Source organism: Tasmannia lanceolata, unplaced genomic scaffold (assembly GCF_043159265.1).
Source record: "Tasmannia lanceolata isolate RefF3 unplaced genomic scaffold, GAP_Taslan_0.1 ptg000008l, whole genome shotgun sequence".
Taxonomy (NCBI): Eukaryota; Viridiplantae; Streptophyta; class Magnoliopsida; order Canellales; family Winteraceae; genus Tasmannia; species Tasmannia lanceolata.
This window is the reverse complement of record NW_027518685.1, coordinates 18043568-18112500: the sequence shown is the minus strand read 5'-3', so window position 1 is coordinate 18112500 and position 68933 is coordinate 18043568. Positions and strand designations below refer to the sequence as shown.

At 37.6% G+C, this 68933-nt stretch overlaps 4 protein-coding genes across 5 annotated transcripts in view; 3 read left to right on the top strand and 1 right to left on the bottom strand.

The window, feature by feature from the left end:
- LOC143884652 (putative potassium transporter 11) overlaps positions 1-7284 on the top strand; it is a 23284-nt gene extending 16000 nt beyond the window's left edge. Inside the window, exons 5-9 of one of the 2 annotated variants that reach the window (XM_077388329.1) lie at positions 3037-3297; positions 3487-3539; positions 3800-3914; positions 3998-4252; positions 6198-7284. In XM_077388329.1, the coding sequence (XP_077244444.1) occupies positions 3037-3297; positions 3487-3539; positions 3800-3914; positions 3998-4252; positions 6198-7243 (1730 nt within the window). In that variant the 3' untranslated portion in view covers positions 7244-7284. The remainder of the gene's footprint in view (positions 1-3036; positions 3298-3486; positions 3540-3799; positions 3915-3997; positions 4253-6197) is intronic. The other variant, XM_077388330.1, reaches the window with a different exon arrangement.
- Positions 7285-8231: 947 nt separating this feature from the next.
- On the top strand, positions 8232-18922 carry RH36 (RNA helicase 36). The gene is made up of 6 exons (XM_077388328.1): positions 8232-8937; positions 9436-9758; positions 13586-13789; positions 13875-13956; positions 15937-16035; positions 18510-18922. Exons 1-6 carry the CDS (start codon positions 8350-8352, stop codon positions 18651-18653), a joined length of 1440 nt encoding a protein of 479 aa, XP_077244443.1. The 5' UTR covers positions 8232-8349; the 3' UTR covers positions 18654-18922.
- Positions 18923-23442: 4520 nt separating this feature from the next.
- Positions 23443-24811, top strand: LOC143883337 (ornithine decarboxylase-like). The gene has a single exon (XM_077386697.1). It carries the CDS (start codon positions 23443-23445, stop codon positions 24715-24717), a length of 1275 nt encoding a protein of 424 aa, XP_077242812.1. The 3' UTR covers positions 24718-24811.
- An 18985-nt stretch (positions 24812-43796) lies between these two features.
- LOC143884650 (RAF-like serine/threonine-protein kinase 20) lies at positions 43797-57515 on the bottom strand. The gene is made up of 9 exons (XM_077388327.1): positions 57318-57515; positions 53006-55667; positions 52824-52907; positions 45989-46141; positions 45674-45837; positions 45442-45589; positions 45077-45199; positions 44481-44568; positions 43797-44249 (listed from the first exon to the last, which is right to left on the bottom strand). Exons 2-9 carry the CDS (start codon positions 55466-55468, stop codon positions 44047-44049), a joined length of 3426 nt encoding a protein of 1141 aa, XP_077244442.1. The 5' UTR covers positions 55469-55667; positions 57318-57515; the 3' UTR covers positions 43797-44046.
- Between the last annotated feature and the right edge of the window lie 11418 nt (positions 57516-68933).

Sequence of the window (68933 nt, the reverse complement as noted above, 5' to 3'; positions counted from 1 at the left end):
AACGCTATGTCTCGCCCATCCTTTGCAATTGTATGTATTCAGAGATTTGTCTTATTAGATGTGATGAAAAACTACACGGAAATACTATTTCTTGAAAGGTTGCTAGCAATAATAAGTAAAGAAAGAAGCTAGCAATAATAATCATTACGTATTAAAGTTTGGGAGGGAAATTACGGACAACGGGTATCTGGATATGACAATTACGGAAAAAACTACAAAGAAGAGGTATCAAAATATGACAATTATGAAAAAACTACTTTTCCTTATTAATTTTTTGAGGATATTACGAATTCCGCACACCTGTAAAAATATTTACAAATTCCGAGCACCTTCAGACGAACAACAGATTATGGAAACCTCTATAGATTGGAGGGCTAGGATTAGCCTATGGAAATGATTTTACGGGCACAACCTATTGATGTTGTGTTCCATCACATGGACGGTTTGGATCAACCTATGATGTGGGCCGTACAGTTCTTTGTCGGACGCACGGGGTTTTTTACTAGTATAGGTTGATCCAAACCGTGCGATGCACGAGCCGACAAAGAACTGTGCGGACCACATCATAGGTTGAACCAAACTGTCCATGTGATGGAACACAACATCAATAGGTTGTGCCTGTAAAATCATTTCCACAGGCTGATCCTATCCCTCCAATCTATAGAGGTTTCCATAATTCCTCTTAAATCGGATGGTTAAGATCACCCTATAGATTTTTTATTAAAAAAGCATAAAGAAGGGGGGTAAGATTGAAATTATGTGGCTTTAATGGGTGCCTTTGTTAAAAAGCATAAAGGAGGGGATAGGATTGAAAATATGTGGGTTGAATGGGTGCCTTTGTTAAAAAAAGTCAAAAAAAGTGATGTGTAATTCTCATTGAATTTTCAAAAAATTATCTTCTTTTCTCTTCTGCTATATATATATATATATATATATATATATATATATATATATATATATATATATATATATAGAGAGAGAGAGAGAGAGAGAGAGAGAGAGAGGACACGTTTTCTGTGCGATACCTCAGATAAGTTATCTGAGCAAGAGCTCAAAAAATCATGTGGGCCCACATTGTTTGTATGATCCAAAGCATTCATTTGATAGGCCCTTACATACATAGGGTGTGCCCAAAAAATCAGCTCCATAGGATCATCCTAACCCTTCAATTTTTGGAGGTTAAAAATGGACAGATTTGTGGAGGTTTATACCCATCCACTTTAACCTCCACAAATCGAAGGGTTAGGATAATTTTGTGGAGCAAATTTTTTTGTGCACACTCTATCTATCTTTGGACTATCCAAATGAATGCTTTGGATCATCAAAACAATGTGGGCCCATATGTTTTTTTTGAGCTCTTGCTCAGATAACTTATCTGAGGTATCAAGCAGAAAATGTCCCCCCCCCCCACACACACACACACATATATATATATATATATATATATATATATATATATATATATATATATATATAGAGAGAGAGAGAGAGAGAGAGAGAGAAGAGAGAGAGACACTAGTGTAGATAAGTTATCTACACACTAGCTTAAAATACAGTGGGGGCCACATTGCTTGGGTGATCCAAAGCATTCATTTCATTGGCCCTCACATAGATAGGGTGTGCCCAAAAAATCAGCTCCATAGGATCATCCCAACCCCACGATTTGTGGAGGTAAATGGACGTGTATAAACCTTCACAAATCTGTCCATTTTTTGCCTACACAGTTCGAAGGGTTAGGATGATCCTATGAAGCTGATATTTTGGGCTCACCCTATCTAAGTGAGGGCCCATCAAATGAATGTTTTTGATCACCCAAGCAATGTGGCCCCCACTGTATTTTAAGCTAGTGTGTAGATAACTTATCTACACTAGTGTCTAAACTCTCTCTCTCTCTCTCTCTCTATATATATATATATATATATATATATATATATATATATATATAGGGAAATGTTATCAGCACTACTGTATTTTGATGATCGCACTCCTCACTTTATTAAAAGTATGGTATGGCCCGCACCATAGGATGATCCAAACCGTCCAATAGATGGGCTGCACCCTAAATAGGTTGTGCCCCAAAAATCATTTCAATCTGTTGATCCTAACCCGCCGATAAATAGATGGACTGAATGATCCTAACCCTCTATAGATCGAAGGGTTAGGATCAACATATGGAAATAATTTTTGGGGCACAACCTATTTAGGGTGTGGCCCATCTAATGGATGGTTTGCATCATCCTATAGTGCGGGCCATACCGTACTTTTAATAAAGATAGGGGTGCAATCATCAAAATAAAGTAGTGCTGATAACATTTCCCTATATATATATATATATGGTTTTAGAGAGAGAGAGAGAGAGAGAGAGAGAGAGCACCATATCCAAGATTTTTCAAGCAAAATTCCACCTTTTTGAGGGAATTTGGTTTGAAAGCTATAAGGAAGGGACAAGAATTCCACTTCAGTAGACATGCGATAATGACCAAGGAGACATGCCAAGGAGTCTCCGGCGAGTTCAATACAATATTGGCAACCAAATGAGTTATGGCATCCCAAATCCAAACAAAATTCTGACGGCTGACGGGATTCTGTGCAACCAAACACAGCCATTTCTTGCCATGAGAATCCACTATCTATTGGTAGGATATCCTTTGCAGATTGACTATGCCAGTTTATGTAAATAGTGCAGTGCATCAATATATTTATGAAATTTAATGTTTTTAGGCACACATGAGAACAGGGATTTGGTTGGTCCCAACAGTAGTTTGGTTTTCTTGAACCTAGATTCACTGTCTACTGGTTTCTCCTAGTGGAAATTAGTTGTACATAAATGGTTCAAGTTTTTAATTTTTAAGAGAACAGTTGCTATTTTATTCTTAATCTTTCATATATAATGCTCGAGGTCTTCATAATTCTGGAAGTAGGAATAGCATTTCTTTATTAGTATTGAAAAATGTGATTCATGCTTAACCTTTCTTTGCTTGATTTTTCAGTTATTAACATGCCAGACTAATCGCTACTAAATTCTCATTGTTTCAGATATAGTTGTAGTCGTTGCCCTACTCATTTTAGTTGGATTATTTAGCATGCAACACTATGGCACAGACAGAGTTGGTTGGCTTTTTGCACCCATAGTCCTACTTTGGTTTATCTTGATTGCAAGTATTGGGGCTATTAATATATGGAAATACGATAGTGTGGTTCTGAAAGCTTTCTCTCCCGTTTATATTTACCGTTTTTTCAAACGCGGAGGGAAAGAGAGATGGAACTCCCTTGGCGGAATTATGCTTAGTATCACAGGTTAGCAATTTTTTTATAACTTGATGCATTCTTTTTTAGTAGCCGAGCCCAACTAGTTTGGGGCAAAGGCTTAGGTGAAGGTGAGTTGAGTTGAGTTGAGTATGCATTCTCTTTTAGAGCCTATCTTATTTGTGATCATATACAGACAAAAAACATTATAGGATTGTGATCACAGACATTGTTTTGCAGGAACAGAAGCACTCTTTGCTGATCTCTCACATTTTCCTGTATCAGCTGTTCAGGTAAATTGTATGTAATTTAGTTAAGCACTTATGTTCATCATAGTTTTAAATTTCGGCCGAAATACCGAAATTTTGGATTTCAGCCGGGACCTAAACCGAAATTTATACCAAATTTCTTAAAATTTCAGCTGAATTTTAAGATTTTTGCCGAAATTACTGTAAATTTCCACCTAAATTTTAAAAATTTCCACCAAACCTTGCTTATGATTGATGTCAAGATGTCTGCTCGTCCCTCTTAATCTTTTTTTCTGCTTGTGCAGATAGCTTTCACTTTAGTTGTGTTCCCTTCCCTACTTTTGGCATATACAGGACAAGCGGCTTACCTTATGAGCAACAAGGACCATGTCCTTGATGCTTTCTATCGCTCTATTCCAGGTTGGTTTGTGTCCTTGTTTTTTCTCTTTACTTATAAAAATATTAACTTTCTCTTAGAGTGGTTGACACCCCTTTTTTTGTAGATAGTATATACTGGCCAATGTTTATCGTTGCAACAGCTGCGGCTGTTGTTGCTAGTCAGGCCACCATATCCGCAAGTTTTTCAATAATCAAACAAGCACTTGCACTTGGCTGTTTTCCACGTGTAAAAGTCGTTCATACATCGAAGAAGTTCCTTGGTCAGATATACATACCTGACATTAATTGGATTCTTATGATTCTTTGCCTCGCCGTAACTGTTGGATTCAGGAATACCAGTCAGATTGCGAATGCTTATGGTGAGATTCTCCTAGTATCATCACACTCTATTTTCTTGTTTGAATTTGTTTTTTTCAGTTTTTTTTCCCCCCTTTTTGCCTCTCATTCTGCAACAAATTAATGACCGTAGACTGGCAAATGTTGATGTAGATCCAGTAATGCAGTTAAGGTAGCATATAATCGTATAATATTAGGCACAAGCCGCACAACATAGTCATTTTTCTGGATGCTTCTGACTATTCTCTAACCAAATTGATATTTTGTGAGTGTCCTTGTTTTCTTATTGTCTTTGACATGGCCATAGTGGTCAGGAAAGGTGAAGAAAAAAATTCCTGTGACATCTCCGTCTAATTGTGTTTTGGGGTGTCCTGTACCACCATGAGTAGGCGTGTTTTGTTGAACTGCAATTAAAAATAAATATGAGACTTGTCAAATGCTCAACGAAAAATAAAAATAAAATCTGACTTGCAAATGGATGTGCTGTGTATGGAGGAGAAGACCATGAGTCAGCTCTCTATCCAATGCAAATCTGCCTACATGAGTTGGGTGAGCATTTTCAGGTGTTTTATCATCGAGTGGTGCTTCCACATTTGATGATGAGGTTCCCAATAGGAGGGTTAACTTGCTGTTGGAGAAAAAGAAAAGATTTTTTTGGCAACTATCTCCATTTTCTGTTTTGTGGGCATTTGGAATGAAAGAAAATTGACAATATTTGAGGGAGTGCATGACCTTGAATATCATCAGTAAGGACAGTGTTGAGGAATGAATTTTAGGGCTCTTTGGCTGGGATGCATTTTGACAATGGATATTGACAAATATTGCGATGTTATCGCTATAATATCATGGTAATAAAAAACTACATGTTGATAAGTTTATTTTTTTGGGGTAGCATCACGATAATATTGTTCAAATGGTAATTGCAATATTATTGCAGTAACTTATATTTATCAGGAAAAAATGTCACTTTGGTCTCAAGAGCATGGTGTTTGGTCTCAAGAGCATGGTGTTTTAATTGTTTAGTCGAAATTTAGTATTTTTAGGCATTAGATTTAGCGTGGGGGGAGAGGAGGGTATGTAAGTTTTGGAAGATTTATGAGTGGGTAACGTTCCTATGTGTCATGATGTACTGAGTTTATATATATATATATATATATATATATATATATATAGAGGAAACTGTTGGTGAGCTTAAGCTCACCAAGCTTATGGTGAGCTTAAGCGCCCCAATCACATGGGTCCCACATCTATATATATATATATATATATGAGGAAAGTGATTCTAATGAAGCTAGGGTGATTGCTATTCTTTATGGTCTCCACATCTTTTTTATGGAGTTGGGAGGAAAGTTGTAGGCTGAGGGAAACTATTCCAATGAGATTGCTTGTGCTTCCATTAGCAGTTTAGGGTTGTGGGTTATTTGGTCATAATTGCAAAATTCTCTTAATGCTATTAATTCTTCAAAAAATTGCAATTTTTTATTCCTCGTCTAAAACTTAAAAAATTCATGAATAATTCAAATCTTATTGATTTTAAATTAAATGCAAAGTTTTGAATTAAACACAAATTTTCACAGATAAATTTTCAATTTCTCATAAATATCATGAGAACTTCAAAATTGTTTTAAAGGGCATTGTAGTGGGAATTGAATCCACATCCTAATCTCGTGAACACATGCACTTAACCATCATTCAATGCTTTTAATTCTTACCTTATTTAGAAAAGTAAATGTATGATAAACATATTTTTTGTAGATAGAAAAAGCACACATTTTTTCCGGCTTTTTCTCAAACTCTTACCAAGCATTATCTGAATTTTTTGAGCATTTTCTATACCAAATTATTCCTGAATCTGAACTTTGTAATTGTGTAAAGGCGTTGATGTGACAAATGGAGTCATAATTCAAGTAAACTGAATGATGTGACAATTCTGACCTAATCTTGAATTTACTTCATGTAATGAAACAGGAACAGCAGTCGTGATAGTTATGCTGGTGACAACATTCTTGATGATCCTAATCATGTTACTAGTGTGGCGTAGTCATTGGATTCTCGTCTTTATCTTTACTGGCTTATCCTTGGTAGTGGAGCTCCCTTACTTCGTAGCTGTTCTATTTAAAGTATATCAAGGTGGTTGGGTACCCCTTGTGATTGCCGCAGCTTTTCTCATCATCATGTACGTCTGGCATTACGGAACAGTCAAGCGATATGAGTTTGAGATGCATAGCAGGGTTTCCATGGCTTGGATATTGGGTCTCGGTCCTAGTCTGGGCTTGGTCCGAGTCCCCGGAATTGGCCTCGTGTATACAGAACTACCAAATGGGGTTCCTCATATTTTCTCTCACTTCATAACCAATCTCCCCGCCATCCATTCCGTTGTCATCTTTGTCTGTGTAAAGTACCTCCCTGTGTACACTGTTCCACTGGAAGAAAGGTTTCTTGTGAAGAGGATTGGAACCAAGAACTTCCACATGTTCCGCTGTGTAGCTCGATATGGCTACAAAGACCTTCACAAAAAAGACGATGATTTCGAAAAAATGCTATTTGATAACCTATTTGTGTTCCTACGATTGGAGGCAATGATGGAGGGCTGTTCTGATTCCGACGAATATACCCTATATGGGCAGCAGACTGAGAAATCGGCCGATTTTTTACTGGCAGTAACTTGCGACACAATTTCTTCTTCCAACATGGAACTTACACAGTCGTCTTATGAATCCATTGTGGCCGTTAGATCTCCGTTGCGTTCTAACAGTTTGATGAGGTTGTCGGGGCAGACGAGTAGCCAAACAGAGGTGGATGAATGTGAGTACATAAACAGATGTAGAGATGCTGGGGTGGTACACATACTTGGGAATACTATAGTGAGAGCAAGAAGGGATTCCACATTCATTAAAAGGATTGCTGTGGACTATATATATGCATTTCTTAGGAGAATATGTAGGGAAAACAGTGTAATTTTCAATGTTCCCCATGAGAGTCTCTTGAATGTTGGACAGGTATTCTATGTATAATATGCTTAGATCAAATTAAAGTTTCACATCCCTTTTCATTATTTCTTTCATCTTTTCTGTTTCTCCCTCATCTTGGAATAACCGTACTGTCATCAGAACTCCGGCGAGATTGGCCTAGGCTCATTTTCGGTTTAAAAATTTCCTGGGTTCCTGAGACATCTGATCCTTGTGCCATTTCTGCACCCATAAGACATATCAGCAGATTAAGGCAATACAAATTAGGTAGATTTGGATGAGGGAAATGAGAGAGGGTCTGAAGAACCTTAAAACAAAGAGTTGTTATATGATCCATGGCCATACAACTATCTTGAGATCCTCCTAGACGCTTCTGGTTTAAAATTTTCCTGGTTTCCTGTGACCATCTCTGATCCTCATGGCATTTGTGCACCCAAAAATAATCAGCAGATCAAGGCATGCAAATTAGGTAGATTTGGATGAGAGAAACGAGAGGCTGTGAAGAACCTTAAAACAAAGAGTTGTTGTTTGATGCATGGCCATATTTTTCCTTGGGAAAATGTGAGCAGGTATATGTATAAATGGAGTCCAATGTTCACTTTTCAAAAAGTACTTTGGGGCCCACTTCGTAGGATGATCCAGACCATTCATTTGTTGCTCCACAAATGACCGGTTTGGATCATCCTATGAAGTGGACCCACCGTAATTTTGAAAAATACTGGACTTCATGTGCACACAGCATATATATGAAAAATACCTGACTCTGTTTTTGGGTTGAACCCGACTCGAGTTGCACCCTACTAGTAGTGGTTCGACTCTCTCTTTCTCGCTAATATTCAACTACGAAGACTCACTTTTCTTCTCTATTCAGCACATATAAATCGGAAAGGAGAAAAAAAAAAAGAGGAACTCTAGGGTTTATTCATCTCTCTCTATCTCTCTCGAGTCTTCCGAGTTTTTCTTTTTATTCGCAGTATTTAATGCACATTGATATCTGATTCGCAGAGAGAGAGAGAGAGTACTGTAAAGAGAGAGAGAGAGAGAGAGAGAGAGAGAGAGAGAGAGTACTGTAAAAATTGTAGCTTATCAACCGATAAAAGGGGGCAAATTTATCCTAAATTAAGCGGAATCTCTAACAAAAAGAAGAAGAAATGGATACAGAAACCCTAATCCAAGAAGACTTCCCTCTTTTCTCCAAATCCAAGCCTTTTACTCCCAAATCCGCCCCCAAACCCTCTTCCCCACCCCGAAACCCTCACCCGCTCTCCGAAAAATCCAACAAACCCTCCGATTCATCCACATTTTCCGATCTCGGTCTCTCAGAATGGTCCCTAAAAACCTGCAAAGAGCTCCGAATGAAGAAACCCACCCCCGTACAAACCCACTGCATCCCTCAAATCCTTGCTGGAAAGGACGTTCTAGGTTTAGCTCAAACAGGGAGTGGAAAAACAGCGGCTTTCGCTCTTCCGATCCTGCACAGACTCGCTGAACTTCAGTATGGCGTGTTTGCCCTAGTTGTGACGCCCACCAGGGAGCTCGCGTACCAACTGGCTGAGCAATTTAGGGCGCTTGGATCGTGCTTGGACCTCCGGTGCGATGTAATTGTGGGGGGAATGGACATAATTGGCCAGGCAAAGGCATTGATGAAGCGCCCTCATGTCGTGATTGCCACGCCTGGGAGGATTAAGGTTCTTCTTCAGGAGAATCCCGATATGCCCGCCGTGTTCTCCAAGACCAAGGTGATTGAATTCTCTTTGTTTTTTTTTGTTTTTTTTTAATCTCTTGTAAATGATTGATAGAAATTGATTATCTGGTACAATTCTCCATAAATCAATGCATGTTCTGTATCAAAATCATAATCAATCAGGCAAAGTAATCATATGTGGGATGAGGGTGGACTCTTTTGTTATGTGCCTTGATGGGTCCCACTTAGAGTCGAATAAATTATATTAGTTATTTGGTATGGGTTAGAGAACAATGAATTCTCTTTTCTTTTCCTTTTCCCCCAATCCACTCTCATAAATGATTTGTAGAATTCGCTGTATATCAATGCATGTTCTTTTTCACAACTGTAATGAAGTAGTTTTCGTTGAAAACCCGAGTGAGCCAAATAATATGAGAGAGATTTTGTATGGGATGCTGCATTTTTTTTTTTTAATTTAGTAATTGAATAGAAAGTCTATATCACAAAATACTTTATGTTATTTCTTCAACCGACTCATTTTTTTATCTCCCAGTTTCTTGTTTTGGATGAGGCGGATAGGGTTTTGGATGTCGGTTTTGAGGAAGAACTTAAAGTGATATTTCAGTGCTTGCCCAAAGATCGGCAGACTCTTTTGTTTTCTGCAACTATGACAGATGATCTGCAAACACTCCTTCAGCTTTCCACAAATAAGACTTACTTCTATGAGGCATATGAGGGGTTCAAGACAGTCGAATCTCTGAAACAACAGTATGTTTTTATTCCCAAAAATGTGAAGGATATTTATCTCCACCACATTTTATCAAAAATGGAGGGCATGGGAATTCGTTCTGCTATTGTATTTGTTTCGACCTGCAGGTATACATTTTGGTTAGAATTAGCTTCATATACTTGGAACTTAAGTTTTTTTTTTCTTTTTTCGCCAGAAGATGCCATTGCTATATTATTTTAGAGGCTGTGTTGGAAGCATGTATTTGTTAGATGTTAAAATGCCTCAGTAACCAATGCGGCCTAATTAACATTTATTGTCATGTACATGGATTAAGATATTGTCTGGTAGCTATTTACTAAACAATAAGTATTGGATTTTGTAGAAGGTAGATTCAAAAGATTTTGTATATTGATCCCATGGTTTAATATATTTGTTTTTCTCATTATTTGTCGGTGTACTTATTTATTTCTATTCTGACATTTTCGTTATTATTATTTATTCTCCTTCCACAAAGTTCACATTTTGTGGTCCATACATAGTGGTTTTTTGGATAGTCCATTGTGATCAGATACGATTAGTTTAAACCCTGGAATCTTACGTATGATATACTTCCATTTTAGTTTAATTTTATGAGACTGTTTTGATAAGCATTATATGTGCATCGAGTTGAAGTTTATTGAAGGGACCAAGGCGACAACACATGCCGTCGTAAGTTGGTGAGGGTGTTTTTTCTATTTGTTTTGCATATGAAATAATTGTTGAAGTGAAGCTGTATTTCATTAAAGTGAAAAAGAGCAAGTGTATAGTAGTGTGTTCTTTTTCTTATTTTGTTTGTTCATAAGGATTTGGTACGGTGAATATATGTAATCTTTTTTTTTTTTTTTGAAAAATGACAGATTGTATTAATATTCATACGAAATTTACATAGAGGAGAGACCAGGAGTATATGTAACCATGGAAACACTATCAATTTTGGACTTACACACTATAAATATATACGTATTCATATACATACATATTGCCATTAAAAAAAAAAGTAAAAAATACATATTCATGTACACATGCGTGTGTGTGTGCATGGTTAGTCTATGCATATTCTTCGAACCCTAAAGCAATATGGAACTATGTGTGTCGAACCAGTAGTCTATGCGTATTCGTTGAACTATAAAGCAATATGGAACTTTCAAGTGTCACCTATGTTCTGCATTTATGTGCATGCATGCATGTTTAGTGTGTGAAGAAAGCTAAATTCCATTAGTAAAAAGAAACAGGCAATGAAAGGGGAGAGGGCATATTGTGATAGTCTTCTCGTGTTGACTTTTTTAGCATGCCTTGACAATTGGTGATGGGGTAGGATATAGAGTAAGTTTTGGGAGAATTTGTGGAACGAAGATGAGCTCTTACGTCACGAGTACCCGACCTTTTATAGGAGTATAGGGCTACTTAATAGGAGGCCGCCATCGTGAGAAATTGTTAGGAACAATGCAGAGGGGTGTGTGCTGATCAAGGAAGCTTCCCCTGCATCGGGAAATTGTGATTCCCCAGAGTCCGATTCCGAATCGGGAATTTCGGTGCTTCCCCAAAATGGGAACACGCTTCCCCGTCGCTTCCCATCTTTTTAATTTTATGGGAATCACAAAAATGGGAAACATGCTTTCCCGCCGTGCTTCCCGCTTTGACTTCCCGCTCTGGCAAGCTGATAGCCTGATACCCATTGAGTTAGATCCCTATATGACAAACTCATGTGATGTGCTTATGGGATGAATGTCTTAGGAAAGAGATTATCGATAACAGGCAAAGAAATATGGTGTGATGGCTTTTGTAGGACATATTTTCTTTGTTCTTAGAGGTTACTAGTAAAAAAGCATGTGTGATCCACGATCTATGGACACGGATTCATGTGTTGAGTATCGACATGAATACAAGATGTTCCACTGGAAAACCCTAAAAATTTTGTTAGAAGAAGAGTTTGTTTAGGGTCAGGGTTTTTTTTTGTTAGATTTTTCACGTGTGTCAACAACAAATTCGAAGTGTCGTCTAAATCATAGCATGCTATGCACAAAAATAAATGAAGAGGAAAATTCTACCAAGGCTCCAAAAATGGCAATATCCGAGTGATACATAACACATTCAAAACTATATAATATACACTACTAATACAAATTTCTAGGAGAATACCCAATTATATAGAATGTCCGTTTCTCTTTATAATATCGACTGTTTTTTATTGTTTCCTTATTTTATAAAATTTTAGTTTTTTAATTCTGATTTTCTCTTTTTTTTTTCTTGTTAAATACATAAATACTTACAAGTCACAAGTCAAATTTTTCCTTTTCAATTTTTTTTTAATTCTGATTTTCCTTTTTTTTTTTTTTAATCTTTAGTTAAATACAGAAATACTTACAAAAACAAGTCATATTTTTCCTTTTCAGTTTTTTTGGTTGATTTTTTTTATATATTTTTCTCTCTTTCTTGTGATAAAAATCTTACAAAAGCGCACACAAAAGATTCAAAAAGGAAAAGTCATATATTTTAACTAATAGTGGAGGGATACAACAGAAAATATACAAATATAGAAAGGGAAATTGGGAGAGAAAACTGTATTAGATAATTGAAACTTTTTTCTACTTTTCTTCATGTGACACACTTGGGGCATGGCTGCATGAGACCCTACTTACCTTAATTGATGTCAGTGCCAAGTATTGCTAATTTGAAACACTCTTTATTTGCTGTTATGCAATGGATAGCATGTGATTTTGATGAAATTGCCATGTTTTAAAAACCCGGCAGTGCTGTATATTTGGTTTTCTTTCTTTCTTTTTGTCATTTCTTATCTGTTTTTATTTTCTTAATCCTTTTGATTTTATACCTCTCTTAAATCACTTATGGTATAAACCATAACTGTTTATTAATAGATTACTATAAGATAAGATTTATTAAATAAATATAAATGATTTATTGATGTATTACTACATTTATAATATGGTCTTTGATTGTTTTCTCTTTTTCTTTAAAATCCATTTATCAAATGGGTCACGGTTGAACTGAGGTTAGACTGTGGTCAAACCAGTTTTACACCAAACTGAGATCTTTTCTGGTTTAATCACGGTTTGGTTCTTTAAACATTGAAAAAATAGTCTTAATATTGTAAAGAAAACAAATAATTGCGCATTGGCACATTCTAATGTATACGTGCAATACATACGACACGCTCATAAAGATATGGCTTGTGATATATTATTGTGATTACATGTTCAGACTCCTGAGAAGTTTTCAGGACAGTTTGATACCCTATCAAAGTGGAAAACCAGAACAGTTTCACTAAAATGAATTTTATTATGCATCGAAATTATACATTACTTTTTTGGGTTAGTGTGATTCCGCCTGCATGTATTTTAGAATTTTATTATATATATATATATATATATATATATATATATATATATATATATATATATATATATATATATATATATATATATATGGGGAAAGTGATTGTGAACGGCCCCTCATATAAGCTTATATGAGGTGACAACTAAAAACATGGCAGGCCCACATTTCTGGTGTGATCCGAACTGGTCATTTGATAGGCCCTGACATAGATAAGGGGTGCCCAAAAAATCAGCTCCATAGGATCATCCCAACCCTTAGAACTATGGAGGTGAAAGAGGGGAAAATGGGTGGGTATAAATTTGCCCACTTACCCATCCAATTTCCCCTCTTTCACCTCCACAGTACGAAGGGTTGGGATGATCCTATGGAGCTGAGTTTTTGGGCACCCCCTATCTATGTCAGGGCCTATCAAATGACAGGTTCGGATCACCCAAAAAATGTGGGTCCCACCATGTTTTTAGCGGTCACCTCATATAAGCTTATATGAGGGGCCGCTCACAATATAAAATTTCCTAACTTTGACATTTTTTGTCAATTTGAGTTCAATATCCGTCTTCTTAATGTGAAATTATTCAAGCAGGAGTTGTCATCTTTTGAGTTTATTGATGGAAGAGCTTGATCAAACAGCTGCGGCACTGCATTCACATAAGTCCCAGTCTTCAAGGCTTGCGTCACTGCATCGATTCAAATCTGGCCAGGCTCCTATCTTGCTGGCTACAGATGTTGCTAGCCGTGGCTTAGATATTCCAACAGTTGATCTTGTTATTAACTATGATATTCCAAGGTTATATTCTAATTTCTTATTGAAAATCTCTCATAATTTTGATGTTTCACCGTGTTGCATAGAACCAAAATTTCAATTATCACAGGTATCCGCGGGATTATGTTCATCGTGTGGGGCGTACTGCAAGAGCTGGCAGAGGAGGGTTGGCTGTGAGCTTTGTTACACAGGTTTAGTACGCGGATGCTTTGTGTGATATATGGAAGTTGTAATTTATTTATACTATATTCTTTGAAACATTGATCTGGTCTTGTAATCCAGAGATATCTACAAACTAATGTACAAATTTTATTCAAACATAGAAAATTTCTTTTCCATGACGAATCTCAGTGCAACTAATTGATGAGCAAAGAATTCCTTTTAGAGATGTAATGTTGAACGAATTCTCTATATATGTCTTGCAGTTGATATTTGAATGATAATTAGTTAATGTGATCCCATTCTCATCTAGATTTATGTCCAAGGTCTAATAAGACAATTATGTTAATGTATATTATTGGATTGTATCATATTCTTGTGTGAGATAGTGGTCTTATATGATTCAATGGAGCTATAGTGCACCTTGGATCGCTCACCAAGAATGCTTCCCTAATTGATAGTTGCTGACTGATAGTATTCTCATAAGAATCTTGCTTATAGATTTATTAACATAGTCTTGCAAAAGCAAAGAAAAAGCAACATGGGGTGTGAGGGGGAACTCAGGCATCACCTATATGTTAGCTCTATAAACATCTTGGAGAAATATCCATGCTTATAAACCTATTCCAATCACAGGAACTTCAAAAAAATACGTTTGAGCAGCTTGACTTAAAAAATTGAAGCTAATTACTTTAATTGAGTTACATGGAATCTAACGTTGACACTTTTTGTCTCTTCCATTCAGAGCACCTGATTATGAAATTGTTACTTATTTGCCTTTTCTTTCTCTTGGAACATTTCTTTGTCCCTTTCTTATGGTTGATGCATTGCGTCCTACTGTAAAAGTGATCAGAGTGTTCTAAGGAAATAACAAGCCACTTTTATTTTCACGGCTTCTGTCTAGGTGTTAGCTATAATGAGAGGCTGAGAAAGAACCAACCCATTTTATTTTTCCTCTAGCATCATTGACCTTTTTTTCAATGTTAGGTAAGCTGGGGTTGAACCTATGACCCCAAGGTTGAGGTACAAAGTCAACCAATTATGCTACAGTCGAACCCCTACCTCACTGACCTCTTAGTTTCAAAATTCAAGTATTTTTGTCAGAAGTCAAGTATGAGGTGGCCGAACACCCCCCCCCCCCCCCCCCCCTCCCCACTTTTATTTGTCCACCATAGTCTACCCATAGTCCTTCCTCATTGATCTTTTGTAAGCTATTCCACTCTATTTACCTGAGCAGCCCAAAAAACATTTCTTTGGGGAGATGGTTATGGATCTGTTGCCTCTTAAGATATACCTAACACTTTTATGGTTTCTGAACTGTGGACACAAACTAGAAATTGACCCACCCCATTTCAACATGTATCTAGGCATCCCGCAATCATACGAAGGAATGCAGTGAGAGGGTCCACCTTCATCGATATATTTGAATTAGAAGCACACACACACATAAGGTGTTCACAGGCCAGCACTGCATTGGAGGCCAACAACCTTTTACCAATCTAAAACCCAGTGCAGTGAGCACCCTCTCCTGAAAGTCATATGTGTGACATTAGAGAAACAGGGTATCTCCATTGATACCTTTTAATCCTCAACGTTGAAGACCTTTACTGAATTTATAGTGGCTTGTGTTTATGTGATTCTGGGGAACTAAGCTAATTCACCATCCTTAGATTGTAATTATGTAAAGATCCTGTGTTTCAGTCTTTTGGTGGTTGACACCACCTTGTGCACTTCTTTATGTTCTTCTCTTGGAAAAGAAAAAATGTATGAATTCTTAACTTTGTAGCTATTTCAAGAATTTCGTTTGAACACTACACAGAACCTTGAAATTTTTATGGCTTTGGATTTTAGTGGTAGTTTCCCTATAAAGTTCTCCCTCAACATCTTAGGCATTGTAGAAGCTCCAAACCTAATAGGACTGGAGTATATTTAGAAATGTGAGTGCCCTATATGCTTTTAAATGTAACCTCATTCAACTGATTTTGATCGTCTCTGAAATGTTTTTGTTGTAGAATGATGTAAATCTTGTTCATGAAATAGAGGCTGTTATTGGAAAACAGTTGGATGCATTTGAATGTAAAGAGAATGAGGTGCTTGCCGATATCACAAAGGTATGAATTTTGTTGGTAATTGCTTGTTAAATTTAATAGCTTTCTTATGGGTTACAGGATTATTTCCTAGATGACTGAGAGCTAATTTGTACATAACTAAATTTTGGGATATTACTATTTACTATTCATACCTTCTTTGTTCTGAACAATAAATTTCATGCTTCTTTTGATAAATAAATATTATTTGTATCCACACGTGACTTGCATATGATTGTTCATCCTCAACTGTGAGACAGTTCAATGTTGACATGGAACGGAGGAGACATGACGCAGTATTTGTCTTAAATCTTCTTAATAGAATTTTATGCGTCATGATTTTTATGGTTTGTACTGGAGTTAGGTGCTCTCTTGGGTTCCATCGTTTCAGATCTGGAGGTGGCATCAATAATTGCTTCATTCATGCGTGGAAATGCATGTTGGTTTCATGTTAGTTTCCACCCACGAAACTGACAGGATAATTGAATTTGTAGAGTCTCTGGACTAATGTAGTATAGGCCATCCAAGATATGGGCCATCTCTTGGGCGGTCAAGATCCAAGAGAATATCTAGCGGTTGGATATTCGTGACTCCTTGTAAAACTTTGGTGATAGACAGGATCCTTCCTCCAACTAAGCAAGTGTAAGAGTCAGCCCATCGCGTGTTTATTCGCTGCAAGTTTTCGAGGTATATTGCGGTCCAGTGTTGGTTCGAAATCTGCTCCATTCCTCAATCCAGATTTCCAAAGGATTAATCTATTATAACCCAGATGATGATCATCTTCCAAAGGATCTCTAGGTTATAATGGATTAATCCTTTGGAAGATGATCCCGTTCACAGTATGTTGGTTTATCTGGTTAGAGAGGAACTTGCACATTTTTTCAGTTATAGAGATGGCAACTGCTAAAATTATTTTTGGGATTAAAAAAATAGGCCGATCTCTTGGGTCGCTGATCACGTAAGAATTTTTGGGGAATTTCACTCGATCTGATGAGAAAGTGGAAGAGCTTTTTATGCTGAAGCGGTCACCGCCTCCAGTGAAGTGTCATAAAACCTAGGTCCATCTGCGATTAGTGCAGTTTTTTGAGTTGAAAGAGGCGATTATTCTAAAGTTCTATGGTCCTATTGGCTACAAGCGTCATAAAACTGAATTTTGAAGGGTTTTCCTCTTGGCAACTCAAGTCCAGTTGGGACTTGTAGAGTCTTTTGAGATGATAGAGGCGAGATTATTCAGTTCTCGGATCCTGTTTGCTCTCTTTGGTTGTAGGTATTTACTCGTAGAGTAGTCAACAACTCAACGGGAGGAGACAAGCCTTGGATTTAGTTGTCAACCTCGTAGAGTAGTGGTATTTGTGGTTTCTTTCTTGAATTTTGTTGGGAGGAGACAGGGATGACATGTCACCAGACAATGAGTAGACAACCAAGAGACATCCCTGGTAGTCTCCAGGGATTTGATTTGTCTAATGACAACCAGAGGTTTTTGATCATGTGGCCCCCAAAACCCAAGTAAAACAGAAAAGCCGAGCTTTTGTACAACCGAACATAATGATCTCTGATTCTTCCGAGGCCGGGTTTTCTGTGCTGCTGATTGTTCTTCGTATGTAGCAGCAATAAAGGGATCTGGGATGTTCATTATGAGTCAAAGGTGGTTTCTTCAACACGATTGGCTGGGCGTGAAGATCCTGATGGGATGTCAGGTCGTGGAGATTTGCTTACATGCTTTAATGTGATTTTTAGCTGGGCAGTGGGAGGGATTTCTCTCAGTTTTTTTTCCCATGTCTTGAGAGAGGTGAATGATATTGTTAAATTTTTTGCTATGGATGGGATGGGAAGGGACTCTACTGTTACTGGCAATTGTTGCCTCTGTGATAGCAGGTTTTTGTTTGTTTTGCTTTATTGACTGTTTTCAGTTCTGCTTCTTGCTTGTTTGATATAGTGTTATCCTTTCAAAGGAAAAACTGTTAGACATTTTTATACAATTCCGCACCAGTTTGATTTGGGGACTGCTTGTCCCCCTCGTGTACCTTTTTCGATATCTATAAAAGTCAATTTTCAAAAAAAAAAAAAAAACAGCTGTCATTTTACTCAGTTGTGTACTGGATAATTGAAATGCAGACTCGATTAGTTATTTCTGGTTATCTTATTCAGAATGTATGCCTATTATTCTTCAAGACCAGGATGGCCCCTGATCATGGTTTTATATTTCGGCCGAAATCCAAAATTTCAGTGGGGACCGAAACTGAAATTTGGCGAAATTTCGGATTTCGCCCTTTACCAAATTTCAGAATTTCGGTAATTTCGGTCTAAAATTTCGATTTAATGTCATTTTATTTGAAAAAAAAAAAATTGTTACAAAATTTTGGAATTTCGGTCTGAAATTTCGAACTAAAATACCAAATTTCGGATTTCGTTTGGGTCCGAAATTGGTACCGAAACCAAACTTTAAAACCTTGCCCCTGATCACTGATCTTGGATTTTCTTTTGACTCGTTGGCGCAGGTTTACAAGGCCAAACGTGTTGCAACAATGAAGATGATAGATGATGGCTTTGAGGAAAAGGCAAAAGAAAGGAAAGCGCAGAAGGTAAAGACATTGAAGGAGAAAGGGTTACTGAAGAAAAGGCGGAGAAATCCTAAATCATAGGAATGAGAAAAGGGTGTGCAAATCGTAAGCTATAGGAATGAACACTGAAAATCGGAAGTCACATTGTCAAGAAGAAGATACAGAATGATTACATACCGAAAGGCGGTCAGGTTTTTGAGCTGAATGCCTTGGGGCAAGTTACCATCTCAAGGTGGCATGCTTGAGATCCTTAAAGAGGAATGATTAGTAAGTCTGTCAACTATATACTTAACAATCCTGTGTAAATTTTATACAATAAATCATTCCTCAGTCAATTGCACATTTGAAAAGTGGTCTCACAAGTTATTTATGTTTGCAGTGTTTTCATTTGAATGCCTGACGAATTGTAAAATTTTGATACCGTGCTCCAAATAAGTACAAACATTTTTAGAAGTTTTGTTTATAGTTTACATACATTTTACTACTTAAAAAGTAAAATAAGAAATAATTATGTTAATCAAATTTAATAAAAAGATACATTTTACTACATAAAAACATCTATCATAGTCATATGTGGTCATAATTAATATTAAATTTAGTGCAAAACATCAGTAAACTCACTATTCATGTTCGAGCAAATGGAATTTAACTCATTTTGAACTTTAGATTTAATTGAAAATAGAACATGTAAATAAGGCGAATAAAACGTAAAATATGATATATCTCTTTTCAAGTCACCACATTGATAAAGGGAAAGACACCTCTCTTTACTGTAGGATGCATTTAGGGGTGTAAACGGATCGAATTCGGAGCGGATATGGCTATATCCGAATTCGATTACAGTATACACTATCCGAATTCGGATTCGGATTCGACGGATATTTAATATCTATTACCGAATTCGTATCTGTCGGATATTGTTCGAATTCGGATATTATCCGTTTATCCGGTAAATTTGAACATTTTATTGCAGCACTTTATCTTTTTTCTCCTACTTACACGAATGAATTTTCCAAACCTTAAAACTAGATCTCTACATTCTCTTCACAAAATTAACTCTCAAACCCTAAAATATATGAGATCATCTTCTTCCTTTTAAAACAAAGGCACAGAGGGAGGAAGGCGATGGGGATGGATAATAGTATTGGTAGTGGTCTTTGGGTTTTTCCTTTTTTTTTTTTGTATATGATGGAATGAGTTTGGGCTATTTTGATGGAATGGGTTTGGGCTAATTTTGTTTTTATATTTTTTTCTAAAAAGAATATTCACTTTCCTTATAGAAACAAAAGATAGTGTGTCATTACTAAAAATAAATATTAATGATATTATTAATAATAAATAAAAAGGATTTACTTCTCGGATTCGGATGTTAAACGGATCGGATATACCATTTACCAGATTCGCATCCGCTAAGAGCCGGATATCTCATAAACAGATTCGGATAATATCCGCTTGAAACATATTCGGATAATATTCGCTTTAAACGGATTCGGAAGCGGACGGTAATCGAATTTCCGAATATCCATTTACACCCCTAGATGCATTTGAAGCAAATATTGTATAAAAAATTTAAAAAAGAAAGGGAAATGTTATCAGCACTACTGAATTTTGATGAGGGCACTCCTTACTTTATTCAAAGTACGGTATGGCCAGCACCATAGGATGATCCAAACTGTCCATTAGATGGGCCACTGCCTAATTTTCCATAGGTTGATCCTAACACTCCGATCTATAGAGGGTTGGGATCAACCCTCTAACATTCAGATCGGAGGTCTAGGATCAACCTATGGAAATGATTTTTGGGGCACGGCCTATTTAGTCTGTGACCCATCTAATGGACAGTTTGGATCATCCTATAGTGCAGGCCATATCTTCGAGTGCCCTCATCAAAATACAGTAGTGCTGATAACATTTCCCAAAAGAAAATGTGGGTTGAAGTTAAGAAATGAGAGTTTTTGATATGTATTTAACCGTATCATTCGGTTGGAAGGGTAAGAAGACATCAAATATCTTTGAATCAAACAAAAAATGATTACTCGATAAGCATTTTCTAGTCCCACATCACGGCCTCGTCACTCACCCTGCCTCTGTGTCAAACAAATATTCCATGAAATATTTTTTTTGCGTCGTTGCCAAACATGCCTGTAAGGACTACAAAAATCGATTTTTAGCAGTTCTTGATGGAAACCCGAACAAGGTTTGATGGATCATCTGATGAAGGTGAGGCCAAGTGTCTGATCACTGCAAGTTTTTCACATGTGGGTCCATCTATGGATCAATGGTCTTCGCTTCATGTGTCATGAAGCAAGTAGCTAACATTATTGTGCAAATCAAAACAACATTTCATTAAAAATTAAGGGAGATGATATTTTCACTCCCCTACGCATGTGCTCCCCTTATAATGTGGTTTTGACATGAAAAGTGGGCAACTTTAACGCTTTTTGACGTCAAATCACGTTACAAGGGGGGTGCATGCGTAATGGGGGAGAGGGCGTGAAAATATCATCACCCAAAATTAATTATATCAAAATTTTGAAAAATAGAAATTAATATAGGCACTCCTATGTTTTGATATTGGCAGCCTTATTTTTCTTTATACTTTTCTCATCACTATATGAGCAACGTACATCATCTGCCCAGAGAGTATGAGATCTAAACACAGATAACAACGAGCCAAGATAAAAACCACATAATACAACATAATTAGGTCCCCAAAAGAGTCAATTCAACCCCTTCAACTGTCAAAATTCCAGATTTCTTCACCATTTTACAATGCCAAATCCATTATCAAACAAGTTGAACGCAAAATGATTGATATGATTGTTACACGGATTGAACAAAATTTAGAATCTCATCTTCAACTCCAAAAACAGGGCCACAAGAACAACTAGTACAAAACCCAAATTGTTCCATCCTCTTGGTCATGAAACATTACAGATATTACTCCTACTGCTAGTGCTACTACAATACACCACTTGTATATTTAGTGCAACCCTTTTTACTATTGCATCAAAATACACACTGATATAATCAAGTAACTTCAGATGGAATTTCCACAGTTGAGGAGCCCTTACCTCAGGGCATCATTTTGAGTTGTCACACACTATCGACATATGTTGTTCAACGAGGAATTCCTAGTAAGTGTGAGTCATCAGCTGGCCCTGCCCCGTTACTACTATCACTGCCTGCTGCTGCTGTTGTGAACATTGATACATACTCATTGGGTAGGATTACATGTCTTTTTCATAGCTAAACTTTTCTTGAGTTTTGCTCATCACAATTCTTCAAAAGGAAACATAAAAGGGCAAAAGTAGTCAACAAGAAGAGAGTATAGTTACCAGCAGCTTGTCAATTTATTAATTCCAGAGCTGTTCAAAATGCAGCAGACTAGTGTTCTGCTCATAATTGCTTATTACAGAGATCAAACCTGATTCCCTGCATATTGAGTGGTAACATGTTTGGAGTTGTATGCTGTAACTATGGAAAGTAGGGTACATATGATTTTTATCATAGTTTCCATAGTGGGAATAGGAACCGGGAAGCAAGGGATCTAAGAAATAGAAAATGGTGAGAAGGGAAAAGCATTAAGGAAGAAATGGGAAAAGTAAAGAGAAAACGTATGTGAAGTGTCGTGGGAAGCAATCACGAAGCATGTAGTAAAACGAATGAGAAGAGTATGGAAAGAGATAAGATCTATAGTAGGTTTGGGAGGAAGGATTTAATGTAGGTTAGGGTTGCAAGTAGTTAAAGAGGACTTCACGACTGATTAGAATTATAAGTTTTAGGCATTTGTAACTTTATAAGCTCGATGTTCTGTTTTGTTTTATTTTTTCAAGAAAGAAAAAAAAAAGCTTCATGTTTTATTTATTTAGATTCAATGTTACGTTTTTTGAAGACTCGCATAGGATCATTCAAAACTTCGTTTTTTTAAGTTTTAGGTGCTTAAAAAAATATGCTTCAAACAAGGTATGGTATTATCATGGAAATCCATGTATCCAAATGGCCCGTTAGTCTCTTTCTCCTAGGGAAAGATATGATCCTTGCATATCATTGATCTAGGGATAGTCCATGCCCTCCAATGCCTTCATTGATCGTGACTATCTTTGCGGCCCGAGGGGCCACTGAGGCTCCAAATTACTGCATGCCTCTAGGGCTTCAAACAATCACTGAGTTATTCGCCCTCGGTAGAACCCCGGCTTGAATTAAGGGCCTCTTTGGATACCTCTAAAAATTATTTGCATATAATCTTATATGAAAATGCTTGTGATTTCTTAAAATCTGTATAAATTAAGGGTGTTTTTGGGTACCTCTAAAACATTATTTGAGTATAGTCTTATATGAAAATGGTTGTGAAGTTAAATATAATTATTTGTAAATAATAGTTAGCCAAATGACATTTCCACCCCTTTTTGCTTGTCATTTTCCTAAAAATGATTACATTTTCACCCTTCTTGTTTGTCTTTTCAGGAAAGACTAACAAAAGGGGGTGGAAATGCTGACAAGGGGAGATGAATATATCTTCCTTCACAAACAAAAGGGGGTGGAAATTGTGAGAAAGGGAATGGAATATCATTTCCCTTCATCCTAGTTGGAACCCTATTATATATACATCTCTAGAGCGCATCACGCTCCTTGGCGCACGTTAGGATTTCCGTGTACGCCCCACAACGACAACATAGCTTTTTGCCTTTTTGAGATTGTTGTGTGGGGAGTAAAAAGACACTTTCACGATGGGATTCAATGCTAAAGTCGTTCAATTATGAAAATTCCAGCGTATAAATTACAAGCAAATCTATGCTTTTATCTGATACCCAAAAGCCCTATATAAACCCTAACCTCTAACTTTAGAGACTCAAGACTTTGAAGAAAAATGGATAGAAAACCATCACTTCTTACTTTACAATCTCTCTTACAAATCCCATCTCTTAGAGCCCTCAAAGTGAGAGAGCTACATTCACAAGACACCCTTAATTCAACCATCATTAACATCTTAGATGAAGAGTCCCCTTTAGACCACCCCTTCTACATTATGGACCTTGGAATGTTGATCACCCTTTACCACTCATGGGCCCAAAACTTGCCCACACTGAAGCCCTTCTTCCCAGTCCGGTGCAACTCGGACCCGGCCCTTCTTGCAACCCTTGCTGCCCTTGGTGCCGGTTTCGACTGTGCCACCCGAGCTGAGATCGCCTGTGTACTCTCCTTATCCGTCACTCCAGACCGGATCCTTTTCTCGAACCCATGTAAGATCGAGGACCACATCAAGTACGCGGCCCATGTCGGCGTCAACATGCTCGTTTTCGACTCGATTGAAGAGCTCGAGAAGGTGTGGAAGTTCCACCCGCATTGCTCATTGTTGTTGCACATACATGTGCCGAATGATTCCGGTGAGGACGCGTCGCGAAATGGCAGCACTAAGCGTGGGGCATTGATACATGAGGTGGGTCCACTTCTCAAACACGCTCAACGGTTGGGCTTAGATGTTAGAGGGATCTCCCTCGAGCCCGAAGGGTCCGGATCACGGCCCAAGGTCCATCGGGCTACAATTGAATTGTTACACAATGTGTTCCAAGCCTTTGCTTCACTACATCTTCCCAGGCCCCGAGTGCTCAATATCGGTGGCGGGTTCGACTCTGGTACCGGCTTTTACAAAGAAGCCCACACCTTCTGCGAGTCTCTCCGAGCCACACTCCCAGACTTTGCAAGCTTATCATTGATAGTGACCCCGGGAAGGTTCCTAGCCGAAACCTCATCCACACTAATTACTAATGTGATCGGTAAGCGGGTGCGCGGGGAACTATACGAATATTGGATCAATGATGGGGTTTATGGTTCGATGAATGCCGTGGTCTACCACGGAAAAGGTTTTCACCCAATGCCCTTAGCTTATGCGTCCCGCCGTTCAAATCCCTCGTGCAAAGGCCTCCCAACCGTCCGATCGACCGTGTTCGGTCCCACATGCGACGCTCTCGATACCGTGTTTACCAACAAACAGTTGCCGGAGCTTTGTACTGGGGATTGGCTTGTGTTCCCCAAAATGGGTGCCTATTCATACTCTTGTGCAAGTAACTTTAACGGTTTCTTGGCTGCTAACATACGCACCAAGTACATCTTTTCCAAGCCAAGCCTCACTACCAAATGTTGAGTACCTTTACTAAAAAGTGGTCCTTCTAAATCCATATGTAAAGGAATCGCCTACATGTTATACTATCAATAAACTACTACACTCCTTTGTGGATCTGCTAGCAAAATTCTATCATTTTCTTGAGTGAACCTTTACCAAAATAAGGCTCTTCTAAATCCATATGTCTTCTTCGGTAGCTATTCTTTTGTGGAAAACTTACATTAGGGGTGGGCAATTTTAGGCCACCTTCTCTAACCCCCCTGGGCAGCCTTTCTGCACTTTTTTTTTCACTTTTTTCACCTTTTTCACTGCTTTCAAAATCGTTTTGCACCGAATATTTGGAACGGCTTTTATGTACGAGTTTTTATCTGGTGTACACTCATTGCTGCGCCAAACCTGCCCTCATATGGAGCGATAACACACATTTTTCAGTGAAAAAAAAAAAAAAACATATTCCATTCTGCTATATAGTAATAGGTGTTGATGCTGAAATCCAGCCTGGAACCTTAAAGGAAGCGTTGTTGTTGTTGAGCTTGGCTGTTTGGGATGACCTACGCACTCAGATAGAAACTCGACATGGCCGGAGACCTGGAGTTTGAGGGGACCCTCCGACACTCAAGTCAGTATGCAGCACCAAATAGCTCGGATCGAGCACACAAAGCATGAGCAGCTCGAGAAAGAAATTAAGCATGGTTTTTCAATTCCTGACAAAAATTACTTTTCGAGAGGATGGCCCATTCAAGTTGCCAAAGGATGACCCTATGCCATCAAGGATAATCGGGTGGGGCCCACCATTTTAAACACATGCATAGCATGGGCCTGGATTACTAATCATTATATAATCAGAGTTTTTATATGATGCCCGATCGGGCATCATATAATTTCTCATATAATCATAGGCATTACATTTACCTCAATACAAAATTGGTATCCAAATTCGATCAATGGTAGCTGGCCCTAACAAAAGGAAATTTCATAAACACCCCTCCAACAAACAACACCAACAAAATGGACAAGGGTATTACTACCGCCCCTACACTAAAATAACTTCAGAAAAACCAAGGACTAATAACCACAAAAAAGTAACTAAAGTTTAAATAGTATTTTTGTAGCATTTTTTGTCTTCAATCTTGGAGAGCTTTTCTATCTTATTTTTTAAGAAAATGAGATCACCCACTAGTTTCCCTTTCTCATACTCGAAGAGCTTGAGGAGCCCATGTTTGGATCCTCCAAAATGGAGCCTGGTGTAGTCTGGTCAACGCCCTCAAGCCTGCGTAAAATGCTGGGGATAGTTTTTTTTCCGTGGAATCAAATGATCTACCTGCATTTTAAGTATTTGTGACTATTAAACTAAATTTAATATATAATAGAATTTGCTAATAAATTCATCCAATTCAATAATAAACTAAGTAATGGCGGAGGGGTATGGTGAATCTGACCTTGCAGGAGAGGGAACAAAAAAAACCTGGATTTTGGAAAACTCTGTTACAAGGAAGGCAGTAGTAGTTGCCTTTGTTTCTAGGGGATTTTTTTTTGTGGCCATGGCTTCAAGAACACTAGCTCGGCATTCACATGGATTCAAATTGATAACATATTACCAAAGTACTCCTCAATATTACTTATATACATCTTTATTTGCATAATTCCCTTACGATGATACGTGAGCAGTCGACGTGCCTACGGAGATCGCCCAATCTAACAGTGTCAAGATCATCACATCTCCTCACCTCTGAAATAGAATAAAAAAAGTTCCAAAAAACACATTTACATATTGTTAATACAAATATTTGCATTTAAAATGTAATTAGTATAGAGCATTGGGTGTATAGTAGCATAATTCTCTCACTTCAAAAGAAAAAAAGTATTAAGGATTAAGAAATAAAACAAATTATTATATGTTGCAATTTTCAATAATGAATAAGAAGAGAAGAGAAAAGTGAAGCTGGAGAAGAGGGTGAGAAGGATCATGAGACCTGGAACAATAAGTACAGAAGCTTTGACAACAATCCACGCAAAAGAAGTTATTGTAGTCATCCTTCAAGTTCCCATGGGTCCCCACACTTCACACTAAACGTTCTTGGATGGTGAGATAGTCCAAATCATATACAATCTTATATTGAAAGGATGCCATGCAATAATCAGCCCATATAGTAGCTTGCTGTTAATGCCATTTTGGATTTCCAATTTTTTTTTAACACACAACCAAAACGTGAGGTGGGAAAAATAATTAGTTTCTAATATGTATTTCTTAGTTTCATTTTATAGAAAGAATACAGGTGCATGATAATTGGAGGAGATTTCCATTGTGTGAGGGCAGCTTCCTTTTGTATGTAGCAGTAGAAAAAAAAAGGTGAAAGAAAAAGAGATATGTAGTTGGGGGATTTTCTTGGTTTTGGCGAGAGAGAATAAACGTGTTAAGGGAAGAGAGCTACTTGTTCATTGTTTTTGTTGGTTTTTTATAGTGAAAAAACGACTTACGTTCACCACTTTTGCATAGTACACTCTATATCTCTCTCCATCTCTCTCATGCATTATTCTCTTTCTTTTCATTTTCATGTGATGATTGATGAATGTTGAAGAAGTCACTAGAAAAATCGGTTCTAACATCAACAAACAAAAAGAATCATTAGTTCGCATTTAGGTTTGCTTGGAGAGAGAGAGATCATCTCGCTCGGCAATTTTGAAGGACTGAGGTTCTTTATATAAAAGGGATTTTTTCCGATTAGTCCCTACATGGCAAAATAATTGCTTATTAGTCTCTAAGAAAAGCATATTAGCTCAACAGTCATACTTTTAGAAAATATTTGCTAAAAGTTCCCTAAAACTCACAAAAACTTCAATTTTCTCCGTTTAAAATTTAAAAATGGCAAAGTTACCCCAACCCATGTAATCAGTTTTAGCGTTTTTTTTATTTCCCTTCTAATATTTTTGGAAAAAAACTAGGAAATAAGCAACAATATTATCTCTTCCAATATTCTCGTCAAAAAACCTTCAACAAAAAATCATTTTAGGAATTAAATAAATTAAAAATCCCACTAAAATAAATTAAATAGGGTTTGTTTGAGTTATCTTTTCTTCATAGATAAATGAAGTAAGAAATTTTAGGAATATTTTTCGTTTCTAACTTTTCTATGAAATTCCTATCTTGGTCCGATTGCAAGAAAATATCTCTAATGGAAAATTATTTCTATGGAAATTTTGTTTCATTGAGGAATTATGTCTGATTCATTTAGAGGGATAACATCGTAAACCGAAGGTCCCTAACTGAAAATTTGAATAGGGTTGGTTTACGTTATCTATTTTTTTATGTGTAAGAAATAAGAAATTTTAGATTTTTTTTCCTTTCCGAACTTTTGTTTTGGGAATAAGAAATAGAGTTTGGCTTCTAATCTTAGGAGAAGAAGAAGGGAGAATGTCAAAGGAAAAGTCAATATTGGAAGAGATAATATTATTGCTTATTTCCTAGCTTTTTTCCAAGAATATTGGAAGGGAAATCAAAAAACGCTAAAACGGATTAAATGGGTTGGGGTTAAATTTGCCATTTTAAAATTTTAAACAGAGAAAATTGAAGTTAGTGAGTTTTAGGGACCTTTTAGCAAATATTTTCTTAAAGTATGACTGTTCAGCTAATATGCCAAGTAGGAACTAATCCAGCAAAAATCCTTATTCCATGAAAAGGTACCATGAAATATTTTTAATGGAAAACTTTTTCTCCTTAAAAATCAGTTTTGCCATCTAATCATATATTATATCATATAATATATATGTAAAACGGAATCCTGGAAGCTGCCAGTGCAACACGTGACATCCTGTTTTTTTCCCGTTTTATCACCACTACATATTCAGTATTTATCACAAAGATGTTGTTTCCTAAATTTCCAATAAAATCTCCATATATCCCTCCTAAAATCGTTCTCAATTGCGCCTCTCAAAATACCATGTGGCACCCCTTCTATACCTATCCTTTTATTTTTCTTTCCTTTTCCATCGCAAAAAAGGCAACCAAATTCTTTTAGTATTCCTATATTTTCAGTTTTGGCAACCTTCCATGCCAATCCTTTCCAAAATTTATGGCATTCTTTTTGTTCTTATTTTTCTATTGCAAAAGGCAACCAAATCTAATATCTAATAATATAGGCAATACCATATTCATTCCTGGATTTTCGCCATCAAACTTTTTAACGCAAATCTAACAATATTCAAATTTGTTCCTCGATGAGTATTTTTTTCTCAAGCGCCTTCTCTAAAAAGTCGGCATTAGAATCATACCCCACCCAATAAAACGATTTGGTTTTATCGACTTTTAAGAGTCCCTAGTAGATGGCAATTGCCATTCTTATCAAACTTTCCAATATCTGATACGTGACTAGATAGATGGGTCCCACTTAAAGTTGAATAAATTAGGATTTAGCAATATCTAAATTGGCTTTTAATATTAATGTGGCTGCTAGCAATATTTTTAGTACTTAGTAGGATATGGAGATTTGATATAACTCTTAGTATATTGGCTACTCTTAGAATAGAAAGCTATTATTTAATTAGGAAGTAGATTTGGGTAGGATTCTTATTAAGTAGGAAAGTTGAATAGGATCTATGACTTATAAATAAATTGTAATCTTCTATTTCATCAATGAAGAAAGCATCTTCAAAATTGTGTCTTTTGCACAAAGGAGGATCGATCCTTCCCTCGAAGTGGATCAAGAGGCTGATCTTCCCTCTAAGAAGATCAATCACGTTACGAACCAATCCGGGTTCGTAACAATATCTTATTTAAGAGTTCCTGTAGCTGCCAATCTTATAAAGTTCAAGTCCCTTCCATTTCCAAAAAACTCCATGAATCTTTTGGATTGATTGATTTGCTCTTTTTCCCTTCGGAACAGTTGTTGCGCCGTTTGTTGTGTATGTTACTGCGATGTATTTAGATCTGTGAACCTTATGGGTAATTGTACCCCATCGCGTGCTGATTTGTTTTCTCCTCATATAAAACAACAATATGCTAAGTGGGTTTTAAGGTTTGTTAATTATTATGAGAGGAATTCTAGACTAAAGGGAGCCCTTGCAAAAAAGAGGTGAAAGGGCTCTCCTATTGGCTACACATCACCATCATGCATTAATAACGGCTGAGAAGTCAAAACATGATGGTGATGTGCAAGCCAATGGGGGAGCCCTTTCACCTTTTCTTTGCAAGGGCTCCCTTCAGTTTAGACTTCCTCTTATTATAAAGTCTTTCAATATCCCTTTGAAATTGTCCACTTTATTTAGGTTAAATAATTCTTTGCATTCTTATTTTCTATGGATTTCTCCCTTAAATTCTGTAATTATGTCACTAAATTGAATTGCAGAAGTAACCTAATTCCTCTCTAGCAAGGTAATGCATAGAATAAAATATTTGTATTCTAATTAACATTTTGCAGATGTCATTCATGACTTGTATCAGTAAATTTGTGTTATTCGATATGATATTTAGAAATGCGACAATTGATCCCCAGATATGTCCAATTGTGTGAGAAAGACACTCATTGCAAGTGAATGAGTCATGTGAGTTCAATTTGGCTATGATTTCAACGTTAGTCAAAATAAATTTTCAACTGGAGTATTGTTTCTTGAGGAATTCTAGACTGAAGGGAGCCCTTGCAAAAAAAAAGTGAAAGGGCTCTCGTATTGGCTACACATCATCATCATGCATTAATAACGGCTGAAAAGTCAAGCATGGTGGTGATGTGCAGCCAATGGGGGAGCCCTTTCACCTCTGTTTTGCAAGGGCTCCCTTCAGTTTAGACTTCCTCTTTTCTTCTTCTTGATCCCAACCATCCACTAGATTAGATCTACCATGGTTTGCACATGGCCCAAAATAGGCTATAATTGGGCAATCCTACTGTTTGGTGAAGAGCCTGCAAATGCATGGCTATGAAAGGGGACGTCTGGAAGACGCTCAATTTCTAGATATACAATTTTCACACTCTTGAGATTTATTTTTTATTATCAGGAGTGTTTTTGCCACCATGAATAATCCAAGATGGAGCCTAGTAGGTGATGCGCATATGCATCAACCTCTCTAGAACTATTGGAGTTGTAAAAATTCGATCAGACCATCAAAATCTTCTCATTCAAAGTTCCTGTAAAGTAATTTTAAATCATTGGCCACTATAGAACCCACATAAAACATTGGACGGTTGTTTGTTCACCAATGTGAGATTTACGTGTATTTTGTTTTCTCTTATCATTTTCTTTCGTCTCTTAGATTTACTGTTTAGCTATTTAGAGGAATCCATCCAGTTGAGCAAAGATTGTTCTGGGCTATTTCCCTTTAGACAATGTTGGGATGGTTTATGCACTGATTTTGGTTTATAGTTTTCATCAGAATTTGCATTGTTTTTTCGTCCAATAGATTTCTTTTGCTTTTTCTCAATGTGGTGGGTACTAGAGGTTATGTATCTTTTTCACCGGATCACTTATTTATTTACCTGTGCATTGTTGGGAGTTATTTACCCGTGCAATGTTGGGACGGTTTATGCAATGGATTTTGGTGCATAGTTTTCATCAGAATTTGCATTGGTTTTTCCTCTAACGGATTTCTTTTGTTTTTTTCTCAAGGTTGGATCAAAAATCTAATTTCTCATTTTAAAAAATTTACTATTCACTTTCAACGGGGGCATAGCTAATTCCTAATCTTCTTTACAAAAACATCTTCTCTTTTTTTCTTTTTCTTTAAAAAAAAAAAAACAAATTCTAGAAAAAGTAGATCCTCTTATAATCTCTCTCTCAAACTTTTTGCTACCGATTTATTACCAATTTCCTAATAACAACAAATAAAATTTCGAACTTATTCAAAGTTGCAATTTAAAAAGAGAACTTATTAGAAGTTCCCAAGCAATCTATACCCCTTATTTCTATAATAAGGGGTATATCCCATAATATATACTAGAATCCTAGTCCCTAGAAAATTGGGCTGTTTCTTTTTTTTGCTCGCTATCACTCTAATCTAATCTAATATATCTACTCCTTAATGTTTAAAAAAAGGAATTCTACAGCATAATGTTTGGTATTCTACACCTACAAAAAAAGAAATTCTATCTTTTAAAGTTAGATTTTAGCACATTTCTCCTCCAAACTATTCCTTTCTATTTGAAGCCATGTTGTTATTGCTTGCAAAATTATTGGGGTTATCACGATTTTAGCACATCTCCATAACCATCACGATTTCATCAAGATCATAATTTTCTCTTCGCCCCGTGCATCGCACGGGACTGCAACTAGTTATCCTATATATATACCTTTAAGCCGTGGTGGTGCCACGTGTCAGTCCCTCTCCATCCCATATATATATATATATATATATATATATATATATATATATATATATATATATATTCTTATTCTAATATAATAAAGAGGGAGGGGGGTTTACGGTTCACTGCCCATGTGGGAGCCTCCATTCACATGTTTTTGACTTTTTTAGACAAAGGCACCCATTCAACCCACATATTTGCAATACCACGCCCTCCTTTATGCTTTTTCACAAAGGCACCCATGAGGGCCACATAATTACAATCCTACCCCAGGCACCCATTAAAGCCACATAATTTCGATCCTACCCCCCTCTATGCTTTTTTTTTTTTTTAATAATCTATAGGGTGATCTTAACCATCTGATTTAAGAGGAGCAGCATATTATGGAAACCTCTGTAGATTGGAGGGCTAGGATCAGCCTATAGAAATGGTTTTGGGGGCACAGCCTATTGATGTTGTGTTCCATCACATGGACGGTTTTGGGGGCACAGCCTATTGATGTTGTGTTCCATCACATGGACGGTTTGGATCAACCTATGATGTGGTCCGTACAGTTCTTTATAGGCCCGTGCATCGCACAGAGTTTTTTACCAGTATACTATATAGCAAAAGGGAAAAGTAGAGAATTTTTTGAATTTTTCCTAGCATTATACATCACTTTTTTTTACTTTTTTTTAACAAAGGCACCCATTCAACCCACATATTTTCAGTCCTATGCTTTTTAACAAAGGCCCCCATTAAAGCAACATAATTTCAATCCTACCCCCCTCCTTTATGCTTTTGTAATTAGAAAAAATGAAAAAAAATGGACGTTTTTTGCGAAGCAAAATTACGGATTCGGTGTATCTGTTACATAATACTACGGTTTTTTTTTAACATATTACATAATACTACGGATTCATGACGGCTGTCAAAATATTGACGAATTTCGGGCACTTTAAGAGGAACAACATATTATGAAAACCTTTATAGAATGGAGGGCTAGGATCACCCTATGGAAATGATTTTACAGGCACAGCCTATTTCTGTTGTGTTCCATCACATGGACGGTTTGGATCAACCTATGATGTCGTCCATACAGTTCTTTATCTGCCCGTGCATCGCACGGGGTTTTTTACTAGTATACGGGATAGAGATGGGGCTGACACGTGGCACCACCACGGCTTAGAGGATTCCACTTTATATATAAAATATAGATGCGTTTTGTAAGTTTGCCACTTAATACTTCGTTTGAAACTTTTACTGCAAAAAAAAAACTTCATTTTTTTATAATTTTAAACGTATTAAACACATTTTTGTGCCAACTTCCCAATTTTACCCTCTCTTCACTTTGTAAATGACAAAATTTTAAATGTATTAAATGCATAAATCTTTTGATAAGCCCGAATTTTTCGCATCCCCTTTTTTGCCGTTTCACTTACTATGTGCACGGCATTGGAGCAGGAACTATTTAGTCAAAATATTAGCTGCAACAAATGTTCTCAAAAAAATGAAGCAATAATGAAGAATTATACCTTACACACTTTTTTTGAAAATCAAATGATATATTGGAAATTTACAAATCCTTATTATCTTATGCACATAATTTATCCAATCTGTAGTAATAATTTGAAGAAAGAGAAAGTGCAGTGATAAATTCACCCCCTATTTTTCAAAATGGATTGTACAATCCACACCATAGGATGGTCCAAACTGTCGTCCATTTGATGGGCCACACCGTAAGTAGTTGTGCCCAAAAATCATTACCATAGGTGTTTCTAACCCTCCGATCTAAAGGACTCACATTATGGAAACTCCTATAGATCGGACTGTTGTGATCATCCTATGGAAATGATTTTTGGGGCACGACCTATTTACGTTCTGATCCATTAAATGGACGGGTTGGATCATCCTATGGTGTGGGAGTCCAATTTGAAAAATAGGGGTGAATTCATCTTAGAGGGGGTGAATTTATCATCGCCCAAAAGAACCGATCTCAGGAGCACTAATAGTGAGAAACCCACAAACTAGACCATCTGAAGCTCAACTTTACCTTTTTATAGTGATAAGCCCACAAATTTGAACAACTAAAGTTCAACTTCACTCATTCTTTTGGTGAATGGGTTGACATTGGGAGAGAACATAATGCCCGCAAGTAACAGGATGACTGGTTGCCCTTCATTTGTGTGGGAAATGAAGATTCATCCAACTCTTCAACTCCATTAACTGCCCTTCTATTTGTTAAAACTGCCGTATAGGGTAAATAGGAGAGATTTAAGGGTTGATATGGGAGAGGAGGCGGCCGTGGTAAAACTGCCATATACGGAAGTAGGAGAGATTTAATTGGCTTCTGTGCGATTTGATTCTCTTTTTTAAAGCTGAAACGTAGGTAACGTTTCCCATTGGAGATTTATCTTGAAGATTTAATAGCTTTCTTATTGGAGATTTATTTGATGAGAGAGATTTAGGAGGAGTGTTAATAGCTTAAAAAGACCTATACGCAGAAGTTTGTTGTATAAGAAGGGTGCCACGGGACAGCTTAGAGGATTCCGCTTTACTTATATATATATATATATATATATATATATATATATATATATATATATATATATAGAGAGAGAGAGAGAGAGAGAGAGAGAGAGGATAAGTCAATTAAAATGAAAAGTAAGGGTTGAGTTAGTGCAATTTTCAAAACGTGGTAGTGCCAATATCAATACCCTTTCAAAATGGTAATTACATGCAGAAACATCAGAAAGTTATAGAGAGGAATATTAAAAATGTTTCTGCATAAAAACAACTAAAAATAAATTAAAAACAGTAAATGGGTTACTTAATGGAAAAATGGGTGTAAATTTTGTTTTACACCCATTTTATGTGGAAAGAAATGTTGAAATAGCCTTTCTTCAAAAGAAAATTCATGTAAAATGATGTTACTCCACTCATTCACTCAAACTACAACAACAGAACAGGTTTCATCTTAGCCACCATGTGGAATGCACACTAATAGTTTTGAAAGAACCAAAAGAAAACATTAGCTCTTTTTTTGAACTCATCTTCTTCTGCAAGGTTCGCCCGTGGTGGTCTCAGGGACGCACGGCAAAGCGGACACGTGTCATGCTGATAACCGATCCATCTATCTGAGCAAACCCGATGAAAGAGATGCTTGCATCCAAGTTCTCTAATCTCTTCTCCTTCTTCAATGTTGCATAGGTAAACAGTAAACTCTACAGATTCATCGGAACCCGAATTGAATTTTTTTCAGCCCCCCCTTTGGACTCTAATTCTCGACCTGAAATGATCATCGGATTGTCGATCGGACGGACGGAATGCAAGTAATCCATAAATGAGTATATAAAGGAAAATCAAAATGCAAAAATAGAGAACAGAAAGAGAAAAGAAGAGAGAGATTGGAAGTTGGGATGTCATATATGTCTGTAGAACTCAAGAGAACTTAGGCATGACATAGTTGAGGGAGTACCCAAGTAGTAAATATATAGGCTGAAGGGTCCAACTTTTTCCCTTACCTAACAAAAGATTTTACTCAATAATGGCGGCCCACCTGAGGAAAGAATGGGTCATTAGGCTCGACTAATTGTATTAGAATGAGGTATGCCCATTATTATTTATACTGAGACACATCTTTTGGTTAATCCAGACTCTCCATCTGTCAGTCCAAGGCTGTATCTCCAATTATCAAAAGATTAATTAGGAAGTCATATATTCTCACCCTTTTCTCCTCGGGCACCCCCTTGTGCTGTCAAAAAGACTCATTAAAAATACATAAAACAGGGTGGACAGGGAAGAAAGGGGACCGAATATATCATATCTCCTAACTTGGCTTGACTCATCCTCCCCAAAGTCCCCAATGCATAAGTATGTTTAACAACGACAGTCATTTTGAAAAAAAGGAGATGATAAATTCGCGCCCCTGTAGGATAATTCGCACACTTAAAGGAGGGTATGTGGCAGGCTTTAACGCCTTTTATCAATTCATGTTAAAGGGGTGCGAATTATCCTCCACGGGGTGCAGATTTATCACAAATTTCTTTGGCATCAGCTTTGGTCATAAATTTCTATGCCATTGTAAATGGACACTAGCAAATCCGTAATTTTAAAAATCAATACATGTCAGTGTCTGCAATATGTGTATAAGATTTTTCACTATGATCATCACCAATAGCCACTATCAGATGGTCAAGGATCTCCGATCCAAGGCTGATGGCCACACTATCCAACACTAAAAGCCATAGTTATAGTTTAGTGTGAGAAGAGATAGACTGCCACTTGGAGAAAAGATAACATTTTCCTTCTATTGTATATCTTATCATTCTCGAGAAAGAGCTCATATTTTATAAATCAAGAAGCACAGAACCTGCATTGCTGGAACGATCTTTCACCCATTTACACTGCCAATTGCACGAATCTGCTTGTCACATGTTGCACCCATACCAACCTATTATTTAGGAACGACGTAGGAACATTTTCCACCATCTACTTTGTTTCATTAAATTTTCTTTTAGCTTTTTTCTTTTTTTTTTTTATGAATAGCACAAAAGGACAAGGGGGCTTATATCAGCACCCATATTAAAGTTTTGGGTTGGTGAATTTGATCAAACAGAGGGAACCTGGTGTGAGCTACCTCAACCAGTCCGGTTCTCATTTTATTGGGTTTCTTATACTTCTACTGATGCGGGGTTCATTGCTAGGCAAGAGATCAATGTATATGGCATGCTATAGAATATCTTAACTGCTCATGAACTTTTTTGTCTACATATTCTACATGATTCATCAGAGTTGGTTTACTGGATGCATATTCTAAAGGGCCTCTTTACTCCCATTTTCTCTTCCCTTTCAATTCTTAAGTTTTTGGTTTAGTTATGGATTTATAAGGACATGTATGGAAGTCTGAGAAGAAATGGTTTTTTCATGGACTTCTTGCTGCGAAAGTTATTTACTTTGGTTCGGCATCTCTCTTGAATCTCCGACTTAACATAGATGCACTTCACATATATACTTATTGCCATATATACGTAAGTAGTTAGTTACATATGCACGCATTTCTTTTTTAATTTTGATCATGGTAGTTTGTATTAAGAATAACAATTCAAAGGCATGATCTTGCTATATCAAATCACATTACATATATTTGATTTTCTTTCCCATTGATATTGCTTGTTCTGTTTTTTTTTTAATTTAGAGCAAAATTGATTACATAGTTGCAGATTCCTAAAAAAGTTACGACCATGCAGTTTAAAGAGCTTACAACATTAGCATTTTTAAAATGTATTATGTAGAAGTTTGCAAAAAAAAGAAAGCTTGTACTCATATCTTTAGTTGGTAATAATCCGAACTCATATCTTTATTGGCCTAATCCCATCCATTCTTTTACTCATATCTTTATCAGTGTGCATGGCAGGGCTGTAGGCAAAGTGTTTCGTCCTCAGTTTTACAAGCTACAAAATCTCCTTCATTTTCTCCAATTACGATTAATCCAAAACAAATACGTCCTATTCTTTCTAGACATCCTCTCTCCCTCTCTATCAGAATGAGGACTCTTTTCCAAACGTAACTAATACTCCTTTTTTAGATTAGGAAATAAATTTTCTCATCTACGATACATTTCCTAAAACTTGGCCTTTGCTTCCTAAATATTTGCTTTCTATGTTCCAGTCCCTTAAACTTTTCCCACAAGTTCTCAAAATTCCTAAAAAAAAAAGGTTAACAACTTTTTAGGATTTTACAATATTTTTTTTGAAAATATTGGAAGAGATATTATTTTCGCCAATTTCATAATTTATTTCCAAACAAATTGGAATGAAAATCAAAATAGGCTAAAAACTGCCATTTTTAAAATTTTAAATGGAGAAAATTGACGTATGTTAGTTTTAGGGACCTTTCAGCAATTATTTTTCAAAAGTAGGACTGCTTGGAAAATATGCTTTTCTTAGGGACTATTAAGCAATTATTTTGCTATGTAGGGACTAATCAGCAAAAATCCCTTTCCTTTTTCTTTTCTTTTTTTTTTTTTTTTTTAAAAAAAAAAAAATATATATATATATATATATATATATATATATATAGAGAGAGAGAGAGAGAGAGAGAGAGAGAGAGAGAATTTGGTACATTGATAGATTAGAGATTTTGTTGGAGGTTTGATTGAAGATTAAAATGGCCAATTCTTTTATGGGTAGTAATTTCTATTTAAGATAGATTTTAAGAGATTATTTAATTAGGGTTGTTATTTATTTTGGGAGAAGTTTTAGGTTATAGAGATTTTAAAAGATTATTTAATTAGGGTTGTTGTTTATTTTGGGAGAAGTTTTGGGGATTTTATTAGATTAGTATTTGAAAGTCTTTATTTTATTGTTTAGAAAGGTGTGAGAGGGAGAGAATTTTTAGGTGTTACAAATAATGGTAAAGTAAGATTTATTGTCTTTAGATTTCATTTCCTAATTTTAAGATGGTTTTGGACGGTTAGGATTAGGATCAAATTTTCTAGCTTCAACACGTACTTCCAAATTGGTCAAATTTTTTTCTTTTTATTGGGAATTGATGGATCAATTTAGGGCCTATTTTTTTCTTTCTCCTTTATTTCTCAGTTTCTAATAATATCTAAGTACTGCTTTTGTTCGTTTGCCCAGTGCATCGCACGGGTTTCCTCACTAGTAATATATATGTAAAAGGGAATCCTGGACGATGTGGGTGCGCCATGTGGCACCCCTCCTAAAAAACGTAAAACTCTCTCAATAAGGTGATATATTTGGATTGTAGAAAAAATCTCACCATATCCCATGTTTTTAGCAAAATTGTTTCTATTTATTGCAGAAAATATCTCCACTATGTCCCATGATTTTAGTAAAATTGTTTCTTTCTCTCAGTATCCTACGTATGTGGCAAAATTTTGGCGAATTATTTATTTCCGCTCCTGAATTCTTGAATAGAAATCTTCTTCTATTTAAAGCTCCAAGATTTCCCAATTTTAGAAATACTTAATATGTTGATATACACAATTTTCGTTTCCAAAAAAATTAAAGCTCCAAGATCTCCCTATGTCGTTATCTCTTTCACTTACCTTGCATATAAAATCTCCAAAAAAATCTGCACAAATTCGGCAAGAAAATCTGCCCATAATCCTCCCAAAAATTATCTGCTTGGCTATTAGTTTACGTTATTCATCCCAAAGACTTCCTAAAACCTCTCCACTCAGTATTTCTCCCTAACATCATCCTCTCTCTCTCTATCTAAGGAAAGCTGAAAAGATTGGTTCTTAGCTAATGATTTGATAATTTAGTATTGCTTCATTATTAACATGTTCTTCGTTTGTGATGGAGAAAGGAAATTTGAGAATCATGATTGGTACGACTTGGGAGAGACAATAATGCAAGGATCAAATATTTGACAATGGATATATATATATATATATATATGGTTCCCACCAAGTGGGTAACTTGAAACTTGCATACTGAAGAATTTTCATACCCGCAATCTTATGTTATCACCAGGTGGATAAGTTTTAATTTGCTTTTGACATGTTTCTTTACATTGTTAAAAACATTGAAATATATTAGTTGTTAATTATGTACTTGGTTTATTCCATGGACTTTATTTTAGGTAGGTATCAAAACCATCAACGATTGGTGCAGGGTTTTATGCAGTCGTTCTCTGCAACGGGTACGCATTGTCTACTAAACCCATCTGGGATTAGTATATATTTAGTAATTACAAGGGTAATCATTATTTTATGTGTTCGGTTTAGAGATTTGGGAGTTTTCAGTTTTGGGCTACCATATTGTTCTGGTAATACTAATAATATTACATCTCTCTTTATAATAGGTTATGTGAAAAAACCACAAAAAAATACTATATCTCCTACAACTAAATTTGAAAAAAAGTTGTTAGTTTCTGTTACATGTAATCTCATACTAAAGAAACAGACTATGAATTTCTTGGGTTTGCTGAATTTGATATCATACAATTTGCAAATGCTTAGCTCATCACTTTAATTAATTCCATGGGTGCTTCCAAAAATGGGTAGATGAAGATGAAAGCTCACACGAGACCTCCTTCTCTATAGGATGGTCTCTATGGATGTTCTTGGCTGCGTTCTCTATTGATCCATGGAACCCAACGATTGTGTATTCTCCCCTTTGGATATTGTTCAATCTTTGTGTGTTTTTCAGATTTGTTTTGGTTGTCTTGCAGATTTTCCTTTCCCTGTGGACGGATAGCTATAAATCGGTAAAATACACTTGATAATGATGTTTTTCCCTTTTACTGGATTAGACAAAATGCTGATTTAAGAGATACGCTTCACTTTGATTACCTACACTAAAAAATAGAGGCCCCACCTCATCAAAACATTTGTTCCATTCCATACCATAAAAATTATCATATGTAAAATGGTCGTGTCGACCCATGCTTGGGTGATCATAAATTATAGTGGCCCCACCACATCAAGATATGTAAAATGCATGGGTATAAAATGGTAGGCCCACCACTTTGAAACACGTGTAAAACTATATATGGGTCCATTGACTAAAATGTTTTGAGTGAAACCCATGTATTAATCAATGGAAAGTAGGAAGAGTAATAGAGATGCTCATCAGCACACCACACATCCCTCCAAAATTTTATTCGATCCCCCGAATACACTCTAAATCTAACCCTCAAAAGAAAAGCAAATGACATTTTCAAAATGTCACGCCAAACAGTCAAACCTTGTTTCTTGAAATGGTTTTTAGATTCCCACTTTCCCGGCTTGCACCCATATTTACTCCCAATTACCCTAACCCACAACTGAGAATTTTCCTCCCCGAACCTCCATAACCATTTTCCTAACAAGGCATGATTAAATTCTTTCACTCTCCTAATACCCAAACCACCATTCTTAACAGGTAAGCACACACTCTTCCAACTGACCAAAGAAATACCATTTTTCCTTTCATTGCCTCCCCATAAAAACCTCTGTTGTATTTATTCAATACGCGATACAACACAAACCGGGCATTTAAACAGAGACAAAAAATATATGGGAATATTGGCCAACACCGCCTTAACCAACACAAGCCTTCCCCCTCTAGAAACAAGATTTCTTTTCCATGATTCCAACCTTCTTTCAATTCTCTCTACAACAGGATCCCACAAAGATTTTTTTGGTCTCCACACCCCCAATGGGAGTCCCAGGTATGAGGAAGGCAATTGATCTAGCTGACAACCCAGAGTCTTAGCCAATTCAAGCGCCCATCCTGCGGGATGTTTAGGGTATATAATCTAGATTTATGAAAATTGGATCTCTGCCCCGTAATCAACTCATAACATCTAAGGGAAGATTTTAAATTCATCGCTTGGATCATGTTTGGTTCACAAAACAGGAGCGTATCATCAGCAAATTGAAGATGAGACACTTCTACCTGCTGGCTTCCAATCTTAAAACCATTGAATAAGCCCAACCCACTCCCTTTATTCCCAAATTTATATCGTGTAGCCGCTGAGAAAGAGAGTTTTGTTTCTGAGTGCTTTGCTCGAGAAGAGGGTAGTTTAGTTTGGTCCCCTAGGTTTAGAAGGAACTTCTTTGATCGGGAGCTAGAGTCGGTTGCCCAATTTCTTAAGCTTTTAGATGGTTGCTACATTAAGAGAAGCGGTATGGATAAAAGAGTATGGACTGCGGAATCGTCTGGTTTTTTCTCTGTCAAATCTTTCTATTTCAGCTTGTTGCCTTGCAGTGTATCCTCCATTTCAGCCGAGGTATGGAAATTTCATTGCCCGCCTAGAGTTGGTTTCTTCGGATGGGCGGTATGTCGTGATCGGATTCAAACGATTAACTTCTTCCGGAAGCGCGGTATGATGCTTGTTGACCATTGCCCCCTCTGCTTGAAAGATGGTGAATCTGTGGATCATCTCTTCATGCATTGCTCCTTTACGCGTCAGGTATGGAGTTTGATATTTCTGAGATTTGGCATATGTTGGATTTTTCCATTTTCTATTCCAGAGTTGATTCTTCTTTGGACCTTTGTGCCATGGAAGAAGAAGGGCAAAGTATTGTGGAATTTGTGTCTTCTTGCAACATGGTGGGTGATATGGAAAGAGAGAAACTCCCGTGTCTTTGAAGGAGTTGCAAAATCTCCGTATTGGATATATATGAAAATTATTGCGCTCACTATTTCATGGGCGAGAAGTTTACCGGTTTTCCGTTTTGTATCGGCCTTTGACTTATGGGAGGGTTGGAAGATTGTTTGCTTTAGTAGGAAGATCCGGCATCCGATTGTTCAGAGATGGGAGGCTCCGCCTATTGAAATGTTCAAAATTAACTTTGATGGGTCGAGTATTGGGAACCCGGGCCCGGCCGGTGTTGGTGGGTTGTGTCGGGATGCTTGTGGTGAAGTTATATGGGCTTTTGCCGGCCCTCTTGGAGTTTGTGATGCCTCGGAGGCCGAGGTGAGGGCGGTTTATCATGGCATAAAAAGGCTTGAGAGAGATAGCATGGATATCACTATTGTGGAGGGAGATTCTTTGAATGTGATTAAATGGTTGAAAGGGTTGGTGTCGCCTCCTTGGAGATTTTCTTCTATTTTTGATAAAATAGATGATTTAATTGCGGGCTCATCTATTGTTTTCAATCATGTTCGGCGATCTGCTAATGGGGAGGCGGACTCCTTGGCTAGAAGTGGGGTTAGGAGGTTGGAGTTGGAGTGGTTTGACTTCTTTCCTCCCTGAGATTTGTCTTTCTTGTTATTGTTGTTTTATTTTCTTGTAATTTTGGTTGAGGCCCACCTCGGTCCCCTTCCTTTTTAATGAATTCATCTTGCCATTTCAAAAAAAAGGAAGAGTAATAGAGATAATAAGTAAGGAAAAGATACACACGATTTTACATTCCTAATATTTCTGGCGGTTGCTATCCTTGAAATTGGGTAACAGGTTGCTATCTTGAGGTTGTGTAGATCAAGTAATTTACACGACTTGATCTACAGTGAGATCAAATATTTATCTTTACTACTTTGAGAGCACTATCTCAATGCCAAAATAGATCAAGTCGTGTAAATTACTGAAAATATTGGCTATCTAACTGTAGACCAAGTCATGTTAAATTATTGGCTCTGTTTCTTTCAATGTAAAATGGGTGTATTTTTTAAGTTAAAAAATGGGCATAAAATTTATTTCTACAGAATGCCCAAGTGTTGCCTCACCCTGAAGGACTCATGGTAAGGGGGAGCAAACACTAAAGCAAAGGAAGCGCAGAGACTTGCATTGTCTGCTCAAGTCTCGGTAGTGTCTATGACTGCTGGTTTTTACTAGTGTGTTTGTATTTCTTGCATCTCTCTATTTACAACATGTTTTGAAGCCCACAGCTGAAATCCAGTTTAAATTGTATTCTATTCTCCTTTTTTATTCCTCTATGTCAAATTATACATGTATTCTACTACTATAAGGATCCAAGATCGTATCCATTATAATGTGCGACAAGGTGTATAGTACAAAGATATATTAAAACTTGTACTGGTTTCATCCTGAACCAAGATCTCATCCGCTTGATCAGGGCCAACAAAACTCAATAGTCAAAATATTCTCACTTCAAAAACAAAACTAAAAAAAACAATCACTGCCAGAATACATTATGTCGCCTGAGCGATGAAATCACGGCTAGAATACAAGACATTGGCACAACATAGAGGTCATCATGATATCACCTCCTTTCGCCATGGCCCATCCACAGGTGGCCCACCAGATCAACAGGCGCACGTGCGCCTTATGAACAATGGTGATGATGGGGAGGGAACCTAAGATGGCTCTTTGCTAGGAGTACTGAGTACTAATGAATGAGTAATGCACAGGAGATACAATCAGAAGTGTAATCCAGTTTGTATTCCTATTGATAAATTACACCACGAATTTCGCATTACAGAGAGACAGTTTATTCCAAAATCCTACCCATCAAATACTACTCTTATCCTTGCAAACTCAGATATATACTAGGCATGGGAAACCACCCTCCCTACAAAGGTATATTTTATAATACATACATACAATAGAACAAATAAATCAGCTTAAATATGAAACATAAGTGAACTAGATGATCGTCGAGCAATCATTTGAATGCCTTATTTTGTGCCTGTGAAGTCGGTGTTTTAGATTGAACAGCCACAGACATAACACGAAGCCGACTGGCTATTTCAGTGAAAGACGGTCGAGCTCCAGAATCTGGAGCCCAACACTCCTCCATTAGCCTTCTCCATTCAGGGTCACAGAAACTTGGCACTGGTGGCCGCAATGTGTTGTTCACAATGCCTCCTGCGTGTATTTGGAGAGAGGTCTTTAGTAATTAGAGAACCAACAGTTCACAGAGCACAGGACCCTATTTTTTACTCGCTAACAACCAATGGTATGGTCTCAGATGGTGTTGAGGACCCATTCACCAGAACGGTATCTAAACCCAGTTATCTTTGTACTCAGAATCAATGGTTTTGGTCTCATGAACTTTCATCAATTCACATATGGAAAAATAAATCCTAAGAAGCATACCTATGATTGCACCGTAATGCATATTGGCATAAGGTTCCTCGCCGGTGAGAATTTCCCACATGACAATACCAAAGGAGAATACGTCAACCTGCCAATCACAAATAGTTGTTTATTAAATCACGTCACAAGGTTCCGGAGACTGACACTTGCTAAAACCATAAAATTACAATATTTAAAGCCATTCTACATTAAAAAGAAAAGTGTCTTTAACATCTGGACAGACCCTTCTATGTTTTCATATTGCATACAAGGTTTTAATATAAATAAGAAAGAATAGAAGAAAGATAATGCTGAGCCTTCTCAATCTCAAGTGAGGCAAGGCCAAGGAATAATCTTTTTAAAGTTTTTTTTTAAATAGTAACAGTACCTATTTATTGAAGAGAAGAAAATTAAATATCATACAAATGGGTCGAGATGTCACCAAAAGAACATCTGAGATTACTGCCAAAAACTCACAAACCCCAACCTCCAACATTCAAAAAAGCAGCCCACAACTAGACAATAACCTTTTAAAAGTGCAATTAAACATACCCGATGCTAATCCTCCTAACTTGTCAGTGCTAACAAAAGGTACCATTTGAAGGATGGCGGCTTACCTTTTCAGAGACCTTATTACTGCCGCCATTTAATAGCTCAGGAGCCATCCATGGCAAAGTTCCCCTTACACCGCCTGAAACCAGGGTATTGCGCTTAATTTTTGACAAGCCAAAATCACCAACCTGGATAGGAACAATATTACTCTTATTTGATTGGTGTTTTAATTAGGTATTAGACAGAAAAGGGAACCAATAATAGAAGTTAGTGAAATAAATTGTTATATTAGCAACATCCTAAATGTGGTAACCATCATTCATAGAAACAGATTCCTACCGAACAGAGTTAATTATGTAAATTACCTAGCAAATTGACCATCTTTCGTAGATAAATATTCCTACCAAACATAGTTAATTATGTTAATTACCTTGCAAATAGGTCGTAAGGGATCTTTCAGGTTCACAAGCAAGTTATCACACTTCAAATCAAAATGAACAATATTCTTGGAATGCAAATATTCCATTCCAAAAGCTGCATCCGTTGCAATTATGAGCCGCTTGCGGCGATCAAGATACCTGACAATCGCAATTCCAAGGAATGTCAGTTCTACAAGAGTGGAAATGTTACTTCACGAAAAAGAAATACTGGAGAAGATTTACCGGTCTTTGCGTAGCAAAACATGCCTAAGAGAACCATTCACCATGTACTCTGCAACAGTGGCTAATGTTGCCCCTGGTCCATCTTGCACTACACCATAGAAAGCCACAATGTTTGGATGGTGAAGCTTTGAGAGAATTGCAGCTTCCCTCCAAAACTCCAGAGTCTGCAAGTAGCATTATTGGTTAATTATGTAGCATTGAAAAACTAAGCCAGTATTTATGTTAAGTGAGAAATGACATAATAAATTATCCCCAGTTTATCCTCACAAACACAGGAAAGTGAGAAATAACATAATAAATTAGAAGAATGTTCACCAATCTTTCTTGCTCAGATGAGCGACCCGTAAAGCAACTTTTCTTTATTCGCTTAATTGCAACATCTGATCCCCTCCATTTTCCATGATAGACAGTTCCAAATGTGCCAGAACCCAGTTCTCTCAACTCCTCAAGATCCCCATTCTTAATGATCTGTTTAGTCATTCAAAAAATACACTAAAAAATGCACGGAGAAATTCCAATATTTGAAATTAACTGCAATTTAATGGACTGGAGTGCAGATAAAAGGTGTGGGCGTAGAAATCAGACCAAGATATTAGGAAAAAAATGAGCAAACAGAAAGTTAACTTAGCTTATTCACATCCAGAGACTCACTTCTTGTAGCTAGAAATGAAGATAAGTTAATTGGGCCAAAATCCAAGTTTCTAAAAGGACAATGTAAATTGAAACAGATCCATATAACTACATGGTAAGTTGGATATGCTTTCAGGCATTGTCAGCTCGGGCCTGTTTTGGGTCCGATATAACTTGCAATTTTGCATGAAAAATATGTTCCTCGAACTATGCAAGTTGTGTGCTTTTTCTTTTTTTTGAGCAAAACTATGCAAGCTTACATTGGACACTTTGAAAAAGGATAATTCTGCCCGTACTAATAAAAATAAAAATTAAAAAAGAATGGAAAAATCAGGGAACTTTTAAAAATGCATCTGAACTATTGAGTTATGATTTACTAATTATTATTTATGAACTATCAAATAATTTGAGCTTCTAATTCAATTGTTTGACTATTTGAGTAATTCCTAAAATAAAAATCTAAACTGCTTGACTTGTAATAGTAATTACTAACTAGAAAAAATTCTTAAGAAAACTAAATTAATCATGACTCAACAGTCAACACTCGATGGGGGTAATCAACGAACATTCTTGATTAAGCATATTAGATAATATATAAATCCATAACATATAATAACCATCAAGAAAAGAGATTACATTATTTCAACCTACATAGTACATAAATAGACACTCATTGATCATTCTACAATGAGCATTTGAATTTTGAATAACAATGCCAATTGCTTAAAATCTAAAGTTTAAAAGCCAGCATGAAAGCAAATTATATGAGTCATACCTCAAACACAAATCGCATGATAACGGCCACTGAACAGCATTTCAGACTTTCAATGAATGATACTGGTGTTAACACTTAACACTAGACAATGATTAGACAAGTAACAACCCATCCAAGTATCAACCGATTCGACCCATAAAAAATTATGTATTATTAAGTTTATAACTGAAAGACCTATCATGGTGACAGGAACTTCTTTTATGTATTCAAGATCTTCGGTGAAGATCGCAAAGATTTTGGTAGAAGTATTAAAGGTTTTTTAGGAAGGATCTTCTGGGAAGATCGTAAAATTGGAAATGCTGATGGGGTGTGAGAATGTAAAGGGAATGGGGAAAGGGGAATAGTTTTTGGTTTTTGTTCTTTCAGGGGCCTGGAGTTATATCCTAGGTCATCATACGATGTACTTATTAAGGGACTCCTTGTCCCTCCACTATGTAACCTTCGTATGATTTCAATATATATGTCACTTTAAAAAAAATAACTTAAAGACAAGTATACAAAAGAAACCTTTCGCTTTAATAGGCAAATATATGACTTAGTAATTTCTGTTTGATCCCTCATAAAGATGTTGGAAACTTGGCCTCTTTGGTTTTCAAGCGTCTAGAATTGGACACCTTTAAATGGACTGTCCAGTGTCCGAAACTTTCAATGATGTCATCTTGACACTCCATCCGTAAGTGTCCAGGAATTTCGTTCTGTGTCCAAATGTGCCCAAGGTGTCCGACACTTCAGTGAACCAAAAACTTTGAGTGCCCAGGTAACAAAGATTCATGCAAGATATTGAAATGATTCATAAAAGGCTACACAGAAGATAAGGCATACATTACAGATTAATTTTCCACGCATGTTTGACCTAATTTCGTCCACAGAACTGCATGCATGCATGTTCACAATATTTCTATTATTGTGCCATACTATATGCCACTGTCAGATAAGTGCCCATCACCCTGAAATGGCATATCCTCTTTGACAAAGCCACTTTTGGATCTGTTTCAGGCAGATGATCTGAAGGTTTAATGCCGGCTCCATGAGAAGGGCGGTGGAGATAAAAAACAATTGGATTACGGTTACCAGTGAAATTCCATCTTCGCCCTGAAGGTTGCTTCAAATAAAAAGATCAATATGGCCTTCTTACGCCTCTTCTCCCTTCTATAATTGGCTTGCTTGTGATGTACTGGTTTCGGTTGCTACACCTGCTCCTACACTAGCTGCTATTCCTTTGATTTCAACCTCTGACTTATGTACGTATTAGTGCTTAGAAAAGCAAAAATAAAAGAGTCTTTCAACCAATTAAACTAGTGGAGGGAAGAACTCAAACGACTCAAAATCAATAGAACAATCATTCCTTGATAAGTGGCCTCATCTATTGAATCTATTCAAAAATTATTCCTTTGGCCCTTACTTTCAGTGCCCGCTTAGTGTTCACAGCTCCCTAAGCAAGCTTCTAGAGTGGATATAGTGGCTATCACCCCAAAAGTGGTTAGACCCATTACTCTCTCAACTGTTTTGTGGTATGTTTTGTGGTACCTTGCAAAAGATTTAAAATCAATAAAACAATCATTAATAAGAGAATTTATATGATGGGTGGCCGTGAAAACACGTGAAGTCCAAAAAATTAGGTACGGCCCACTTTTTTTGATGATCCAAACCGTTCATCTGTTTGGGCACAACGTAAATAGGTTGTGCCCCAAAAATCATTTCCATAGGATGATGCTAACCCTCCGATCTGTAGAAGATTCCATAAATGATTTTTGGAAATCTCCATATTTCTAAAGAAGTTTTCCATCTGAAAGATCTCCAAAACAAGAGGCTGGTCGAAGCAGTCGCATATTTAGGCATTTAAACATTTCATTTTTGTAGTACATTGCTCTTCCATCAAATGAATAAGTGGGAGCAATTTCTCTCTAGAGGTTTTTCCATCACAATGTAGGTCATCCAGACTCTGATAGGCATTTAAGATGTTTCATTTTCGTAGTCTCAAGCGACAAACTAAAGTTTCCAATCAAGATGCAAGTCAGACTGTGTTTCAAAACTTGGACTTGGATGGGAACTCGGCCAAGGTAAAAGGAGCTTTGGCGAGTCATGATTATGCCGTCAATTTTTCATTAACTCGGGCAAGTCATAGGAGTTCTAATAGACTAGGTAGGGCAAAATTCGGACTCGGGCTAGTTGCTCCCAATACTCTGTCCACCTGCTGATCGGATCATTTTCCAGCGTGGATTCCCTTGTCGTATGTTGTTCACCCTATCCAAATCAAACGTTCGAGGATAGTTACTGGTCATTTCCGGATCAAACTTTCCTGCAATTCCAACATTCCATTCTTCTGCAGAAATTGAAGAACTTGCATTTAGAACATCTCCAGTCGCCTAGAGGCCTACACTTTCTTTCCTCCAGCCCCTTAACATTTCTCCTTTGCTCCCTGTTTCGCTGCACCTCCCAACTTTCATGTCCCTCTCCATCCAGCAAGTTCTGGATTCACTTGACATCAGAAAGCACTCAAAGCAGGGATTCAACTGTCAACCTTGAAGCCCTATTGAATAAGACAGCCCTTCAGTTATACGCAGAAAATCCAAGATTATAACAAACACAATCTCCTCATAGAAGGCAGATTGCTCCTGTTCTTTCCTCACACTGATCATGGCATTAATGAAGGTCAAAATAGGCATACCACTAAATAATTGTCTCTCCTTACAAGTTCAAAAGGAGTTTTTATATGGTATAAGCCCTTATAGTCCCGTATTTTTCAAAAAGTACTGTACGGACCACATCATAGGATGATCCAAACTGTCCATGTAATGGGCCACAACGTAAATAGGTTGTTCCCCCAAAATCATTTCTATAGGATGATCCCATCACATGGACGGTTTGGATCATCCTATAGTGTGGTCTGTACAGTACTTTTTGAAAAATACGGGACTATAAGGGCATACACCATATAAATCTCGTTCAGAAATATCAAAAAAGCTTTGGAGTTGAAACAGCTTTGACCAGTCTTTATCTAGTTAATTGTCTTCCAGTCGTTCATTGTCTTCCAACGACATAAGAAAAAAAAGTAATTGTTATATGAAAAAATATTGTCTTTTTTATAGGTAAGCAAGTTCTGTAATCGTGTTTGAATCTTCGGATGCACCTGTTGTCTCCTACATGAAAGGTCAAACAACCAACAAACACCTAGAGGTGTTCCTTCACAATTCCATGATCATCAGAAGGGTTGTCACTCTTTGTTGGTCTCTTGGGAAGATGTATGTAAAACTGTAAAAGGCGGGGTTCTGGGGATCAGAAAGATCAAACAGGTAAATGTTGCTCTCTTGGGGAAATGGTTGTGGAGGTTTGGCAAGGAACAGTCACAGTTGTGGGCGAAAGTTATTTGTGGTAAATATGGTGCAGATGTGGGAAACTGGAGATCTCTAAATCGTTTCAATAAAACGGGGGTGACTTTGTGGAGGGATATTTTGCGTTTGAGTTCAAGTTTCGATCGCGGAGTAAAATATAGAGTTTATTCGGGAGATAGAATTTCTTTTTGGAATATGATATGGTGTTCCGTCATTCCTTTAAAAGATTTATTCCCTGATCTATATGCTGAGGCAGCAGACAAGCAAGCTTTAGTTAAAGATTGTTTTGAGTTTCGAGACGATAAAGTGATATGGAAGCCGTTATTCCGTAGAAACTTCTTTGACAGGGAATTGCTCTCGATGATCTCGTTACTTCAGGTCTTTGAAGGTAATTACATTAGTTCTTCAATAGTGGATAAAAGGTTATGGGTTTGAGATTCTTCAAGTTTTTTTTCGGTAAAATCCTTCTTCAAGGGCCTGAATCTGTTTGAGGAAAATCTTTCTGTTGCAAAATTGTGGAAGATTAAGGTTCCCCCAAGAATTTGCTTCTTTGGGTGGACGGCGATTCAAGGTCGTATACAAACGGTGGACTTTTTGAGGGCTAGGAATATGATTATAGTCGATCATTGCACTTTGTGTATAGAAGCGGGGGAGTCGGTGGATCATTTATTTATTCATTGCAAAGTAGCTCGAGAGGTTTGGGGAGGGGTCCTGTCGAGGTTCGGTATTGCGTGGGTGTTCCCTTCTAATGTGAAGGATCTTTTTGAAGGGTGGTCTTTTATTCCATGGAGGAAAAAAGGGAAAGTTTTGTCGTCGATTTCTTTATTGGCCACGATGTGGGTTCTATGGATGGAAAGAAATAATAGGATTTTCGTTGGGCGTGCAAATTCTTCTTACTATCTATATATCAAGGTAGACGCGTTATCGATTTCCTGGGCGAGGGCGCTGCCAATTTTCAAATTTGTCTCTGATTTCGACTTGTGGGCGGGGTGGAAAGTGGTTTGCAACAGTCAAGTCCCCGATCCTGTAATTTCACAGAAGTGGGTCAATCCACCTGTTGGCTTTTCCAAGTTGAACTTTGATGGGTCAAGCTTGGGCAACCCGGTCTAGCCGGGATTGGGGGTGTCTTGAGGAATTCCGATGGGGAAGTTTTGCAGACTTATTCCAGGCCTATCGGCATAGCAGATTCGAACGAAGCCGAAGTTAGATCCGCATATCAAGGCATTTTGCTTTTAGGGAGTGAGAGGGTGGCGAGCACTATCGTGGAAGGAGACTCGTTAAATGTCATTAGGTGGCTTAAGGGTTCGGTGGTTCCTCCTTGGAGATTTCTTCGTTTTTTCGATGAAATAAAGGATATAACTGTTGGGTGCTCTATGGCGTTCCAAAATGTAAGGAGATCAGCTAATGAAGTCGCTGACAAGTTGGCTAAAGCGGGTGCTGTCAAGCAGGCTCTGGAGCTTTACGACTTTCTGCCCCCTTAATTTCTTATTGTTTTCTTTTTCTTTTTCCTTTTCTCTTTTGTGTAATTCTGTTTTAGTGGGGTGTGCGGGGGGACTTTTTCGGTCTCTCCCTTTTTAATATATTCAGTTACCATTCAAAAAAAAATCAGACGGGTTGTCACTAACATGACCCTCTAAAGAACAGATTTGCTGGCATAGATATATTTTCTTGTTAGTCGTTTTATTCTTCTTAAGATTCTGATAGCTTTGTTGTTCAGGAATATTCTCTTGCTCCTATTTTGGATGATCCTCCAAGTTATGTTAATTGTAAAATGAAGTTCTCTTTTGCTTTCCTAATCCTTCCATCCCCAATTGCAGGGATGTTCTTATCGTGTGCAGAACTGCTCTCCCATTGGACATTGCATTCCTCCTCATACTCCCATCTACCAGAGGAGAGGAGCCTAGTATCAATTATCTCTTAAACAGAGCCAAAGATGACATTCTTTGATCAACAAGTATTTGCAGGAGATTAGATTTTAAACAGGCATCATTCATGCGCATGATAAAATCTCTCAGTTCTACTTCTTTAAGTGTTCAGGATAAGTTACATTACCCATTTGAGGAGCGAAGTGATTTACCATGTTGCACTGCTATTCAAGATGACATAATTCAGATATAATAGTATATTTGATTTACGGGATTTGCTAGGGACCATCGCAGAAGGCATTTTGCCGACTGGCTATTGCATGAGAAAGCAGCCACATAGGCTCAGATTTTGTCTCATTCATTTAATTCATCTGAGGTGGCTGCTCTCTCATGCAACAGCCGGTCTGCAAAATGCCAAAATGCCTTCTGCGATGGTCCCTAGCATCTTTCTTGATTTACAGAAGTGCTGACAAACAAATTATCTGATAAACAATAAATATCGGTATACCGCATATGCAAATAAACCAGATATGCTGCAAGTATCATGCCTGCAAGTCAAAGATATCAAACTCCTCCCCCACAGAAGAATCAGCAAAAGGTTCACCAGCATGCCCGACTTCCAACTTCTCTTCCTAGAAGCACCAAATTGATTAGACAATCCTGCCTACAGGAAAGAAAATTTTGTTAATAGTAAATTAAAACTAAGCAGCGCCGTGAGAAGAAACAATACCTCAAAATCTAAGTCTGAAGGTCTAAGCTCCCCTGCCAGTTTTGAAAAGGAAATACCCTCTGCCTGCACACCTTGAGTGGTCTTTTCCGTTAAATTGGTAAGAATGACCTGGGAAGGGAATTCGCTTTGTGTGTCCACATGGCCCATAGAAACTCCCTCACCATCTATAGGTGAAAAAGCATAGACTTTAGGGGGGCCCTCTTCAACCTTTGTTAGAGGAGAAGGGAATACAACATGGTCCTGGTCCATTAGAGAAACATCTTTTCGGACATCTTGAGCTAAATTTCGAAAGAATGACCAGCGCTTAGGCTCATGGTTTTGCACATTCAAACTCAAGGCAGTGTCCTCTTGGCGCATCGGACTTATTCCAGTGGCATCTTCAGTGATTCCTGCCTCAGAGAATATATCAGATAGCAAATTGGGAGGAAAATTATCATTGATATCAATAAGAATATCCCCTCGCTCAGGTGGGGCACCACCCGTGAAAGAAGATTCCTCTTGAGGAACAGCTCCAGTAGAGCTCCTTGTTTCACCACTATTTGAATCTTTCTCCAAACCATGTAAATTGTGGTTGAGCACAGACTCATCCCGCCCTGACAATTGAGGAAGTTGAGTAAAGTTAGCAGAGACCAATCCCTCTTTGGCAAACATAGGTTCACGATGATTCATATGAGTAATTGAATCATTCAGCCTTTTATAGTTTTCAAGCCCCTCTACAAAGGTAGTAGGATTCGTAAGCGGGGTTTTTGGTGATACATTGGATTGCTCAGACTGGGAACTCGGATTGCCTTCATGTGATATATCAACAGATTCACTGATAGGTACCTGTGGCACTAGACCAGGATGAGGTAATGAATAATGAGGACCGATAGAATCATCAGATTTGGATAATTGATTCATTAACTCCGCCTGCTCCCGAGGAATCCACTCAGAGTGAAAAACCCTCTGAGGAAGCAAAGGTGGACCCGAGTAGCTAAAATCAGTCTGGTCAGACTCAGAGTTGGCATACGCGGGAGGGAAAGCCCCACCAGATGTGTAGTAATAGTGATCTTCATCAGGCTCATGAGTTTGGTTAGCATTCTCAGCATCGAATGGTGTTGACCCTTGTAGAGGCTCTTGGCTATCCACATTAGTTAAGTTGTCAAGAGGGTGAGCAGCTGAAAATGGAGGAAGATCACTCTCCCCAAGATGCATTATCTGGTTCTGATAAGACTGTACACAGGGTTCACAATCATTTGACAAAGTAGCCTCCATTGGCATAAGAGATACAGTAGTAGAAGGGGGCACCAAAATGCCGGTCAAAGGTGCAACATTAGTCCCAACTGACCCTGTTTGAGCTCCACTTGTCTCCCCGACACCTCCAACATTAAGACTGAATAACTGGTCCAAAACATTAGCCGATGTGCTCACTAAACCATTATCACTTGAGTTTTTTGCTGGTCCCAAGTCCACACCATTGACAGCAACCACATACTGAATTTCAGAATCTCCTTCAATGCTACCCTGAACAAAATGAGTGTCTTCCAAATCACTTGCAGAAAAAAGGAACATCCTAAGTTTCTGGGACCCGCCGCCACCTTCTAACACACTAAATTCCTCCATCATATTCTGCATATCTTCATCACAAGAAACTGATACCAATGCATCAAGATCCTCCCCGGGAAGTTGATATTTGATCGTATGAGCTTGGTTGTAAATTGACAATGTTTTCTGTACAAGTTCCTGCCAAGAAATGTCTTTGTTTATTTGAACAATCCGTGTATCACCTCCTACATACCTAAGCTTTGCATCACTTGGCCGGGGTAGGATTTTACCATCAAAGCTGCACAAGAACTTAACCTTCATTGATGAGTTATCGGAAGCCCCTGAAGAGGTACACCCATGAGCAACCCCTCGACTACTGCCATCACCCGATAGGGTATACCCGTGAGCAACCCCTCGACTACTCCCATCACCCGACAAAGTACGAGGAACAGATCGTGCAGATTCATAGTAACTTATATTTTCAGTTTCACAGCTGCCCTGTTTATCAACCTCCTTCACAAGTCCTTTTTCTCCTGTCACAAGCATTGATACATCTGACCCGCTTTCAGATCCCATGTGGGTAATGCCTAGCATTCTCAAATCCGTATAAACAGGGTTGCCGCTCCAATCTGGAGGTGCCTTTGGGACAAAGAGTTTTTGGGTATATGCCCTTTCTCGCATAAATTCAAGAGCAAACTCCTCACCAGTCTGAAAAGAGTAATTAAGTACAGGTTTAACCCCACTTAGTACATTTAATTCCGGGAGTCTGGCATTGGTATTAATCGAACCAGATGGATCCTGAAGATATCTCTGTCCAGAAGGTACATGCCCCTCATTTCTAGTTTCCATGGAGTTGTACCAGGACTGCTCATGAGTTTTTGAAGGTTCCATCAGCCCTTCTGAACTTTTCCCTATATAGAGCAATTTCAATGGGGACATACCCGCAAAGGGAGAATACCATGAGGATCATACGAATTCCATATCAAACCGCCCATTCTCGCATGTAGGTCATCACAAACTTTGCTTCCAAATGTCATTTCAAATTCTTCTAAGACAGGACTCGAGTTTCTAAAACAGGAGTTGAAATGGGAAATGAACCCTCGCTGATTTCTGATTTCAGAGACCCCATCTGAGCTCTCTGTTATATAACACAATTGTCATCAAGAAATAGAAAATTACTCCAAGAGGCAAAGGATCTCCAAAAATGTATTATATACTGGCACAAACAGGAAAAAACATAGTATTCATCTCATATCAGAATATTGGAGAAATCCTCACAATAGGTAAAAACAAAGTCATGGATGATAAAACCAAAGAGGAAGTCATCAAAATAATCATTTCAGTTCACAAAATGAGAAAACCAAAAGTTACGATTACTTCCTCATCCCAAAATGAAAATATGACAAGTACCCTTGAAGAATGAAAAAAAAGGGTACTAAATGATCCAGCAGACACTGTCTACACATGCACCAGAAGTAAAAGTTTGAGCGGGAAAAGAAAAAAAAGAAACATGTGTGATCATTCTTACCGTGATTAGTATCTCTATCGGACAGTTATAACTTATAAGGTTTGCAAGGTTCTTTTTTCTCCACCGCATTCCTTCTAGCTGGAAGCTTACCCGTCTTGCTGGAACATCATCTGCACTCATTTCTCCGTCTGAAGTTGTGATATCCACAGTTCATGTATCTCCAATAGCCAGGAAGAAATTCAAAGCTGTCGTATCTCCTTCAAAAGTTCTCTTGTTTCTCCATGGAGACGTGTGTGGGTTTGTCAAGGTTTGCAGGGTTCTTGACAACATATTGTTGTTAACTTTATGTAAACAACATGTTTCTTGCATCAAATGGCATGAGATATTGTTAGGATCCTATGAAGTTGGGGCCTAGCCTAATGTGTTCCATCAATCCTGAGGCTTTTGACATATTGGTTAGGTACCTAACATTTGGGATCAGAGCTAACACCATGTCTCATGTTGGAGTCACAGAAGGGTCGATCTATTAAAAGGGCTACCTAATGCAACCAGAGTGAGAACCATCACAAAGTGGGGCCATTGACGAAAGGGAAGGCCTACGAAAAATGTAACCTAGAGCAAGCAACTGGAGCAAAAGTCATCCCAGAGTGGGCCACTGACGGAAGGGGCAACCTATGAAAACGGCTACCTAGAACAACCAGAGTGAAAGTCGTCACATGGTGGATCACCATGGACGTCGACTGAGGAACGTGGTGGAATTTTACAACCCTAAGTGGTTTAAAGGCCTAGCCTAACATGTTCCATCAGCCCCTGGGGCTTTTGGCATATTAGTTAGGTACTTAACAGATACCCAATACATGTTAAAAATGGGTCTAAGATGGCATTCCAAAAGAAATACCTCACCAGTGTACAAAACACTACACCCCTAGCATTAAGAACAGACAATACGACATTAAGTTTGCAGCAAATATAGCCTCATTTTATGGCATAATCGAAAGACCCATCAATTCTAGAACTTGCCAACAAGAAAAAAAATCATGAGCTCTCATGGACAAGCAAACAAAATCATGAAGTATGCATAGAGCTCCATGTACTACAACTTGAAGTGTGGGACCCACCACACTGTGACTAAAAATTCTTTCAATTGGCAACTAACATCTCATACAGAAAGTAAAACCCTAAAAGCATAGAAAGATGGATATCTAAAGATCATACAGCAAGTAAAACCCTAAAACCCGAATTAAAAGCACATAAATAATATAAACACACAGAAAGATGCATATCTAAAGATCAAAAGCAAGTAAAAATCATCATACGTACCTCTCGGATTCCTTGTCAAAATTAATCTTGATTTCTGAAGATCCTTTTTTCGTTAATTATGAGGGATTGAGCGGATTCGCCATTAGTGCTACTATGAAGAATCTATGAAAAAACCCTAAAAGCTCTCTCTCTCTTTCTCTCCTCCTCTCATACTTTTGGACAAGTTTTGAAACTCTTCAGACAAAATGAGCGATGATATTTTCACCCCACCAGCAGTACGCATTCGCACCCATTTTAACGTGATTTGACGTCAAAAAGTGTTAAAGTTGCCCACTCTTCACGTTACAAGAGGGGCGAATGCGTACTTCAGAGGGGGTGAAAATATCATCGCCAAATGGTTTTTTTTGCTTAAGGTTTCCGACCTTTGGGTTAGCATCGGATATAAAAAACTATTGGGATTTGCTAGGCAATTTCGAGGAAAACAATTTCGCGGTTGACTTTTGCATGAGAGAACAGCCACAGAGGCTCACTTTTTTGGCAGATTTTGTCTTATTCATTTAGTCATATGAGCTGTGCAAGAGTCATCTTAGGTGAAAAATTCCCTAACAAATCCCTATGTTATATATGATACATCTAACAACTAACGGCCTATTTGGTTGGAAGGAAAGGAAAAAAAAACAGTGCAAAATTTTCACTACTTTGGCATAAAGAAAGGATTTTTTAAGTAGAAAGAGATTTTCATTAAGAAAGAATACCTATTTTTTCATTGGCTTGATGATATATGCATTGACCTTGTTTTGATAATGGGGTGAACTCCACTTGTTTTAAGCTTTTTAGTTGGTTTCTCTTCTAATCTTCCCAAAGAAACATCAGCCACAGCGCCCCATTTGAACTTGTCCTTCCGTAGTAGGGCCATTAGGGTTCATTTATTTTTCCATAATCTCGCACAAACTTTAACCTATCAGCCCCAGAAATCCCAACATATGCTTTGATTGTGGTCGGTTTAAGCCACTCGGCCATAACTTTGATTTTTGATGGATTTGCTGCTACCCCATCCTTTGAGATATTATGACTAAGGTATTGAACTTCAGTTTTTCCAAAGCTACATTGTTAGATCTTTTAACAAACAAACAATGTTCCTGTAGAGGGTGAGAATAATCTGTAAATGATGCGGATGATCTTTTTAAGACGAACTGAATATATGGATATCGTCGGGGATAAAAACTAAAATAAACTTGTGAAGATATAATCGTAAGATGATCTTTCAAGGACGAACTGAATATCAAAATATCGTCAATGATAATTAAGAGTTTTTAGATGCCATGCGGCAACTTGTATACGCAAATTGGACCTTTGATTTGGCAGAACATCATGAGGCGACCCATGTGGTTTTAGCCCCATGCCAAACGAGGCTTGATGTATCAATGGCCTAGGATCATTTGATCATGGTGACCTCTAAGGCATTCTGTTGGATTTGTGGTCTACGGGTAGATCAGCAGATCCAATCAAACACAAAGCAGAACAAATTAAAAAGTGTATATTAGGAAGTAACCTAACAACCATTTTTCAGTGGAAGAGCGTGCATAGTTCATGAGAGAGAGAGAGAGATGGTCGATGGTCAACCGAACGAAACTTGGCTCAGGTCGGGGTCTGAGGAACTTTCCTCAGACTCCTTGGTAATAGTCTAATAGCAAGGCGTGTGGAAATATCAATTACTTCTGAAAATAAAAAGTAAGCATGTAATTGATATTTCCACACCCCCACACTCTTTGCTATTATAGGGGTCTGAAAATAAAAAGTAAGCATGGAATTGATATTTCCACACCCCCACACTCTTTGCTATTATAGGACCTGAGCCAAGTTTTGTTCATGGTCAAACCACTGCAAGCTTAGGAAATCAATTATAATTAGATCCCAAAAATAAGGTGAGGCTTCACTTTATATATAATAAATAAATAATAAGGAAGTGATATATTCGCCTCCTTTTTTTCTCTTGGCCACCCCACTCTAGTGTATTTATGACTTCTCCTTTTACACTACAAAGGGGATGGCCCGGGAAAGAAAAGGGAGCGAATGTCACTGCTATAATATATAAAATACATAATAGGGAGACAATATTTTCACCCCTCTGCAGTACGCATTCGCCCCCTTATAACGTGATTTGACGTCAAAAAGCGTTAAAGTAGCCTACTGTTCACGTTATAAGGGGGCGAATGAGTACTGCAGAGGGGTGAAAAATATTATCTCCCCATATTATTGATGTACGATCAGAAACTTGGCCTGCGTCATCTAATATATTATTAGGGATTGGCTAGGGACCACCACATAAGGCATTTCGCAGAACGGCTGCATGAGAGAGCAGCCACGTCGTATTAATCAAATGAATGAGACAAAATCTGTTGAAAAGTGAGCATATATGATATGACTCCTCTCATGCAACAGCCGTTCTGCATAATGCCTTCTCCGATGGACCCTAGCAAATCCCATATTGTTTATCTTCACATTAAGGAGTTGTTAACACGATGGATCTCTATGTTTTTAATTGAAAAAAATATGAGCAGGTTGAAGTATAAGTTGGGGCCACCTGTTCAGTGATCCAAAACATTTATATACTATAGGCCTTGTTGGGGGTGGGCCACACGTTACAACTCTCATATCATTCAATCATTCATCGGTAAACCCCTATGATAATTTTTTTTTTTTTTTTTTTGGGGGTGCGTGTGAACGAGTGATCACCTCTATATAGAAGAGTTATTATATGATATATACAAGTTTTTTGAGGGAACATATGAGTGGGTATATAAGTACATGTGAACGCCACTTTTGTTCAATGATCCAAACCACTCATCTGCTAGGCCTTGCTATGGATGGCCCATGTACAACCTTGTTGTGCAATGTTGAGCCTCTAATTTGTGGAGGCTTTTCATGATGAATTTATACCATTTTTTCACGAATCATCTATTTATGGGCTATAAATTAGAGAATTAGAGTTTTCGGTGTAGATAGAGGTTGATGCATGGCCCATTCATAGTAACGCCTAGCGAATTGATGATTTTGATCATTAAATAAGTGGATGCCATGTTGATGTGGTTCCGTACCAAGCCGACCTAGCCAAAGAGGAGGAAGAGTTCATGGAGACTCTAAAGCTCTTAGGATGCCTGAAAGACTCAAATCCGAGAGTTCTTGACACTTTTGAAGACATTTGAACCAAGCAAAACTCAACTCAACTAAGCCTTTGTCCCAAACTACTTGGGGTCGGCTAATGAATCCTTTAGAAAATTTTCATGAAGAAGCTGAAAGGATCTACCTGACCTAGTCTAATCCTGACACTATTTGGGTTCATCTACATGAATCATTTTCTTCCATTCTATCCTATCCAATGTAATGTTCTCTGTTATGTTCCTAGCCAAAAGGACACTGGAAATTAAGAGACACATTATACTATGGTGCAATGCCTTCATTTCTCTGAGGCTTATTCTCTAAGGATTGGATGTGGAATTCACATTGGCTAGCATGCTTTTCGTTTATTTGTTGATTGTATGTGATTTACATTTTGTAAACCTGAGTGTGAGATTGTAGTGAGGATTGAATGTAATGAAGCTATATGTTAATTAGTGGTGAGTGACAAGTGGCTTGCCACCTCATCTAGATAGTGGATTACAGATGTCAAGTGCCCCCTTGGCTGCCACATCGCCACCTCATGGGGGGTCAAGATGCAAGACAGTGTTTGAGTTTTTAACAACCAAAAGATTTCAGTTTTTCCTAAGTTCTTAGAGAGCTTTGAGAGGACAGAAGGGAGAGTCCCTGAGATTTTCCTTGAGTTTGAGGGATTGAAGAATTAAGTAGAAAATCTTGAATTAAGATCTTAGCTCCTTCCTAATTCTTTTTCCTTTCCAGTTCATCTAGTGAATTACTAGTTTAGTCATTGCACATTCCTATAATCTTCTTGTTTAGATTTATATTCTTTCATGTCTAGGACTCTAGATCTATTCCCAAACCTATCATACCTTTAGATATATAGTTTGTTATGTTCACTTGAAGATTTTGTTTAGAATACAACTGTTGTATTTGAATTCTTGCTATAACTAGTAAAACAAGTTCAGAATTTTGCACTCACTGCCATTGATGATTCTATTGACTGTTCATGCGAAGTTCCTATGCATTTATAAATTCATCTAGAATTTAACATCACGTACCAACGCTTATAGATCATGAAGCTTGAACCGAAATTCTTGAGATTTGTTGCATGATTTCTAGCAACATTTCATGAATTCGCTACAACTAGTAATACGCTATAACAAAATTGGATTTTCCTTACTGACTTTACTTACTTCCGTAGGGAGAAGTTTATTTTTTCCCTACAGATTTTAAATCCATAGGGAAATATACCTGTGGATCCCGATCCGAGAATGACGAGGGACGGACCCCCCTTACATCCTTTGGATCTCCACATGTGAATGAGAGCTCTCTACCAAGGAACTCTCGAAATGGTGCCCTCACAGCATGAGTGGCGATATAGATGAGATACCTCTTGATCCGGAGACAAAAGCCTCGAAACCAAGATGTACCTAAAATAACTCAGAGTCGTCATACATGGAATACGGCCATGGAACCAAAAATCTACTATGTGCAATGGATAAACCAGAGATAATTGGATCCGTGCCTGATTACCAGTGGGAAAAGTGTTAGGCGTCCCACTCGCCCGAGCGCACTCGGTTCTTATGCCATTTTTATTAACTTTGAAGAATTTTGGGCGAAAATCATATGAAATGGGAACAAGCATCCCTGAGAGAAGATGTCTACCTAAGCATGCATGACCCAGGGATGGAAAAATAAAACGAACAAGTCCTAACTCATCACATTTAATCCAGCATACAACCACGTGTACAGCTACAACTAAGTAGATAATGACAGATAAGATGGGTGAGTAAATGCTACAGCTAAGCATATGAATGGACAGATAAGCACAGTGGTAAACAACCAAAGCAGCAGAATAAACACACTAGCATGCGAGCCTATGCAAGAGATAATGCGAAGAAAATAATAATCAATCACATGCAAGAAAAGTAAGCAAGCTGAAAATAAACACATAAGAAACCAAAGACAAACACACAATAAGCTAAAAGATACAAGGAAAGAAAGAAATCAAAAAATCAACGGTATACGAGGACCAAAAAGCTAAGCAAAAGAAAAAGGGGACATACGATAGGCTCAGGGAGCGATTCTAAAGGAATCAAGCCCAGCGGTCCTAATCCACTAAAGATCAGACGAGTCTCGCGGTCGTCATAGCCTATCGTTGGGCTCAGCGAGGACAATCCCTGTGACGACAATCCATGTCGTCACCCATGCCAAAACTCGATAAAACGTCAGAAAACCGATGAAAACCGAAAAATCACGATCAAAATCAGAAATGGAATGAAAAGAAGGCTCCGAGTGACCTGGCAATCACCATTCGTGCTCATTTTTTTAGTTTTTGTTTTGAAATGTTTGAAAAGATTTTATTTAAAAGGTTTGAAAAGATTTATTTACAAAGTTTGAAAGGTTTTATTTGAGAGGTTTGAAAGATTTTTGAGAAAAAATTGAAAGGTTTTATTTGAGAGGTTTGAAAGAATTTATAAAAAAGGTTTGACTGGACTTGGGATAATGATCCTAAGCTGCCTAAGTCCCTGTGAAAAGGGATCAAGCCAACGTAGTTCGAAACAGTTTTTCGAAAAATATTTTATTATTTTTCTTTAAAAAATGAGTTTTTGACTTCAGATGACAAACTCCTAGACTAATGGACAGCTTCCTAGACTGATGAAGGTAGGACAGAATCCTATGACCCTATGAAGGGATGATAGAATCGTATAGCTCTATGACGGTAGGACAGAATGCTATAGCTCAATGACAGGTAGCACAGAATCCTAAACTCTACGATGGTAAGACAGAATCCTACGACACTACGACAGTAAGACAGACTCCCAATTCTCTATGACGGTAGGACATACTTCTAACTCTCTATGACAGTAAGACTCCTAACTTTCTATGACGGTAGGACATACTCCTAACTCTCTATGACAGTAGGACAGATTCCTACGACTATGGTGGTAGGACAGATTCCTAAACTCTATGATGGTAGGACAGAATCCTATGACTCTATGAAAGTAGGACACACTCCTATGACTCTATGAATAACCCTACAAAGAAAGAAATCCCTTAACCTGCGAATGCTCTAAGGCAGAAAGGGAAGGGGTTGGCTCAAGATACATTTCGTCATAGCCATAACTCAAGAGGACAATTCCCAAAAATCGATGGAAAGATCAAGCACTAGTGATGAACCCAATCACTGATGTAAGACCCGAAAATATGAGCAAGCTCTAGAAATTTAAGACAAACCCAAACGTCGACCCAAAACCCGAAGAAGAAAGAGAGAAAGACAAAAACAAGGAGGGGCTCTGAGTAGCCTCATCATAGCCTACACTAACCTAAGTGCCCAAAATAAGAGAAGGTTTGAGAGGCGGAACAAGTTTAAGGAAGATACTCATGCCCTAACTGTTTGGACAAGAGGGTGTAAACGACCACGGAATTGGAGCTCGCAATTGCAAATTCCTCACTAGTTCGAACACAAACATACCACAAAAGAAAGGATCTCAAGGGCATTACTCGAACAAAAAGAAGAGAAAGTCTCAGTTAATTTTTGCAAATTTTCTAATAACTCGAACTCACATATGAAAGATAAAATTTATGTTATTTCACAAATGTCCAAACAACCTGAACTTGCATATACCACCAAAGAGATAATCACTAAACCATATACCAAGCATATAAAAGAGAAAATTTCAAATGTTTATATGTGTCCGAAACTACTTCAACTTGCATACACTACATGGAGATACTCTCCATACCATATACCCAAGCATATAACAATGAGAAGTTTCAGCTGACTTGCAAACATTCCAAATTTCACAAAAAAGACATCCAACCCAAGTATCAAATTGTAATTGCATTATATTCATCCTGTCTTTTACTGTTGAATCACCCTATGAGATCATTACAGTTCCGAAGGAGGACTCTAATAACCCAATCAACACAGAAAAGGCAAGATGACTTTGTACAATTATTAAAACTCGTTAGTGCCAATATCGAAAGCCTAAAGGCATTGATATAAGCACCACCATGTTTTAATAGTCACACTAAATTCACCATGATTTTTACCATTAATAGCGATTAGGGTTCATTAAAAGTTGGGCTCTTAAAACCAATTCCAATGGGAAAACAAGCCATTCATATGTGATTATGAAAACTCAGTTGTATTGGTACTAGCCCCAACATATATGTAAAAGAGGAGTCCTCTAGCAGTTTACAGGTGGGACTTGGGGCTTGGGCTAAAGGAGTAGCGGAGCTTTAAATCCATAGTTGAATTGAACAGCAAAGGGATTGCATGAGAAAGCCAAACAAGAGGCAATGAAAATGATTTACAAGTCTATCATGAAAATGCATGAACCTAATGAAGACAATAGATGATGTAAAATGGGGAAAATGATGGGTGAACAAAAGAAATCATAGAGCACACCAATAACCAATACACATAAAAGATGAAGGATAAGAACTCAACAAAAAAAAAAAACAATGAAGAAACTCTTACCTTCTTCTCTATGTTGTTCCGAGAATTGGAATGACACTATTCTTCCTAGGATAACGATTTGGTGAGGATTGCTAGCTAGCCCACTAGAATTTGCAGAGATTCCCGAGACTTGCGGATCTAATGAAGAAATGTGGTGGCGATGGATCTGTGACGAGACAAATAATGGAGATTCGGATTCCAACGAAAACGGTCGGAATTAGACTATGAGTTGCCGGAAAAACAATGAAGAGCTTCTCTCTCAATCTCTATGAATTTTTCCCAAGATAACCCGAGCTCTCTCTACTATTCTCTCATATTTTCAATCGAAAACCCTAACTTCCTTTTCCCCAAGCTCTCTTTCTCTTTTTCTTAAGATCAAGCCCTAGCCGAGCTTCCTTCTCTGACCATACCCCATTGAGAAGATAAAAAAAACCCCTTGCTTTTGCTTTTGCTTTTGCTTTTCTCTTCCCTGTGTTGACCATAAAGAAGAAAAACAAGGTGGAAATGATGGTCGGTTTGGATCTTGGTGGAGTAGGTTTTTTTAGAGGTGAAATAAATGGATGAGATCCGAATGGGTTTTGAAGCTAACAGGTAGGAACAAAAGGGATTACATCTGATGGTTATGTCAGCATTGGTCTGGAATTGATGGGATAATAGAAGGTATAAAAAAATGGGTTTCGATGTAAGTTGCAAAAGTAAGAATCGACGGAAGTTTGGCAGAATTAGAGAAGATGGGGTCTGTTGGTGATGGAAATGGTGGCTGGATTAAAAGGAATAGATCAATGGTGACGGTGGCTTAGGGAAGAAAATGGGGTTTCAGTGGAGGTAAAAATGGAGAAGAAGGAAGGTAGAAATGGGCCGGATCTTGTGGGGAATGGCCGGAGGGTGGTCGACCTGGGTTTTCGAAGTGGGTTTGGGGTGGAGATGGCGGCTGCAATGCTGGCAAGATGGTGTAAGTGGTGGCTGAAATGGATTACAAATGAAGAAGGGTTTCAAGGGGAATATGAGTAGGGTTATGGTGGCAAAGGGAAAGAGATGGGCAGATTTTGATGGAGGCAATGGTGGAAGATGGTGGTGTAGATGGAGGAGAAGATGGGTTTGGAGGTGGAAGTGAAGATGGCCAGTGGGTGGAGGTGGGGCTCCCCAATCGATTTTGCAGCTTCCCCCTCTGATTTTTTTCCTCTCCAACCAAGAAGGAGACACCCCACCCCCTGGCTCTGAAGCCCACTCGATGGCTCTATGGGAAAATGATATTTTCACACCCCTTTGCATTACTTGGACAACCCCCGTTAGTGCATTATGATTTATGACTACTCGTTTATTCTACTAGGGGGTGGTTCGGCAAGGAGAGGTGCAAATATATCACTTCCTTTTTAGCACAAGGGAATTGGAAATGGCACACACAGTTAGATATCCCCCCCCCCCCCCCTTCTCGTTGAATAAAGGAAATGATATTAATACAACTACATCTTGATAATCGCACTAACTCGGCTTGTCTTTTCTATTCTCAGGAAATGTAATAACCTTGGATAATCATTTAAACACTAAAAAACAAGATGGGTTGATGCAAATACCTAAATATGGTTGAGCTAATATTGGAACTTGGGGATTCAAATAGGGGAACGCCAATACCAACACTCAAGGTACTTCGCAATTTTTGCAAATTTTGGGGACATACCAGGGAAATTTGAGGCATCCAATTCCTTAGTACTAGCAGGGTTTTGAGGTTTCCTTGGCTGCGATAAATGTTCAATAATCTTCGCAACATGGAATTTTTCAGATTTTTCAGGACTCAGATTTCGAGAACTTTATTCGATTTTGGGGATTTTAGGGTCCGGTCAAAATGGGGTGTCTACAATACCATATCCTTACAGGTGTTAATTTTTCCATAGTGATATAGTTTTTACCTATGGGTTGCATAGTAATTCGTAGGCAAAGACTGACATTTATGCTTACAATATCCTCATGCCTACGGAAACTACTATTTTTTTTCATAGGGAAAAGGCTTTCCCTACCTAGCCTACGGAAGTTGTACATGCTAAAATTCCTAGGAGTAAAACTTTACCTATGAATTTGTCCGTTGGTAAATCCTAGTTTTGTTGTAACGTTATTGCTCACGATTGTTGCAATATTCTTGATAGTCCTATTGTTATGACTAGAATCCTATGAACCTGAGTGCACAACTTAGATTTATTCAGATCTAAATCATAAAATTCCTTACTAGTTAACATTGAGATTGAACAAGAACAGATCCTAACATAACCTACAAGCTATTAGTGTAGTCCTTACATGATTTTGATTGTTTAAGTGATCTACTCTTGATTCCATTGGATCTGGTTTGCCTAGAACTTCTACTCCCATGCCACTATTTCCTTCCACTAGTGCACTCCACATCACATGTGTACCTAAATATTGTTAGATTTGTAATTTTGTAAAAGATTTATAAGTATTTTTGTCATTTAAAATAGCCATTAACCCATTGTTGGGTAAAAGGTGAGGGTTGTTAGGAACCTACGTGACACGGGCGTGTCTTCTTGACAACTCTCTTTTGGAAAATAACTCTAAAGCAAATATTTAAAATTACATCTATTTCATATTATAATATTCCTTTCCAAATTAAATGTTATATCAAATTTTTTTACAGCTAATTTCTGTTGGAAATGTGTCTCTCAACTCATTTACGAGGATTCACAATGGATCTTTCTCTTGGATTTTTTTCTAAAAATAGCAGAGAAAGATAAAACCTTAAATAACCAAAAGATAAACACGGAACGAATCTCTTCCGTTTAAAAAATCATTTCTTTTCCCATATCAAGACCATCACCATTAAAGATGAAAATCTTTCTTTATTTTCATTCGAGAAAATCCTCATTCACTATTTTTTTCATTGATCACAATCTATTGTATTCGAGTAATGCATCGTATCACCGCCTTTCTCTTGATCTTCACACAGGGCCTTCGTACCTACCTCATCTCAATTTTTCATGTTTGTGTTGATGCTTGCGCAATCAACAACAATCATGTTCTTCCCGGGCCATGCTTTTACCATCAATATCGAGATCAATAAAAGAAAAACATTTGAAGCAACCATTGGGAAAATTCTAAACTCACTTTCGTCTTCATTCATTTTCTCATTGATTCTTTTTTACTTGTGAACTCATTTTCATCTCCATTTATTTACATATTGATTCATTTTTAGTTTTAATCTTATATTCATTTTCATTCATAGTTATTGATTCATTTGTTTGCTCTCAAATGATATGAGAATATCTAGTTATTCTTGATATTGATGTAACATGTTGGATTTCCGTTGGAAAAATAAACCCTACATATCTGTTGAGTTTTCTTTTAGTTAGGACACCTATCCAACAATCCCCCACTTAGCCTTTAAATCTTCTTGAATCAAATTTCACGCATACCCAATACAGACAGGTAGTCCCAATTATTTTGATCGCCTATTCCCCATATCAAAGTGCTTATGGAATAAGATTTCACAAACACAATTATTAGGGATTATTATCATGATCAACTTATTATGTGAACTCTTGCCATAGTTCTTATTGTGAACTCTTGCCACAAATACCGTGAACTCCTACCACAGTTCGTATTGTGAACTCCTGTCACAATTCATATTGTGAACACCTCCCATAATTTGTGGACTCTTGCCACAAATACTGTGAACTCTTGCCACAGTTCATATTGTGAACTCCTGTCACAATTCATATTGTAAACACCTGCCATAATTTGTGGACTCTTGCCACAAATACTGTGAACTCCTCCTACAGTTCATATTGTGAACTCCTGTCACAATTCATATTGTAAACACCTGTCACAATTTGTGGACTCTTGCCACTTTAGATGAACTCTTGTCATCTATCTTATGAGCGCTCTTATCTTTAGGCTGCTCTATCAGAGAAACTATCTCGCTCTGTTGACGATCAACTTTATTCCTCGGCAAATCATCCCCGGCAGCATCTTTCTCAAGTGTTTGGTGCTCGAACTCCTTGAATTCAGCAATTAAATGTGGAGATTTTTCGATGACGGGTTCATCTAATCTTTCCCACGTGCACTCA

What these genes read in the sequence shown, in the direction of transcription:
- RH36 (XM_077388328.1), top strand. Translation starts at nt 8,350, where the DNA reads ATGGATACAGAAACCCTAATCCAAGAAGACTTCCCTCTTTTCTCCAAA. An exon ending in ATTAACTATGATATTCCAAG is followed by an intron (nt 13,790 to 13,874) that starts GTTATATTCTAA and finishes CAATTATCACAG; the next exon opens with GTATCCGCGGGATTATGTTC. An exon ending in CTGTGAGCTTTGTTACACAG is followed by an intron (nt 13,957 to 15,936) that starts GTTTAGTACGCG and finishes TTTTTGTTGTAG; the next exon opens with AATGATGTAAATCTTGTTCA.
- LOC143883337 (XM_077386697.1), top strand. Translation starts at nt 23,443, where the DNA reads ATGGATAGAAAACCATCACTTCTTACTTTACAATCTCTCTTACAAATC.
- LOC143884650 (XM_077388327.1), bottom strand. Translation starts at nt 55,468, where the DNA reads ATGTCCCCATTGAAATTGCTCTATATAGGGAAAAGTTCAGAAGGGCTG. An exon ending in CTTCAGACTTAGATTTTGAG is followed by an intron (nt 52,908 to 53,005) that starts GTATTGTTTCTT and finishes TGGTGCTTCTAG; the next exon opens with GAAGAGAAGTTGGAAGTCGG. An exon ending in CCTTACGACCTATTTGCAAG is followed by an intron (nt 45,200 to 45,441) that starts GTAATTAACATA and finishes GTTCCTATCCAG; the next exon opens with GTTGGTGATTTTGGCTTGTC.